The sequence below is a fragment of the Primulina eburnea genome, chromosome 14 (assembly GCF_022965805.1).
Source record: "Primulina eburnea isolate SZY01 chromosome 14, ASM2296580v1, whole genome shotgun sequence".
Taxonomy (NCBI): domain Eukaryota; kingdom Viridiplantae; phylum Streptophyta; class Magnoliopsida; order Lamiales; family Gesneriaceae; genus Primulina; species Primulina eburnea.
In genome coordinates, this window is record NC_133114.1 from 24,094,216 (window position 1) to 24,155,163 (window position 60,948).

At 37.1% G+C, this 60,948-nt stretch overlaps 5 protein-coding genes across 6 annotated transcripts; 2 read left to right on the forward strand and 3 right to left on the reverse strand.

Moving 5' to 3' along the window:
• The first annotated feature begins 13,048 nt into the window (after window positions 1-13,048).
• On the forward strand, window positions 13,049-21,365 carry LOC140812448 (deSI-like protein At4g17486). Of its 2 annotated transcripts, none has more exons than XM_073170715.1 (5): window positions 13,049-13,188; window positions 13,939-14,214; window positions 19,027-19,314; window positions 20,473-20,553; window positions 20,872-21,365. In XM_073170715.1, exons 2-5 carry the CDS (start codon window positions 14,052-14,054, stop codon window positions 21,012-21,014), a joined length of 675 nt encoding a protein of 224 aa, XP_073026816.1. In that variant the 5' UTR covers window positions 13,049-13,188; window positions 13,939-14,051; the 3' UTR covers window positions 21,015-21,365. The 2 variants fall into 2 exon arrangements, with proteins under 2 accessions (XP_073026816.1, XP_073026817.1); XM_073170716.1 differs by lacking the exon at window positions 13,049-13,188 and adding an exon at window positions 13,399-13,505.
• A 12,371-nt stretch (window positions 21,366-33,736) lies between these two features.
• LOC140813329 (uncharacterized) lies at window positions 33,737-49,300 on the reverse strand. The gene is made up of 2 exons (XM_073171830.1): window positions 46,576-49,300; window positions 33,737-34,121 (listed from the first exon to the last, which is right to left on the reverse strand). The coding sequence occupies exons 1-2, from the start codon at window positions 47,834-47,836 to the stop codon at window positions 34,066-34,068; spliced, it is 1,317 nt and encodes a 438-aa protein (XP_073027931.1). The 5' UTR covers window positions 47,837-49,300; the 3' UTR covers window positions 33,737-34,065.
• On the reverse strand, window positions 35,393-42,559 carry LOC140812294 (uncharacterized). The gene is made up of 4 exons (XM_073170526.1): window positions 42,263-42,559; window positions 41,490-42,031; window positions 36,332-37,012; window positions 35,393-35,932 (listed from the first exon to the last, which is right to left on the reverse strand). The coding sequence occupies exons 1-4, from the start codon at window positions 42,453-42,455 to the stop codon at window positions 35,393-35,395; spliced, it is 1,956 nt and encodes a 651-aa protein (XP_073026627.1). The 5' UTR covers window positions 42,456-42,559.
• A 2,002-nt stretch (window positions 49,301-51,302) lies between the features above and the next one.
• Window positions 51,303-55,463, forward strand: LOC140812860 (AP-1 complex subunit sigma-2-like). Its single transcript, XM_073171227.1, has 7 exons — window positions 51,303-51,451; window positions 52,269-52,355; window positions 52,586-52,677; window positions 52,802-52,910; window positions 53,000-53,035; window positions 55,063-55,149; window positions 55,222-55,463. The coding sequence occupies exons 1-7, from the start codon at window positions 51,449-51,451 to the stop codon at window positions 55,291-55,293; spliced, it is 486 nt and encodes a 161-aa protein (XP_073027328.1). The 5' UTR covers window positions 51,303-51,448; the 3' UTR covers window positions 55,294-55,463.
• Window positions 55,464-55,756: 293 nt separating this feature from the next.
• Window positions 55,757-60,386, reverse strand: LOC140812920 (vesicle-associated protein 1-2-like). Its single transcript, XM_073171307.1, has 7 exons — window positions 60,055-60,386; window positions 59,908-59,978; window positions 59,056-59,137; window positions 58,666-58,787; window positions 58,275-58,397; window positions 57,343-57,512; window positions 55,757-56,353 (listed from the first exon to the last, which is right to left on the reverse strand). Exons 1-7 carry the CDS (start codon window positions 60,098-60,100, stop codon window positions 56,134-56,136), a joined length of 834 nt encoding a protein of 277 aa, XP_073027408.1. The 5' UTR covers window positions 60,101-60,386; the 3' UTR covers window positions 55,757-56,133.
• Window positions 60,387-60,948: the final 562 nt, after the last annotated feature.

The following is a 60,948-nucleotide window of genomic DNA, read 5'->3' on the forward strand; positions in this document are numbered from 1 at the left end:
AGTCAAAAGAAGAGGCGTATAACTTAATGAATAAACCCTATGTTTGTTCGAGGTCCAACTTTATTGATATTTCTCGAATCAATGAATGTGTGCACAATAGATATGAGAAAATATCATATTATAGTTTCATTAATTTGTTCTTACAACAAAATTACATAAAAGAACCAAGTCCCATTTTTTCTGTATGATCCTTAAATTTCAATGGTGGAATGCCTTTAGTCAAATGATCTGCAATCATCAATTCAGTGTTAGTGTGCTCGATAATTAATTTCTTATCTTTAACCCGTTCTCGTATGGCTAAATATTTAATGTCGATGTGCTTGCTTCGACTACCACTTTTGTTATTTTTAGCCATAAAAACAGCAGCCGAATTGTCACAATATATTCTTAATGGCCTAGATATAGAATTCATAATTCTAAGCCTCGAAATGAAACTCTTCAACCATACAGCATGTGAGGTTGCCTCAAAACAAGCTACGAACTCAGCTTCCATAGTGGAAGTAGCAGCCAATGTCTGCTTTGCACTTTTCCAAGATACAGCTCCACCAGCTAGCATAAAAATATATCTTGAAGTGGATTTTTGTGAAGCAATGCAGCCAGCATAGTCTGAATCAGAGTAGCCAATTACTTCCAAATTCTCAGTTTGTCTAAACATAAGCATATAATCTTTGGTCCCTTGAAGTTACCTCATTACTTTCTTTGTAGCTTCCAATAGTCTAAACTTGGATTAGTCTGATATCTTCCCAACAACAAATGCAATGTCAGGTCTAGTGTAGACCTGAGCATACATCAAGCTTCCAACAACAGAAGCATAAGGAATATTTTTCATTTGTTCCTGCTCTAGATCATTCTTTGGGCATTGACTTAAATTGAACTTATTTTCTTTCACAATGAGAGCTATGCTTGGTGAACAATCTTTCATCCGATATCTCTCTAAAATTTTGTTGATATATGTTTCTTGAGACAGACCTAGAATACCTCTAATTCGATCTCTATGTATCTTAATGCCAATGACATAAGATGCATCACCTATGTCCTTCATATCAAAGTTTTTAGATAGAAATTGTTTCACCTTATATAACAAACCCTTATCATTGGCTACAAATAATATATCATCCACATATAAAATAAGGAAACAAATTTTACTCCCACCGACCTTCTGGTATATACATTGATCCATGATGTTCTCAACAAATCCGAATGAAGAGATAATATCATGAAATTTTAAATACCATTGACGGAAAGCTTGTTTAAATCCATATATAGATTTCTTAAGCTTACATACCAAATTCTCACCAGTACTAGAGAAGAATCATTTAGGTTGTTTCATATAAACATCTTCCTCTAATTCTCCGCTGGAAAAGCAGTTTTCACATCCAGTTATTGTAAATCTAAGTCAAAATGTGCAACTAATGCTAAAATGATACGGGAAGAATATTTTTTAGATACAGGAGAAAAAGTCTCCTCGTAGTCTATTTCTTCCTGCTGAGTGAATCCTTTAGCTACGAGTCTTGCTTTATATCTTTAATGTTTTCTAATGAGTCTTTCTTTGTTTTGAAGACCTATTTACATCTACTGGATTTTACACCATCAAGCAACTGAACAAGATCCCAGGCTCCATTAAATGTCATAGACTTCATCTCTTCTTTCATAGCATTAAACCATAATTTTGACTCATTACAACTCATAGCTTGTAAAAACGTTTGATGATCATTTTCGGCTCCAATGTTAAAATCCGATTCTTGTAAATACATAACATAATCACTAGATGTAGCTGATCTTCTGATTCTAGTAGATCTCCTTAGGTTGTTTGGTTTATCAACAGTTTCTTGTTGTTCTTCATTAACAACTTGATCTACTGAATTTTCATTAGCGATTTGTGGAACTTCAGTAATCGATTGTCTAACACCCGTTTGATATTGAAGGGTGTGAATAACGACCAATCTATCATTTGAATATGAGTGTTGTGAATTAATGTGATCTTTCTCAAAAACTATGTCATCTGAATGATCACTCCCACTAATAAAGTCATTCTCAATAAATTTTGCATTTCTTGATTCCACAATTCTAGTGTTGTGAGATGGACAACAGAATCTGTACCCTTTGGATTTTTCTGCGTACCCGATGAAATATCCACTTATAGTTCTTGGCTCCAGTTTTTTTTTTTCATGTCGGTTGTAAATTCTTATTTCTGAAGGACAACCCCAAATGCGTATATGTTGCAAACTCGGTTTCCAACCTTCAAATAATTCAAATGGCATGTTTGGAATAACATTAGTTAGAACTCGGTTTAATATATACACAGATGTCTTAAGAGCTTCAGTCTACAATGATTTAGGAAGTTTGAAGCTACTAAACATGCTCCTCACCATGTCCAATAATGTTCGATTTCACCTTTCAGCTACGCCATTCTGGTCAGGAGAACCAGGCATAGTATATCAGACAACAACCCCATGTTTTTGGAGAAACTTCGCAAACGGACCAGGTGCATGTCCATTCTCAGTGTATCTACTATAATATTCTCCATATCTATTAGTACTCACCATCTTAATCTGTTTTTTACATTGCTTCTCCACTTCAGTCTTAAAAACCTTAAAGGCTTCAAGTGATTTGTTTTTGTTATGAAGCATGTAGATATATATGTATCGTGAATAATTATCAATGAAAGAGATGAAGTATTTCGAACTTTGCATGTCCATATCTAGACAACAAATATTTGATGCATGATTTCTAATATTTTTGTACTCCTCTTGACACTCTTTTTAAACTTATTGGTCTGCTTTCCCTTTATGCAGTCCACTCAAGTCTCAAAATCAGTAAAATCTAAAGTACTAAGTACTCTGTCATTCACTAATCTTTTAATCCTCTCAATGGAGATTTGTCCCAATCTCCTGTGCCACAATATAGAGGAATCTTCATTTATAACACATTTTTAATGCCTCCCTGAACATACATAGTGGTGTTTTTATTTTGTAAAGAAATAGGGAAAAGACCATTAATAATTGTACCATTTCCAACAATATTTGATTTATAAAATAAAATTATTGATTTATCCAAAAACTGAAATGAATAACCAAGGGGTACAAGATTTGAAACCGAAATTAAATTCCTAGAAAAACTATGAACATAAAATATTTTTTCCAATTTTAAAATAAAGTCACTATCCGATATAAACAGCAAGTCCCAATAGCCTCCAGATGCGAAGACATCTTGTTACTAAATAGATGTTCCGCTCATTTCTTTGAGGTTTCCTTAGACTTTGCATACCATGCAAGGTATTTGTAGCATGGATTGTAGAACCAAAATCAATCCACCATGAGTTATAAATCATATCAGCCATATTAGATTTATAACAGACAAATGAAATAGGAATACCTTTCTTGTCAAGCCAGTCCTTAAATTTAATGCAATCCTTCTTAATGTGTACCGTCTTTTTACAGAAGAAACACTTGGATTCTTTCTTGATGTCAGATTAGGGTGGAATTATTCATTTCCCTTTTCTTTTGACCTTGGCTTGCTTCTTATACTTTTCTTGTGTAGCCATAAATATATTATTACTCGTTTCTATCGACAACCTTCCTTCATTCCTCTTGAACACACATGGTCATTAATTCATTGATTGACCATTTATCCTTATGTGTGTTGTAGAAAATTTTGAAGGCTCCATATTGTTGTGGAAGAGTGCATAATGTAGTGCACAAGAAAAGTTTTAGACATTTCCACTTCAAGTGTCTTTAGTCGATATGTTATGTCCCGCATTTTCATTATGTGCTCTCGCACACCTCTCACACTGAAGAGCCTTAGTAAAGATAACTCCATAATTAAGGTGCTGACAAGTGTCTTATCTGAAGACTGAAATTGTTCATCTATAGCATCCAGTAATTCTTTGACATTATTATGCTGATCGACAGAACCACACATGCGATAAGAGATTTTGGTCTTTATGAACATTATGCAGAGTCGATTAGATCGCTCCCATTTTTCATAAAGATCAACATCATCCGGAATGATGTTTTCAGTAATAGCAGATGTGTTGTCTTTCCATATAGCATAATCAATATCCATTCATCCTAATTGAAGAATCTTTCCATATTTTATAATTATCGTCATTCAGTACGAGAATGTCACATTTATATCAGAAAAAACTCGTAGGTTGCATAACTGCATAAAAATATAATATGTTAAGTATTTTTTATAATTTTGAGGTAATATCATGTTTACCAATGTAAATCATTAAAAATCTAGTGACATAAAATTTTCACGTGGGCTAAAACTTTAATTCAATAAAATTTTTCTGGAACTTTATGATAAAACTATCAAAATATATTATCCCTTAATTCATGTGGGTAAATTAAGAAAAATATAATTTTGATATTTTAACCTAATTAGTTATATAAATATAAAAAAATCCACGTGGGATAAAATTTATTATATTTATATAATTAATTATAATTTATGTCCATTATGTAATATAAATCCACTTAATGCATAATGTTCCATAATCAAGGATGTTCTGGCTATTCCTCAATTATTTAAAATTATACGGTTCACTGAACAAAATTTTAGCTTTACTTAATGCTTTATATAATAGTTATTTAGTAAAACAATCAACAATTTCCAAGATTGCTCCCAAGAAAGATAGGTAGGGCTAAGACTCTTTAAATACCTAACTCCTAGACATAGCAACGTTCCTCAGGGAGACCAGTGGCTAGTCAAGGAAGTTTAAACCGATTTATGAAGAACTCCCCCAAATCATTTTTTCTCATGTCACCTAATAATTATTATTCACTTTAATTATCCACATTTATGTGAATCTTTAAACACCAAAATTTTTCATTAAATAATTTTATATTAACATTTTTACTTATATGTTCATTTTAAATTATAAAAACTAAATATAATTTAATATGAATATAATGTGAATTTATTTACTAAAATATTTTTCATACAATTTGCATTTAAAAAACTTCAAAATAAATGCAATCATAATTTTAAATTTGCATGTTCATATTAAATAAATACCCAAAATATCTTACATAATATCTATAATGCAAAATTAATTTATAAATATGTATTGAAAATTGCATTGAATTTGGAAAAATATATTATTTTTTTAAAAAATTAATAATTACCGACAATCAATTGAAGATTTGCATATGAGTCTTCTTCCAATTCAATTGCTAATATTTCCAAATCAAATTTCTTAAAATGATGATGATTATTATTATTATTATTATTATTATTATTATTATTATTATTATTATTAAGTAATTAATTAAAAAAATTTGAAAAAACATTAACAAGAACTTTATTTGGTCTTCTTTCAAGTAGGCCATCTCCATCAAACTTCACGTGGCTTATCAGAAATAATCATTAAATGACTCCACAATTAAATACAAAATGCATTATTTGAACTTTTGAAGCAATCAAAATTTCTTCTTCATCATTGAGCGTCTTATTTACTACCCTTATCATACTCCCAAAATTATTTGTTCATCTCCTCCGAAAATTTCAGAAAACAAATCTACAATTTTTTAAAATTTCAAGGAAAAATTTTAAGATGCAACCGAGAACAAAATTCTCAGGTAAGTTTCTTAATATCATTTTATCCGATCTTTAACTTCAAGTTTTTACGCAAAACTTTCACGATATCCAATTTTCAGAAAATGAAAACAATATTTTCAATGCAGAGGTATCACGACTCTGATACCAAATGTCAGATTTTTTCTCAAAAAAATCATGTTTCTACGTATATATGAACATGATAAACAATATACAGAAGCGAATCGAGTGCTACCTCCGGCCATATAGAATTTGTAAGTTTTCTGATTTCCTTCCGGTTGAAGCCTTCTAAGCACTTCACACTCTCTATAGATGAGGTATTTTTTCTTATGTGGTGTGTGCTTAGAGACCTCAATCACCACTATTTATATGTGTTTCTCATAACATCGATGAGTTTATCGGGAGCCCGATAATCAAAAGAAGAGGCGTATGCCCGTCTCAATTTTATAAAGTTGAGGTGGCGAACACATATTTTGTCAAAAGTTGTAGGCAATGACCGTCGCCATTTCCTACACGTCTTTCTTTCTTTTGATTGTTATGGGTCATTTTTCTTACATGAAGAACTTGAGTCGAATTAAATCTCCTTCTTCGGTCCTCCACTCGCCCCCATAAAAGCAATTACGACTCAACTTCAGAACCTCCAGGCTTTGTAGCTTTCCAAGTTTGAGATATATTTCCAGTCCATGTGCCCACCAGATACTATCAGCTTCTTCAATCCGTGGGCAATGTGGATTGGGGATGCTTGTGTGTGTTGGCGCGTTGGCTTCCAACTGTTTTCGCTAAACTCGGTGATTCGAGATGCATCACGCTTGAGATATTTGGAAAATGGAACTTTCCCATCTTGAATGGACCACGGTAGAAGATGAGGTTTTTGAGATTCTGAGTCTGATTCAAAACCTCTTCAGCATGCTTGTGTAGATGAGAAAGTTTGATAGCTGATAGGCCATGTCATAAGGCCGAGGTTTTCCAAACTGAACCTCGTTTGAGATACGTAAATGCCTTAGTTTCGGTATCTTCCAGATACTAAAATCTAGGGTTACTCCATCGAAACCCTAGACGCAATGTGACCCGAAGTTGTTATGAAATTATACATTAAAAAACAAGCATCAGAAATACAAATTTCAGAAATTCAAACTAATTTATTCAAATCAATAACATAAACAACAAAATTTCTAGCAACACATAGCAAAATAACAAAAAAGAAAATAAATAATAGCAACGATTTATCTCCTTCATCAGCCCTAGAACTACATCCGCTCTTCATCATCAATCTCTTCCTTATTTTTATCTAAGAGAGTTTTTTAGTTAGTCAATAATATGGTCGTCACCTAGTAAGTTGTGGAAAATACTATCGGCCTTTAATATCATTTTCACATAAATCTCGAATTCAATATGCAGGAAATTGTTTTTCCAGAAATAAACGAGTATACTTTTATGCATGTCACAAATTATGAATTTAATTGATATCAGTATCCTATATTTTAGTTCTCCAAGGGGTGAGACAAGAATCAGGAATTATAGAAATCGAGAATATTCAGAATATATATTCATATAATTTGTTCATAAACTTCAATGTTTCAAATATCTAAATTTCAAGATTTGAACTTTAAATGCATAAATACATGATCATCGGTTTTAAATCAAATTACACAAGTTAAAACAGAAAACCTACTCACAATAGTATTTTTGACAAAGTTTTGGTTGACGTTTCACAAAAATATTCACTTGTTACTGGAATGCTGCTCGAATAAGGTTGCTTCTTGCTCGAATTTTGAGTGGTTTTCTTTCAAGAATTTTGCGTGCTATTTATATAGTAAAATTAGACTGTTAGCATCTCATTTAAGACATTATATGCCATTAATTCAAATTAATTCATCATTTATGAGATTTGAAATGGCTTATGACTGTTGGGATGGTCTGCTGAAATTTGGTTATGACTGCTGAAACTTGGTTGTTGAAATTAGTTTGCTGAAATTGAGAATTCTTAGCTATGTTTAAATTGTTAGTTTGCCGAAATTAGGGTTCTCACATCCCCCCTCCTTATGAAAAGTTTTGTCTTTGAAACTTGATTCCTTGTGGCTCGAAAAAATAAAAGTATATCTTGTGCATGCCTTCTTTTGATTCCCATGTAGCTTCATGCCCTGTAAGGCCATTGAACCTTGACATGTGGTATTGACCTTCGTCTCAAAACTTGATCCATGGTGTCAACTACGTGGATTGGGATTTCTTCGTACGGTAGGTTCTCATTCAGATTATCTTGAACTACAATGGATCTCATTTCAAATACATGGCTTGGATCAGATACATATTTCCTTAGTTTTGATACGTGGAAAACTATATGAAGTCTTGAAAAGCTAGCTGGCAAAACCAATTCTTAAGTATTTCAAACAGTCTACATATATCTGATTCAACATTCCTATTTTTTCATATCGAATCAAGCCTTTGATCAGATAGATATTTATGTATATTTTTTCTTCGACTTCGAATGACAATGGTCTCTTTTATAGGTCTTCCCTAATATTTTGATGATCCCGAATCTTTTGATGATTTGTGATTGTCGTTGCCTAATGATCTTAACTTTATATCCATAAATAGCTTCATAAGTAGACATACCCAAAAACTGTTGGCGTATGCAAATTCTACTATAGGTAGGTGATCACCCTAGTTTGAGATGAAATCTAATGCACAATCCTACAACATGTCCTCGAGTTTTTGAATAGTTATCTCGATCCATTGTCAGTCTATGGATGGTATATTGTGCTAAGTTTTATCTTCGTACCCATCTCATCTTGGAAGCTTTTTCAAAATCCTGATGCAAATGTCGGGTCTCTGTTGGAGATAATGCTGATTGGTACCCCATGCAGTCTCACTGTAATATCCATGTATATGACTGTTAATTTATCCAAATTGTAGTTAATGTGTATGGGTAGGAAATGTGCGGATCTAGTGAGTCTATCCACAATCACTCATACCACATCGTGGTTTTGTTGATCTCACTACGAAATCTATGGAAATATGCTCTCGTTTTCATAATGGGATTTCTAATGGTTGAAAATATTCACTGGGACTTTGGTATTCATATTTCACTTATTGAGATACTAAGCACTTAGAGAAGAAGTTTGCAATATCCATCTTCATCCCACTCCACCAAAATTTATTTTTTAGTATTTGTACATTTTGGTGATTCTAGGATGGTTGGAAAATTGTTTTAAGCCAATGAACTTGAGGTTTTGAAACATTGAGACTATAACAACATCACCTTCAAATTTAAGTACATAGTCGAAATCAATCTGAAGAGTGTTGATGGTGTAACGGTCTTTGCAATATAATATACTGCCATGCAAGGAAAAATATTCCAGTCCATGTGTCAGCAGGATTGTGGATAATTTTGAAATTATAAAAATTCATGAACGTTTGTTGGTTGACTTTGTTGGTTGAGAATTGATCGTATCTCTATGGGCTTAAGACAAAACTTTGGTCCATCATTGTGGTGTCATCTTAATCCAATCGATGATCCAATGTCACAAATATGACAACTTTAAATAGCTAGTTATTAAGATATATAGTTCAATTTATCAACCCGTTAATTCTAATTATGGTAACCGCTAAATTGGTACACTTTCACACTATTTTAGAAATCATACTCTCTACATAGTTTTTAGCGGTATCTCCAAGTTTCCAAAAGAGAATATGCTCATAAACTCTTTTACAAGATTAAATATTTGATCATTTCAAAATTCTGTTACCAAATTCAATATCTTGAGGGAAACCGATACTTGTGTGACCCTCAATGGTTCGAGGATACAACTATACGTGAGTTCAAAACTCTTTGTGATTCATGACAATGTTTATCCCTTATGCAGGCATATTATAATTAGTCATATTCTATATATCAACTTCTCAATCATTAGAATGTCAAAGTTACTTCCGATTGAACTCATCTAATAATGGTAAGAGTGTCTAGTAGCACCACCTCATGATTTCCTAAATATAACTGATAGTGCTTGCAGAAACCAATAGACTATATTTAGCATAAGTAAGGTCATTTCATCACATATATCATGACGAACCTATAATCATTGGTACGTCGAGTGTTGTATATATATTCGATCAGCATGTGAAGCATATCTGAGAATTCAAAGTGGCATCATGTGTGCAACCCCTTTTTCCTAAAGCACACATTTATATTATGTCGAGAGATTCCATGCAATATGATCTCTTCAGATCAAATATGATATTCACGGCCTCAGACACTCAATGAATCCAGCCTAAAATGTACCGACTCCTACACGTGTCATAACTATATCTAATCTTGTCACTTGATGAACTTCATAGAGTCAATCAACATGTAATGACCTAGATTGGTTATAGATAAAATGCAAGATGAAATGTTGTTTGAAGGGAGACCGCCCCTGCGCCCTGCGTTGTACCGCACCCGCGGTGCATGGACAGAAAATTGTTCATTTTTACAGTAGGGTCACCGCACCTGCAGTCCAAGAAAGAGTGCACCTGCGGTTGATTGACAGAGAGCTGGAAATTATTTACAGAAATGACACCGCACCCGCGGTTCAAATGTAATCGCACCCGCGTTGATGTCACCGCACCCGCGGTGTAGGAGTGACCGCACCTGAGGTCGATTTTTATGAATTTTTGGAAGACCTGCCGAAGCTTGAGCGCACCCGCGGTCCGGGAGGAGCGCACCCGCGGTACCCTATGCGAGAAAGCCACCCTTGATTCTTATGTTGACACATGGCATATATATATATATATATATACACTTGGGCTGAGTCATTCTTTCTTCAGACTTGCAGGAGAGAAGCGAGAGCTATTCCAAAAGAAGTGAAAGGTTTCTTTCATTTAGACTTGAGTTTGTGCAAAATATACTCATCCAAACTTCAATACAAGCATAGATTTGTGTTCTTTGTATCAAGAGCTATCTAAGGATGTAAGTTTGGTTAAATTTCAGCATGATTTAGATTCCATGTGTTGAAAGAATTATAATATTATAGTTATATTGTGTTCTTGACATATTGAGCATAGTATATACGCAACCGGATCGAAGAACGGACGTTGTATGCTATTATAACTATTTTCCAGCATGTTTAGAGTTAACTTATGCAGTTTTTGAGTACTATCATATGTGTATGATGATGATTATGAGTTGAGACTCATGAATTGTTGATATATTTGAGAGTTGGATTGATCGGTATCGAGAAATTACGTCGTTATGCCGTCAAATGGTACCGAGGTCAAGTATTGAATTGGATATGTGTTGATTGAGATTAGAGATTGATAGAATATGTATCAACATTTCCATTTCAGATTTGATATTGACAGATTCGTCATCGAGACTTCGACACCGACAGACATTGTGCGACGAAAGGTATAATTCATGTTTTGTTTGGGGAAGACACAACTCAAATGAGATTCAATTTGAGTTTCCCAACAAAATCACATACTAGAATTGTTGTTTATCTTTTGATATGATTTTGATTTGTTTATAGAATTATATTCAAATCTCTTGATATGATGATGCCTTGTTTATAGATTTATATTCAAACATTTGAGATAGGAGAGTCATTGGCAGACTTGCCAAACTAAACGTTCGGTGGTATCGATGCTTTGGACCAGATTCAATCCAATTGTAGACATTCGATACATATAGGGCCGCAGTCTAGGAATAAGACGTACAGTTACTCCAATTGGGAGGGTAGGTGACAGACAGTGACGTCTTATTCACACCGGGATCCCTAGAGTAGAGTTGAGTCGAGTCAAGACATAATTTGATTTGTATTGCATGCTCATATAGATTGGTTTCATAGACTATGAAACCCATTGTTAGTGTTTTCATGCATGATTTATGATTATGTGTTAGCATGCATACATGTTTATACTGGGATTTGTTCTCACTAGAGTTTCCGACTGTTGTTATGTCTGTATGTGTGCATAACAACAGGTGGGGCAGGATCTGGGTCACGACAGAGATGAGTTCGAGATAGCGTGGTGACTTCGGGCGCAGAAGATGACTAGTGGTTCTTATTAGACTTGTACTACTTGTGCTTGTAGTTTGAATTAAACACTAGTTTGTATTAATGTACTAGAACAAGACATGTATATTATGTGAGTTGTAATTAAATAAAGAAAGAGAGTATGCTTAGTATTTACATTTGATTTAATGTTAAAAAGCAAAAATTTTGACCCACGTTTTTGAATAAAGATCCGATTAATCACGAAAAGAATTGAGATAGAGCCCGGGTCCCCACACAACATGGTTCAAATAATCACATATGATGTTATTCTAAAGCTCGAGTGACATTTATCATTTCTTGGCGGCCCAATCGAGTAACAACATGTCTAAAATATACAACAATTAAAAGATATGTTTCATGATAGTCTTCATATGTACTATGATATATTCAAGTTTTATATATATATATATGTATGTATGTATGTATGTATGTATGGAAATACATAAGTAAATAGATAAAACTTTGTTTTCAAAAGAAAGTAAATTATATTAAAATAATAAATATTTTTACGAAGACTCAATAATAATCTAAACCGATAGTTGGCTTGTAGAGTACCCATTCTAACATCACGATAGAATCTGTGTGTGTTGAAATTTTTAGAAAGAAATTTTTTTTGATTAAAAATATGAAACTGATGGGATGAACTATGCACATAAAAAAGAGTGAGTTTCATGTGAGACCGTCTCACGGATCATAATCTGTGAGACGGGTCAACCCTACCCATATTCACACTAAAAAGTAATACTCTTAGCATAAAAAGTAATACTTTTTCATGGGTGACCCAAATAAGAGATCCGTCTCACAATTACGACCCGTGAAACCGTCTCACATAAGATTTTGCCCATAAAAAGATGGTGCATTGCATTCAATTTTATAACCAATCAAACTTGGTCAAGAACTCCGTCAATTTGCGCATATTTCCAAAAAAAAAAAAAAAGTTGGACGCCAAAAAACGTGCAGCAACCAACAGCCGCATTAATTTTGCTATTGTTTTTATATATATTTTTAAAAAATTCAAAATTAAACTGCCAAAATCTTATTTAAAAAAATTAATCTGCAAAAGTAATAATTCCAAAGTTTTATCTATTCTCAAAATATTCTAAATTTATTTTTTAAACTATCATTTTATAATATTTATTTAAAATAAATATTATTTAAAAAAATATTTGTACATAGATAAACGCATGCTCCGATATTGTGAGATGATCTTACGAATCTTTATCTATGAGTCGTATCAACTTTATCGATATTAACAATAAAAAGTAATAATCTTAGGATGAAAAACAATACTATGACCTAAACAAGAGATCCGTCTCATAAAATACGACCCATAAAACAATTTCAAACAAGTTTTTACTTCATATATATTATACATTTGGACAATAAATATATATCACGCCGTCTAATTAATTTGTGTAACATTTAGTTTTAGGATTATTATTATTATTATTATTTGTTCTAAACTTTTTTTATTCTCCAAAAATATCGACCGCCTGCCCCCCTCTTTGTGATCTGAAGCTGAATCCTTCAGACACCACATCCGCGGATTTTCGCTGCATCCACCGTAATTGCTACCTCTCAAAACCTGAATTTTTTGGTATGTACACGTTTTCTTTATGTGATCATGTGAATTAAATTACATATAAATATTTATTAATCAATTGAAATGATGGATCGTTTTTTTCATTTCGATTAATTGAACTGTTTTTGGATCGAAATTGTTGTTTTCCTTGATTTGTTGCATGAGGGGTTTTTTACTCATGGAGAATTTGCTCGAGCTGTGTTAAAATATTTTTCCATTTTCGGCATCGAGGTTTTTAAGTGGATGATTTGTTGGAGAATGAGCTGGAGTCGTGGAAATACGCATCATTGCAACAGCTCGGAGCAGTGGCAGTGAAAAGGGGCGATGTGTGAGTTAGTTGAGCGGCTAGATATTGTGACATAGCAGGGGCATCAAACTTCGCTTGATGTTGAGTAGGAATAGTTAAATTTTGTGATACATTATACATTCAACTGGGAATTATTTTCATACTTTTTCGTGAAAGAAATGTCCTCTTTGGTAGATCTCCATTGGTGATAGATATCATGAGGTTGTAAATTCTTGTTCTGAAAGAAAATTTTTGTTTCCTAATCTCCTGAAAAAAAAATGGAATTTTCAATTGGATTGTAGGCTTAATAGATTGAGCTCGCTAGTTCGCTACATTTTTCCATGAAGACGAACATTAAAATGATTTTTTAGACTTGATTTTGCTTTTGTACTATAAAAGAGCTGTTATTGTTATTATGTTTTCAGTATGGATTGAACTTTCTGCGTGGCTTGACTTGTTTGTCTTTTTTCTTTGATCAGGGGTTTTGACTATTTTCTTTTACCTGGATGTTAAGATGGAGTTATAGGAAGAACAATCTAGACGCATTTTGGTGAATAGTTGGGGGATTAGTTGTGAGGAGGGGTTATATAAAATGCGTTTAATTCCAGTTTCATCAAGCTCTGATAGTTCACCAGAGGAGCTGAGCAATGGAGAGAAAAGTCGTTCGATGTTGTACCTAAACGTGTATGATCTTACCCCCATAAACAACTACCTCTATTGGTTTGGCCTCGGAATCTTTCATTCTGGTATTGAAGGTATATTCTATACTTCATGTTTTCAATTCAGTGGTTGACTACTTGACAATTCACCATTTCTTTGTGCTAGACTCAGCTCAATAGATTTTTTGTTTTGATTCTCTATTGAAATCTAGCATGAGCTTATTTTCACATTTTGTGACTGATGAAGTGTTGGAACATATTCTTTTCATCCTTAGCTGTAGTTTGAGTTTGTTTTGCTGATTTATTGTTACCCTGATAGTTGCTATATGTCATTTGGTGGCAGAGGTATGATTGTGGTATCATGGTTGGCCATGTGTGTCATTTAATGTGTCAAGCCCATTAAGTTACAAGTGAGCCTAATCTATTGGCTTAAAAATTGTCCAGTAACTAAAATGAGTTCATCTGGTTACCAAAATTTCTAAATTTCTTATTTTTAAAACACCTAGTAGCGGCTAGACGGGAGCCTAGTCCCCGCCTAGGCGATGGGCACTGGTGTGGTGTCTGACTAGCGCCTAGCGAATTTTAGAACCTTGCTATTGATTGTTGTCTGTGTGGTCGTTGCTTCGTATGGACCATGTCTTCAACTTCAAAAGATAGATCCTTGTGATGCACATCAGTGTACTTTACCACTCGTTGTTGAGCTTGATGAAGACTTTAATTGAGTTGACATATCATCTCCTCTCTTTCAATCAAATCTGGAGATATAGCTTCCATTACTGTCTCGCCCAATAAACTATTGAACAAGAGCGGGCAGCGTACTCTCATAAACCACCTTACCTTAAATGGTGTAATCTATTCAGTTGTATGAAAGGTCTTATTGTTCAATATTCTATCCAATGTATCCTCTCCACCAATAACCTCGGTTCCAACATTAAGCTACGTAAGTAACTCTCCAATCATCTATCAATAGTCAATACCACAGTTTGTGAATCATCTCAAACTCCTCAGTCATTGCTTGTTTGGACTCAAACATCTTGGATTGTATCTGGTTAAGATCAAGTAATTGATATGGAAACAAACAATCAAGACATCTTGTAACGGGCCACAAAGCCCATGCTAGCCCAAGCTTATGGATATCTTAACAATTTTTCAGTTTCTTTTTATCTTTTAGTTTGTTTAATTTGATCAGTTATCTTTTGATTTGTTTGAATTTTTTAATAAGTTGATAGAATTCTAGATGGAAAGAGGTCTTAGGAGATTTGGGTCTATCTTTTCTTTGGCACATGGGAACTTTGAATTTTTGTCACGAGATTTCCTCTCCAAACGAGTCTCAAAACCTAGAGATAGTGAGATCCTCTCTTCAATGAGCGTCTAATTCCTCACTTTTCACCGATAAATAACACCATAACGAGATCCATGATTTGGGACCCTAACATTCTTGTATTCTTGTTCTTGATGTAAATAACGTGCTCAGAAGGACATATAGTGAATTATTTCTCTTGCATATACTTTTAACCATTCAGCTTTTTCATGCTCTTCACACTTGCTTCAACCTGTAGAGAGCTTTTTTTAGCTTGGGAATCTTGTCTTCTTGTCCATTGACTTTGTGACCCAGTGGTTGCTGAATATAGACTTCGTCTTTGAGGATTTCATTTGAAAAGGCGAATTTTACATCTATTTGATGTATTCTCCATATTTTTGAGCCGCGAAAGAAAAAAATATTAGTATAATAGTTCTAATCGAGCAATGGGAGCAAATACATCATGAGTGTCATTTGCTATGACATCTCCATGGAATGACAATCAATGAATGCCCATCTCTTACTCTTACCCAGAGTCCCTATTTCCTCTATGTTCAAACCCTATTTTCTGAAAAAAATTTGGAAATAATTCGACTAGCTCTGCTGGCTATCATAACACAAAGAGTGGGGTATATGCTGGTGCCCACGCAATTTATTTTCTGAGGATGGTTGATTACTGCAAGTGGGAGTTCGAACATCCCACAATGTACCATGTTTTCCATGTACTCCTCAATCGCCTCATGTTTTTTGTCAATAGAGGGTGTTACTCGGTAGGTCCTTCATCCTCCGCCAAATAGTGATGCGTAATGATTTATCAGGATATTAATTCTTTTGGTAGTAATTGTGTCCGCATTAGAAACACAAGCCCTTTTCTTTCCTGTTGAGGTATTCTTAGTAGGAATGTAATGATGCTCCCGTGGATTCTGGATTGCACTCAAGCCCCTAATCTGGTTGCTTCCTCTGCCACCACCATTGCTGACCACCAGCAACCCATGGATGCTCCCAGGCGAAATATTAAGTCATCCGAGCTCTTGAATTTCCCTTTTTTTTTTCCATGAGCCGCGCACACTAATTGACTTGGCTTAATTATTTAATTTCCTTGGGGGTCCAACTTAGACTATCCCAAGCAATACCTGTTAATTATACACTCCCCCTGTTTCACCCCCATAAATCTCACAAAGGGAAAATTCCATGGCCCTAGTGATGTTATGGGACCACCATGGGTTTTCATCTCACCCTTATTGTTAACCCATAATCCAATCCACTTAGAAAATATCTTAGCATTTGTTCCTATAGTAATCTTTCAATGTTCTACATTAAAATTTGAATTGCTCCACATACTTCTCTACCACTCATCGGCCTTGCCCAAGTGATGTCAACAATTCATACTGGTTTGAGGCTTTTCTTCTACTGCAGTGTCTAATAAGTTCCTGGGTGAATCTTTCCCAGGTAATTTGTGGAATTCTTTTTGTTAATCCAATGTCTCCTTTGTCGCCCCTCATCATACATATTACCTCTTTTGGAATTTTATTAACTGCTGGGTACCTTGGATTTAAAAATACCATTCAGCTTTTGATAACCACCAGGATCAGCTCCATTAAAACTTGGGAGCCCCCGCATCCTCAGACTTGTTTCATCTCATGCCCTCCTTGCTAATGCTCTCTGCTGAGTGAATCATCTCTTCGGGTATGTAATTGTTGGGTTCATCTTCCGCTTCCAGGTGGAAATCCCTCCTCCATCAATTTCTGAAATTTACAGGCATCAATGATTTCATCTCCGGGAAGGATGCCAAAGATTGGTGCATGGACTCTGCCTTCCAGGTTATTTAGTTGATCTTGAGTATTTGTATCCTTTTCCTCTCTACCTAATACTGACTTCTCTCTAACTTATGTTTTTGCTTCATCCCTTGTGGTTGACATGTTTTCTCCCATCTCGTTTGCAGCAGGTCAGAGAAATTGTTACGATCTCAATCCATGCTGTACAAATGAAAGCAATAACAAAACTAATCTAAAGAAATAAAACTCAGCAATATGATTTCATTAGATAAAACAGTAAGATTGTTTACAAGATAATAATCCTTCAGCAGTAATATGACCCTCCTTCCAATAGAATAATCATCTCTCTCCCTAGCAGTGGTAGCCCTACTCTGAGATATTGTTGTTTACAAATAGCTAACTTCCCCCTTATTATTCCCTCCCCATTACACTTGCACAACCTCACGCTTTCTCCCATTTCTATATTCTCATAGTATGTAATTTTTTAGAACTAGGAGGCTTTTTCACTATTTGAGGTATTTTGTATGTCATATTCTTGGCCCAACAGTCCAACCCACTAGCACTCCCTATACCCAAGTCTGTAACAAGTGTTTTTTTACCTTGACCTTCTAAGTGGGTGATAAGGAATTAACTCCAAGTAGATCTTCATCTGAATATTCAATTTCACAGTATCAAAAACTTTATATCAGCATTTGCAGGAGATGATTGTTTGAATTGATTTATCAATGCATGCTGTTTATTTATTTTACATTTGGTGATGTAGCTTTTCCCGAATTGTCCTGCTGGCAATCATGAACTTTTATAGCATATTCTTGTCTGAACTTTGAACCGGATAATGTATCCACCTTTTGTTGTGATGTGAGAGTGCAACCAGAATGTGTTAGGAACTTAAGTAGATTGAGCCTAGATAGTTTAGAGAGTTTTGTGGCTCAAATGAATTGGGCCTAGAAGTTACTTGAGGAGAGGGAAAAGGAAATTAAATAAGACTAGAGTTGGTTTGAGGGGTATTCATTTTTGTTTCCTTGATTTTGCTAGCTTGCGCTAGGGCAGGGAGAGAGGAGTGCCTTCTTGTAAAGGATTTAATCCTTGGCTGGGTGTTTCACTCATAGTATTGTTGTTCTTGTTGCTTTGTCATATATCAGTTTATATTCTCATTTCTCTCTATTTTGTGTTGTGGTCGTGTTAGCATGTCTATGTTCTTTCAGATTTTTTTGTCTCCATGGAAATTTTCCTTTTCTCTTAATAACTTTGTGAACCGGTAGATAACTGTAGCTTCTGTTGTTGGGTGTCTAAAATACATATAATTGGAGAAATATATTTCTGCTATTTCTTTACTTGTGCTTTATCTTTTACTTTCTTCAGAATTGCCTACTATCTTAGTTTGTGAATGGTGGCGTATAGTCGTAGCTTTGGTTTTTGTGTTTCTAAAATGCTTATGTTTAGAAATTATATGCAACTTATATCAATGCTCTTGCTATTTGCAAATATGAAACTGTGGAAACTGTAGGTCAACTGATTATGGTCATGCATGATGGTGTAGCTTTATACTGGTGATATGGAAGCTTTGTTAGCTAGAGCAAAAAAATTGGATTGGATCATATTTCGAATTTTATGAAAATCTTATTTCTCGTGGAGTGTAATCCGGTTTGGGGAAAAAAACCACTTCAAATCAATGGAGCTATTTTCGGCATTTCAATGTAGATGGATCAAGGGACTTCACTACATGCACTTTATTAGAGTTTTATATCATGTGATCACTTTTGGATTTAAATGATTTATATTATGTGATAATCATTTACAGATAGTAACCAATAACTTTTTATTATGATGCAGCACATGAAATGGAATATGGCTTTGGAGCTCATGAATACCCAACTAGTGGAGTGTTTGAAGTCGAACCTAGAGGTTGCCCTGGTTTTGTTTTTAGGCGTTCAATCCTTGTGGGCAGCACTGACATGTCTCGTTCAGAATTTCGGTCATTTATGGAGGATCTTTCCAACAGATATCATGGGGACACATACCATTTGATTTCCAAAAATTGCAACCATTTTACTGATGAAGTCTGTTTGCGTCTGACGGGAAGCCCCATACCCGGATGGGTGAATAGATTGGCTCGAATTGGTAAGGAATATCTTTTATTGAATTTTTTTGCACCAGTATCTGGAGCCAAATTTTTTGGTATGATGCCATGGAACAATTGGGCTATTAATCCTGCCAAGGAACCATCTTCCAAATGTGAAATTGTATGAGCTTTTCCCCTTGAAGTTTACGTTTTTCTCGAAAATAAATATCACCTTCAAACTGAGTGTTAGGGCTGAGCAGAAATCAGACCAAACCAAACCAAACCAAACAGCTAAGTTTGGATTGGTTTTTTAATTAACAATAGGAAAAACTTGGTTTGGCTCGAAGTTTTGATAAAAAAAATTAAATCGAACCAAACCAAACCAGCTATAAATATATTGTACTTTTAAGTATATTATGTATATGTATAGATTATTTGATTTTTAGTTAATGTTATATCATTAATATTATGAAAAATTGATAATAGATGTTACTTTTATAAATTTTAAGCTTTCCGATTATTTAGACTGAAATTGAATGGGACATAGAAGATAAATATTTTTCCTTTTTTTTAAGTGTGATACGGTGAAGTTTAGTTTTTTTTTTTTTTTTAAGCTGAACTACTATTTTGAGAATTTATATATTTTGATTCGAAATTCGGAATGTCGTTATCATACATTATAATGTTAAAATTTTAATATCTATTTGAATATTGATATTTATCTATTTATTATAGCTAGTTTAAAAAATTTAAATCTTGTTTAAATATAGTCAAAAAAGTTATTTGAACAGAAATAAAATCGATCATTTAAACCAAACCGAAACCTAGGTTTGGTTTTTATTTATTAATGGTTTGGTTTGCAATTTTGCGAAATCGGTATTATTGGTTTGATTTGAGTTTTTATCGTAAACCGAACCAATCCGGTTTTGCTAACCCCTACTGAGTGGAGTCGACTCAAGTATAGTTTTTCTTGGAAGATATTATTTTCAATCAATGAGAAATAGTGAAAAAAAACGCAAGGATGAGAGAAGCTAATCTTTTTCCATTTTAAAGTTAAAGGTTGCTGAATTCGAAGTCAAGAAAGTTAATTGGTTAAGAAAGAAATGCAAAGAAGTATGTGCCTTGCAAATTTATAAACATTTCAATGCACTTGTCAGTAAATTCTTGAGGAGAGTGGGTATTAATTTCTGTCTCACGTAATTCATTTCTAATTTCAGGAGCTTTCTGTAATTGTCTGTTGCCGGAGAGTATTCAGGCTACATCAGTCAGACATCTCCCTGATCATCAAATGTATTCAGGTAATTTTTTTTGGATTAATTTTGTGTGTTATGTTTAACTTAAAATTTTGTTATGTGGGAGAAAAATATCTTGGAGTTCACTTTAATTTCGTCTCAATTGTCAAAGTTCCATAGTATCTATGCAATTTGTCAACCTTTCTCATCAAATGATTGAATCCACACAAGCTTGAAACTGTTCGATTGGTCAAGTTTTTATCTTCTGTTTCGTCATTTGACACCTTTCAACACCATGTTTCCCCATCAAATTACAAAACCTTATGATCAACAACATTTGCAACTTATATCTTTCGAATAAAACCTTTTATTTTCCTAAAGCAGAAGATGGAATGGATTCTGGTGGATCATCTGAAGCAGGAGAAAGTGAAGAAGACAATATAGACCATCACCTGCTTACGACTCCCAACAGCGATGTGGCATTTTTTAAGGACAAACCAGTAAGGCTAGCCAAAGATATTCTATGACTTTTTCCTTATTGTCCATCCGAAGTGGTGGCTATATATGTAATAATAGAAGCAGGAGGAAGATCACTACAAAAAATCTTAGTACCTAAGATTTTCGATCCTATTGGGTTTCATAGCTGAAATCTCCTAGGCCTAGCCCTCTCGTTCCAAACTGACCATTAAGCAATGATAGGGGGTCCTCTCTTACTTAATACAGAATTCCGTCTATTCTTCGATTATCGTCTTGTTCATGATGCTTGTACAAGTAATGTGTAAATCTCAAATTTCTTTAACGAACAATTTTCCATTACATTGAGTGCTGCAGTGTTCAATTCTTGGTGTTTTGATGAAGAACATGTTGGACCTTGTGTGTATCATTCTTTTTAGATGTATTATTTGTAAAACTTATGTTTTGGCAGCAACGTGCTATCGTTTTACCCTTATATCCCCACATAGAATGTGCCTAAAATAAATATATGGGAAGAATACAGGGGGATAACTAATATATATGGATATTATTTACATTTTTAAAAAAGGGTTCATAATATCTCACTTCCTTTTAAAAAAATTTACAAATTGATAATATTATCCTTACATGTTTCTTTTACGTTTTAAAACACCGTTTATCCTTTTAAAATTGCGTACTTTCCTATTTTATTCCATCTCAACCAAAAATCCATGAACTATAAAGTACTACTCTATTGAAAGGTAAATTTCATTAAGACAGTTTTTTAGTGTAAGAGTTATCATTTTTGAGTCTAAATACAAGAATATTTGAAAAAAAACTACTTAGATGATTTCAATGAAGATCGTTTTTCTAGTGTGAGATCTATCACTTCTTAATCAAAATGTAATTTAAATAACCAAAGTGTGTAGGAGAAAAGATCTGAAAATCATTTTCAAGATTGAGAGATATTGTCAACGCCGAGTACAAACCGCTCATATTCTAATCACATGATTGATATTTTTTTAAATACATAATTCGAACATGCATATTAATGATTATGTAATTTTCTCTTGATCAGTGGGTTGTAAGTTTTAAATCTGTGACATATGGAATAAACCTTAATTGCCCAAATCCGAATATTCGTGATTTCTAATGAATTAGTGGTGTTAAGTCTTAGAGGAGTTTAAATGTTGCTAATTTTTTAAATTTAATTGCATCGTTTATGTAATGCCCTAGAATTTAATTACCGTAATCTGAAATGATTTGGGTATAATTACCGTAATTTGGAATTAATCTGAAATGATTTATTAATTAATTACGGTAAATATAGACGGAATGGAGTGGCCGGAAAGACGGAATAATACACGAAATATGTGCGAGGGAGACATGAGTCGCGCACCTGCGCCACGAGATGCGCGAGGCATGCGCGCATAGGACTGAAGCTTCCGCGCACATGCGCGGAGGGTAGGCGCGCACATGCGCGGCATGTCCAGTAGCATGAATGCCGAGACTGTAAGTCTCGCGCATATGCGCGAGGTAGTGCGCGCATATGCGCGAGCACTCCAGTAGGTCTCGCGCATATGCGCGACTTGTGTTCGCGCATATGCGCGAGCAGTCGGGTGTGCGGATAAGACTCTCGGCGCATATGCGCGGAATTGTGCGCGCATATGCGCCAGTCATGCAGAACTAGAGTGTGCCACTTGTTGCTTGTGTGCGAGGTAGGTATATATATATATATATATACATACAATCGATTTCCCTCAGCAAAAATCAGAAAAGGGTCGAGGAAATTGCCAGAAATCCTTACGCCTTTTTGATTTGATCCGTCCGTCAGATTTTAAATCCGACTTCAGTACCGAGTTCCTATCAACGTAGACTACAACTGGACGTAAGTTTTGCTACGTTTAGACATGTTTTGAAATTATGATATTGTCTAAATTGAATAGGAGTTAGATATGATGCTCTTGACATAGTAGACATCGTATATCTGAAGTCAGATTGAAGAACGGACTGTGTATGGAATTGTTATGAATTTCAGAGTTTATTCGATTGTAATTATACTGAATTGATATCAGAATCATGGTATCGTTGATTTTGTGATACTGGAATTAATATCTGATTTATACTATATCACTGGATTTATTGATATTAACCAGATTGAGATCAGAGGAGTTGTTGATTTGTTTGTACTGAGGTTGTATTGCCGAGATTGCGGGATTGTACAGAATTGATATAGAATTTAATATTGATTATGAGTTTCTGTATTATATCTGTGATGTTGGGAGTGACGGGGTTATTGAGATTGGATTATTATACCGTCGAAACATCAGCGAATTGATATTGATCAGACTCAGTACTGATTGTGATTATATCGTGATATTGTCGATATGAATTGGATTGTGTCTTGATTTGATATTGATCAGAACAGGCTTTGAATTGAGCTGTAGATTGACACAGTCTATTCGATATTGTGAATTCAGATTGACATGGACAGACATGAAATGGAGTCTTTGTCAGATCATGAAGACAAAGGTATAAGTCAATGTGGTATTGGGAGATGGACTTGAGTCGGTTTAGACTCGGGTTTTCCTAAATCACATACTTTACTTTATTGCATTGATACTTGCATTGATTGATTGATATACTTGTTTTCTTGAGTTATAGATTACAGGTATTAGAAGAGTAATCTTATGACAGAAGTGCCGTTAGTGGTGGGATCACCACGGGCACATTGCACGATGTCATAAGATGGTGTATTGGCGGATGTGCCAAAGACGGTCACTGGATGTTGGTTATCGATGTGGATAGATTGATAGCTTCTTCTATTACTGTTAGTTGATATTATATCGATGTGGATAGATGTATAGCTTATTCTATTACTGTTGATTGATATTATATCGATGTGGATAGATTCATCGTTCCTTCTATTACTGTTAATCGATGTTATATCGATGTGAATAGAATCGGACTTTGTTCTATTACTGGTAATCGATATCCTATCAATGTGGATAGAATCAAGGCTTGCTCTATTACTGTTAATCGATAATATATCAATGTGGATAGAATCAGGGCTTCGTCTATTACTGTTAATCGATACTGTATCGGTGTGGATAGAACTTGAGTCTTTTATATTACTGTTAATCGATACTATATCGGCGTGGATAGAACTGGAGTCTTTTCTATTACTGTTAGTCGATATATGCATACCAACTTCTGGAATCGGGATCCCTAGACTAGGATTGAGTCTAGTCTGAATTATGTAGCTACGAGTATAGTTGACAGTGGGTCATTGATTATGTTTCAGATTCGTTACATATTTTTGATACCTGATTACATGCTTTATATTTGTTTATATGATTGCATGTTTCATTGATTTATACTGGGAGTTATTCTCACCGGTTTATCCGGCTGTTGTCTTGTCTGTATGTGTACTTGACAACAGGTGGGACAGGTTCAGGGTCGAGGAGATGAGGAGAGATCGAGTTAGAGTGGAGACTTCGGACTTTGATCTGAGATAGGGTTTGAACACTTGACATTAGTTGTTAAAATCTAGTTTGAATAAATGTTTTGTAATACAGGATTTTTATTTTATATACTGAGATGTATATATGTTTTATTTCACTACGTTCCGCAATTTAAAAAAAAAATTTTTAGACCCTGTTTTATAATTGATTAATTAGTCCCAATGATGATTAAGAACTTGATTAGCGTCCGGGTCCCCACAGTTTAGCTTTATTACCGTTTAGATGCAAGATGAATTTTTGTTCAGAAATATGAACAGATTCTACGGAAACTGAATATTTTTCTGTTTGATTTTGTTATCATTATTGTTGTGAATGTGATGTTATTTTTATCCCCTTCAATTCATTTCTTTTTTCGTTCACTACTATTAATTTGTGATCTATATTTCGCTCTCTTTCTCAATTTATTTTATCTTCACGAATTTCTTCTATAAATGGGCAGTCATCGGTCAGGATCCTCAGGATATAAAAACCGAAATGGCTGGGGCATATGATGTTTCACCGAGAAATGAACCTCAACTCTCAGCCGAGACAAATCCACTTCAATCGGTTGCGAGTGACCGAGAACCAGTACCCCTCGAAACTATATATGGCCCTTGGTGAACCAGGCAATGTAATTGATGTAGAGAATCTTCCTAACTTTAAGGTTCTGAATTGAGTATTTCCGGTTCCACCGTAGCCCTCGCTACAAGAAAATAGGCATTCAACAAAACATCAAAGACTACGGTTTTTTATTGAATCCGTTGTTTTTTTCTTTTAACAACGGTTTCATCAAAAACCATTGTCATAGCAAAAAAAAACCCGCTCATAGACAACAGTTTTTTAAAAACCGTTGTCTTTGATGTGTCTATGACAACGATTTTCTAAAATTCGTTGTCTTTTAGCGACAGCTTTAATAAAATCGTCGCAATTTTTAAAAACAACAACCTTCGCTAACTTAAAAATTGCGACTGTTTTATTAAACAACCGTCGCTAATAGCGACGGCTTTAGCATAACCGTTGCTAATAGCGAAGGTTTAATAATAATCGTCGCTACGTAGTGACGGCTTAGTCAAAAACCATCGCTAATTTTTGCGACGGTATAACATAAACCGTCACTAATTAGCGACGGAAACCATATCATAAATCATCGCTAATTAACAGCAGTTTTTCAAATGCTTGGTATAACCCCGATCTCATTCCATCCAAAAGATTTAAACATAATGGTAAATCCTCTTCCACCCCCTCTCTAGCTGACCCAGACTCCACGTCTGGTGATGACTCGAATGATGAAAATTTCTAGTTGGTGATTCGACCAAAGTTTGTTCCTACCGCGACAGATAAAATCTCCAACTCTAATGATGAAATTGTAGTGTTTGAAGGACTGAGCGATCCTGCCGAGGACGAAGAATCCTTTGATACATTCCTTCTCCAACTAAAAAAGCGTAAAGCCTTCAAGAAAGCATCTTCTGAGCTTGAAGAGCCTGATGCTGAGATGTTGCAAAAATTCGATGACAATCACCCAGGACGATCTGATTCTGTCTTCGACCTGACTCTGGAGAATATACAATTGAAGCTAATGATGATGGAGGTGATGTTACTGATGACAGTGATGATAAAGAAAGTGATTCTGATGAAGTTGCTACTGGTGTTGAGTACAATGTTGACGACATTGAGGACAACGTCGATACTGAAGACTATTATTTAATAAGTCATTCTCTACAAAAATTTACTCTGGATTTTCTCTGTTTCTGTGACCTCTTTACGTCAACCTTGGATTGATAGAAGAGAAGAATATCGACGTGGATGCCTATGGGAGGCAAAATTAGACATTGTTTCTCAAAAAACGAGTACTCCTGTCGACAATGAAGACTGTGACACCTTTCTACCGAATCCAATTCTTGAATTCTTGACAAATATCTCATCCAGTGTGGGTAATGAGAGTTCAGAAAAATATAGATGTGTGTTAGTCTGTGACAGAGTGTACAATTTTAATCCCACTGTGATCGATGATTTCTACAATACTCCCACCAAAGATTAAGGACTGTCCTGTGATATCAATGAAATTACTGATGTCCTCATCTTGATTTATTTCCGTAAATTTTTTTATATTGGATTATTCTGTCGCATGTTGTGTTAGGTGTTACAACACCCCACACAATACTTACATATGAAACAACAATTCTTCAATTATACAGTACTGTTATGTTAAACAAAACATTTCAATGCATATTCAAACCCACGATCATTCCATGACTAAAAATCCTCAATAACCAGTGGCACAACCAATTAGAAATTCCTAAATCATTATAAACTTTTAATATTACGCATATAGATTGAAAATGTAGCATGAATTAATCATCAATGCGTCAAGAAACAAAATGCTACTTGCCTTAGATTTGAGTGTAGGTAGTTCAAAGGTAATCCCGGATCACGAAGAACGTCGATGCATGAATAGAAGCTCTATGTAATACTCAGTCGTCCCTACAAAATATTTACGGTATTTATGTCTTTTAATAATCATAACATAATACCAATGATAATTGATTTGGTCGATTTTTTATGGAACATTTCCTTACAATGTTAGATATAATGATGATGATCAAGGGTCTTAATTTATTGGGTTGACTATTGTGTTGGGTTATGGTGAACTCAAAATTTGTTATGGATATATGCAAGTCCTAACGTGTGAGGCAATGATATTTATATGTTGAAATAAAATGTTTGACCTTGAGACAAATTAATGTTGAGATGAGACGTTGATAGAACTTGAGGGTCGTGAATATATAAGTGGAATTCAAGATTGAATGATTGGTGGGTATTTGAAAAATGTCGAAAGTAAGTAAATATAACCTATAAATTGTGAAAATTCGAGGGGTGGGGTGGGGGTGCCTCAACAGCATAAACTCTGGCGCCCCAACTATTAAAGTAAGAGTTCTAAAATTAGAAACTGCCAAAATTGGAGTGCGTTGACTGTTGACTGTTGACTTTGACTTAGTGTTTTTTCAAAAAGTGTGACTTTACATCATTATAATGAGCTGTTTACACTCGTCAATTGGTGGAGATTGATCATCGATCAAGATTATGATGAAACCACGACCATAAATGTTTTGATGGATTAATCTTGGAGTATCATAGTGAAACTCTAACTAGTAGGAATCCTAGTTAGGCAAAACACCTGGTAAGAGCTTTGAGTCTTTGACTTGGAATACCCTAATGGAAATATAAGGGAGATTTTTACATGTTGATTCAGAGTGTCTTAGTCAAACATTATTTAGATAAGATTACATTATCTAGCTAAAACTCTAGATATCCAAGTTGGCCAAAACTACTAGTAAAAATCCTAATAAGATTCTACTAGATCCATGATACCATTAAATATGAGATATCATATCGAATGTTGAAAAAATAACACAACACATTTGGATTGACAATTTGTCTCTTCTCTACAAGGAAGGATTGAGATACTTTATTAAGAACAAGGCATTTCGCCTATCACCATCTCACACCACCATGTCTCCGATGTGACAGGACCGATACATTGTTGTACAGTCATGCTGCTGCCGCCGGCCATCTTCCTCGTCTCAAGCACAAATCTTCTAGACTTTCTAGTGCGAACTGGAATATGAACACAATTATCTATCGTGGACTTGATTTTATAATTGAAAAAAGCAAATTCAAGTTTATTGTTTATAGGGATATATGAGAAAAGTTATCTACGCTTAAAATATAAAATAGTTGGAGGTAAGTAAAGTATTCACTAAAGGTAAAATTGATAAACCCACTATTGTTGTGTTTAAAATCATATGAGTGCCAAAGCACGTTTGGAATGTCAAAACAAATTAAATCTTTTGTTGTGCCTTGGATAAGAGAAAACGATACACCAACAGTGGTATTAGAATTAAGTTTCTCAAAATCGTATGATTATATGTTTTTTGTTTAAATCATGTTGAATATTTATTTCTTCCCCCTTAAGAAAATTTTCATAAATTGTGATGCCCAAGAAAAACGAGTTTTCAAAATTACCAAAAATAGTAATAATTTTTTCTATATGTTGCTCGAAACCATTTCGGACAGCGCATGGATAGAAACTGTGAGTAAGAGCTCATGGGTTACAATGAGGGAAGCTTTGGATCGGTCCAAGAAAGCCCAAAAGGGGTAATCACCATGGCGTCCTTACAGTTTGACTGACTAAAAATAATTTTCGTGAAAGAGTTCTAAAATTGAAAACAACAAAAAATTGAGTCAATGGAAAGTTCACGTTGACTAAGTAATTTTTCGAAAAATTTCATTTTGTAAAGTTATAACGAGCTCTTTAATCTCGTTACATCGATGATATCTGATCGTCGTTTGAGATTATGATGAAGCCACAATAATGGATCCTTTGATAAATTAGACTTTATGTCACCACTAGACTATTAAAATTTTTAAACTTCACAATTCACTCAAATATTGTATTAATTCCCTAATTGGAAGTGGGTTCTCAACCATTTCTCTGTCCAAACTCTCCATATCTTCATATATCAACACAAACCAATACTTATACTTCTATAATAATTTCAGTAAATTTATTTTGGACACCTCTTTTTTTTTAAAGGCAAATAAAAATACGTCGGCATTCTATATAGTGATCCACAAGTTGATCACTATAAATGAACCTAAAATTCTGGCAGATGATCTTCAAATTGAACCCAAGCTAAAGCTAACTCCTCCAACTGCAATTCTCCTTCTATTCCCCTTTACTTCTTTTTAAAAATAATTTCTACACCACTTGCATCCAAACTTCAATTTCTTGGACCTTGGACAACATTTGCTATTAAGTGGCCTTCCAAATTGGAAGTCTGTCCACTGTTAACTCCTCTTCACTACATTTAGTCATCAATTTCCTCGACTATAGGATGAATCATTGGCCTAAAAGGCACAATGGTAGTTAATTTTGTTAGATTGGATGCCCAACGAAACTTGTGGCTTGTGCTTTATTGGCTCATGTGTAAAGACAATCTTTAATTTAATAATATTTTATGGTTTATCCAATTATGACATTTATTTTATATGTATACTCATGTAAGCTGAATAGATAAAGTCATTCAATATACTATAATTAATACCACGAGGTCTATCTTAAAACATAGATAATGAAATTAATTAATAGGTGTACAATATAGTCTAAATTTAGTCAATTCAGCCACCTAAAATAAGGATAAAGGTAAGTTGAGTGCGAGACTAGCATATGTGATGTTAACACCACATTTCATAGGTATGACATAAAGATGTCCAATCATACAGATAGGTGATTATACAATGATGGCTAAACAATCATTATTTGAAATTTTCAAGTGGTTATCACTTATCAAATGGATAAGTATGTGGTTATAGTTCTACACCATTAGTAATTTGACATGGGATAACATAAAGGTTTTGTATATTAGTGTTGCACTTTAACTTGTTTACCAACTTAGAAAAGGTTATCAGGTGGCGAGGTTGGATGTAATTTTAACATACATAGGAGCCGATGTATTGTAGTTGGAGATTCACAGTTCACATATTGTTGTGGATATCCTTTGATATCTGATGAGTTAATAGTGTAATGAATCTCTAGCCAGAGTATGAGTTGTGCTTTAATGAATTTTTTTCTTAGTTGCACACACGATGCCACAATGATAACTCAAAGATACATCACGACGTCGTCAATCTGAAACGTCCGATATTCGTTTTCTTAAAAAGCACTAGAAATTTTTTTTAAACCTCATATAGCATTCGACCCGAACCATAAAATATTTTTGACTTCATTTTTAAATAACTCAACCAACTATAATTGCAAAACCAAAGAAAATAACATAAAATCATCCAACTTTTTCTAAACCTAAAAATAATATTTGAAAAGTATAGATCATGCTATAACCTCTCAAAAACCACTCATAAATAAATAAAAGTCATAAAAATATCTTAACATAATTTAAAATCATAAATCATAACTAGTGCGGAAAACTAGCATAGGTCCTCGGGTTATGTGCACCTTCAGTCCAGCAAAGTCAACTATCAAAACCTCCATTAGCATTATTATCATAATCACATGCATCAATCACACCTAATGAGTTTAAAGACTCAATCATATTCTTGATAACAAATAATACGTATGAAGCCACAAGCAACAGTGAAAAATACTTATACATAAATTATCATTTTCTTGACATGCATAAACTTCAAACATAAACATTTTCTTAAACATTTTTATATCACTTTCAATATATTCATATACATATTATCATCAACATATATGTATTTTTTTTCTTTTTCGTTGAATTCAGATCGTTAATTGTGACTTTCGTGTTCGTCTACGTGTTGGGCGATTGATCCATCTACATGTAACTACAGTACTGGGCGACGGAGACACCAGCAACACTCTCACCGGTTAACTGGGCTTTGGCCTTACGTATTAACATATCATCATATACATATCCGTATCCAAGGAAACAAGAGCGTACGGGCTCCCACTCGGACCATAACTCTCACGATATTTCAAACATATCATCGTATTAATCACAATTACTTCACTTCCTTCAATGTTTCGTATTCTCATCACTTAATAAAATTAAACATGCATATAACGTTTTTTTTAAAAAAATCAAGCATGCAACATATCTTTTAAATGTTAACATTAAATCATAAAAATCCGTAAACATTTAAAATAAACGTTTTAAACATATAAAAATCATAAAAAGCCATAAATGTTTTAAAATCAACATTTTAACATCATAAACATGTAAAATAAACTTTTTGACATATCAAATCATATATATTTAAAATAAACGTTTTAGCATATTAAATCATACAAACATCCATAAAAATTTAGAACCAACATTTTAATATATTAAATCATAACATTTAAAATAACATTGTGACATATTAAAAATCCATAAGCATTTATAATCATTGAAAATAATCATATTTGAATATAAAACAGCATTCAAGACACTACCATGACGTTTCCAAATTTCTAGGTGTAAAATTATCGTTTTACCCCTAGAAGTAAAATTTCACGTTTTTGAATTTTTCTTAATTTCATTGACTCTAACAAGTCCCAAATAATTATTTAAGTCTACATGAATTTTCTCATATTTTTATTTGGCTTAAATCGATAATTTTAATTTAATCTAAGACGTATTACTGCGTTTTAATCTCAATTTAAACCAAATCTTAATATAAAACTCTCAATTTACAAACTTAGACTTTTAATGATTATTTGAGCTTAAATATAATTTTTCATAATTTTATGAAGCTGAAATCTAGGTGTTTCCATGAATTCTTTAATTAGCGTTTTGTGCGGCGATTAAATCTCGAATAGTTCCAAAACTCATTATTTTGATCCAAAATTTTAAACATAGCATTTTTATTATTTATTCTACCCTTCCACATCATGAGCCACACCTTTGGACCCATAGAATCAATTTTCCTTTGGACCCATGGAATCAATTTTAGCTTTATTATTTTCGTTTTTGACCTTTTATTGAACACGTCGAGCCATCTCCCAATTTACTTGAGCCATGCTCGAGCCACCTCGAGCCAAACCATAGACAACCCACCTAGAGACCCTCCTGACCAAACCCAGCACAAAGAACCAGCCCTGGCCCGCTCAAAAACTTGCTAGATAGAAGACCTGTTTGCATGTGTGCGTGCGTGTAGGGTGTCCTTCCCTACACCAAGACTCCTAGCCAACTAGGACACCTCCAGCCCTTAACCACCAGACCTCTCATGACCCTAACCATCTCTGGACCACGCCCAGACCCAGCCCAGACCAGACCAATGCCTAGAACCCAGCAGCGAAGCTCCTGACTTCAGCAGCACAACCTGCGCAACTTCCTTGCTCACTCACGGCTTCCATCTCCTCTCGAGCCAGCAGCCACCCAAGCTGCACCAGCCCCTGTCCAGCCATTCTAGGACCCTAATGACTGGTCCTTGCCCAACCCAACACCACCAAGCCGAGCCATCACTCCCTGCCCATCTGTTGAACCCTGCGCTCCTTCCCCTTGAAACTCACGGGTTGGAGTCCTAGCTTGCTAGGACTCCTTCCCAGCCCTGGTGTTCGAGTCCTAGCGTGGCAAGGACTCTTCCTTTGACCCAAGAACGACCCTAGCTTAGCCCTGGTCCAGCCAAACCGAGCCATGCATCACCTTTCCCATTAACCGAGCCCCCAAGACACAATCACATAATTGGGTTCCTAGCTTCTGATATTCATGTTTGCAGCTTGTTGGGGTGATTTGGGACTCTCTAAAACATGTAAAAACATCCCCTAACCTTATCCTAATCATGGCAGCCCCTTTAGAACATGAACATGATTTTGGGTAAAATACAAGCTTTAAAATTGACATATGCCACAAAAACGAAATTGCTTCATGATGCACTTGTTTTTCATGCAAAAACTCAATTAAATAAAATACTATGATGTAATAGTTGTTTGAAGGAAAGAATATGACGTGTCTTTACGTTTTAAACGCACGAAAACGAATCGACGATGCGAAGAACGGCGACGTACACCTTGGCCGAATTTTCCCTTGAACTAATTACAAAGCTTTTCCATGCTTTTGGTTGTGTGTGCCATGTATTTGCTTGGGGAGGGATTTTACAGATCTGATGGGGTGTGGGCGTAGGGTTGTATGTGAGTTATGGGGTAATTTTAGGCTTTAAATAGTTAATTACCCCACTAACAAAGCCTTGGACCATTAGGAAAGTTAATTAGGCCTTTTAAGCCCATTAGTGCTTAATTAAAACATTAAAAATAATTTTGTTTAATAAACTTTGTGAATGTATTAGTCAGATTGCCAAAACGTTCGTATTTTTGTTGAAAAACCAACACCAATAAAATTTACGCCCCGACATATAAAATCACCTCAAAACTCTTTATTTTAAAAAATAATAAAAAGCATCACCCATAATTTAAATAATTAAAAACAATTATTCAATAAAAACATTTTCTATTTTTCAGCCATCGGTCTCCGTTCCTCGATCGCAACTCGAATAACCTTTTAAAAATATATTTTAATGCAACCAAGTACAAAAATATATTTTAAACATGTAAATATGTACAACATAATTAATCCATGCAATTAAAACATTTAATTAAAATACAAAAGCATTTAATAGTTTGCATACATGTGGTTTACGTGGACCTTTAAATTTTCGGGGCGTTACAATCTTCCCCCTTAAACTGAATTTCGTCCTCAAAATTCGTTTATCCTTAATAATCAAAAGTTTAGACTTAGTTCTAGTATCCCTGTCAGGGCCCGTGCACTAATTAATATTTAATTACCAAACAACAATGATTAAATGGTGTAAACAGCGAAAACGAGTTTAAAACGTTCATTAGGGCCTACAGAAATTTCGGCATGACCTCCCCGTAAGTAGGACATCCCAAAAATTTCTCAACACAACAACAACAATATACGCTCGAAAATAACTTCAAGTTCACAACCAACCAAACAAATATCCTACAGCCGCACTGGCCAGGACTAGACACAACAAACCACATAAAGACATCACCATACAGCTACACAGGGCATCTCCCTGGCAAATGTATCAAACCAGTATAATATATAAATATCTGGGAACTCTGACACAAACCGACTGACTACTGGGTTCCACTCGCTGACGCTCCACCAGACGCGTCAAAACCCCTGGAGTGACCTGCTATGGCATCAAAAACAACCACAACATCAAAAGAAAACAGGGGTCGGACCCCAGTACGACAAACCAGTAAAATCATGACGTAAATAAAAGACATGTAATAATATCAAGTAAATGCAATGCTATGCGATGCATGAATGGTAACAACGGAATAATGGATACCAAATGGAGTCCAAACGAATAGCATCATCAACAGTAACAGTGGCCACCCGTGCCAGGAATGCAGCATCAATCGCCGCTCGTCCATGCACGTAGCATCGGGAATGCGAGTAGCTAAGTCGCTCGTCCCTAGCTATCATCTGGGAATGTGGCTAATCCTAATCCACTCGTCCCTCTGATGACTCAATATATCTCAACAGAATCAACATAAATAGCCGTCAAAGGAGTCAAGGCTCAATATGTAATGCCAATACAATTTATGCATGAATGCAACAATATAAACATTCAATGCACATCATAGCAAACAACATTCACCGAATATTCGTACACGCCAATATAACCGTCATAATGATATAGGTTTGAGCGTACCTCAACTATAGCTTACAATACCACGGTAAATCTTAAAGGCTATCGAATGAAACTCGTCCAACAACCAAACCTACAATATAAATTCGCTACCTATATCAATACAACGCATACCAAACGACCAAACCAAAATAAATCGTCTCGGTTAAAAGTCGAATTCCGGGCAGCCTATTAAACCCATACAAATACCGAAATTTCAAGTTTAATACCTCAATACTCGAGGCTAGAATGCACAACGGTAATTTGCTAAAATAGCTCGCCGGAAATAGTCGCCAGAAACACTGTTCACGCCGGAAACCTAGCTGGAAATCATGTCAAACGAGCTCAATACCTTCCAATCTTTAGCAAGAAAGAAGCTAATATAATGGAGGATGAAAAGTGATAACCTACTGCACAAAATTTTTGGCCGCTGGGACGCTGCACGATCGCTGCAGAAGACAAAGAAAAGGCGACGGGGTGCAAAGCAGAGGAGAAGATTCTGGATTGAGCGCTCACGTTCTGATATAGGAGAAATGGGTTGGGTTCACTTAATAAATGAAATGGGAAATGGGCTGGGCTTACTTAAGGTATTGGGCCTCACATTCTCCCCAACTAATAAAAGATTTCGACCTCGAAATCTAACAAACACAACACTGATAACAACAACATTACATCTGATAATACATAGGAAATTCAGAATACATCACGAAATTCTGTACATTCTCAAACAAATGAGGCCATTCTTGTCGCATCTTTGCCTCTAATTCTCATGTAGATTCTTCTCTTCCATGCCTACTCCATTGTACCAGAACCAATGGAATCGTCTTGCTTCTGAGCTGTCTTTCTTTGCGGTCCAAATTCTGCACTGGATGTTCAACATAGCTAAGGGAACTGTCTAACTCCACATCCTCGACATTCAAGATATGAGACGGATCTGGCTCATACTTCCGCAACATAGATACATGAAACACATTATGTATCAAAGACAAACTCTGCGGCAAATCCAAACGATAAGCCAATGTGTCAATCCTCTCAATAATCATATACAGACCAATATAACGCGGAGCTAACTTCCCTTTATGTCCAAATCTCATAGTACCCCGGAATGGTGATACTTTCAAGAAAACATAATCGCCCACTTGGAATTCTAAAGGTCTACGCCTTTGATTAGCATAACTGGCTTGACGATCCTGGGCTGCTTTCATCCTTTTCCTGATCAATTCAACTTTATCTTTCATTTCTTGAATAAATTCTGGTTTTGACAACTGTCTTTCTCCTACATCTTCCCAACATATCGGCGATCTGCACTTTCTTCCATACAAAGCTTCAAATGGTGCCATACCGATTGTTGCCTGAAAACTATTATTGTAAGAGAATTCAACCAAAGATAGTGATTCTTGCCAACCACCTTTGAAATCCATCACTGCTGCTCGTAACATATCCTCTAGAGTCTGGATGGTTCTTTCTGACTGACCATCTGTCTGCGGGTGATAGGCAGTGCTCATAGCCAACTTTGAACCCAAAGCTGATTGCAAACTTCCCCAAAACTTCGAAGCAAACCTTGGATCACGATCAGATACTATGGTTACTGGCACACCATGCAATCTCACTATATGATCAATGTACAATTTCGCCATTTTCATATAAGTACAAGTACGATCATACGGAATAAAATGAGCTGATTTAGACAATCTATCAACAATCACCCAAATCGCATCACAACCACGATTGGAACGAGGTAGATGTGTCACGAAATCCATAGCAATGTGCTCCCAGTTCCACTGTGGCACTTCAAGACTATGCAACATTCCACCAGGCCTCATTCTCTCGGCTTTAACTTGTTGACACGTTAAGCATTTAGCCACAAAATGAGAAATATCTTTCTTCATACCTTCCCACCAATAATGAGCTCTCAAGGTATGATACATCTTTCGAATTCCTGGGTGAATACTGTGCCGACTACAGTGTGCTTCCTTTAGTATGGCTTCTTTCAGATCAATCAAATTTGGAACCAAAAGTCTACCATTAAAACGCAGACTACCATCTGAGGCAACACTAAACTTTTCTGTCTGACCTGTTCGAGACAATTCTTTCAATCTATGAATATGCGGATCGGTCTTCTGTGCTGCTTTGATTCTGGACAAAATCTGTGGCTCGACTTGAATAGATGACACTATAAAGTAGTTTCCACTGATTTGATAAGTCCATCCTGAAGTTCCCAAGTGCTCGTGAACTTTAGAGATAGTCAAAGATGTCAGCATAGAATTCTGAACTTTCCTGCTGAGAGCATCTGCAACAAGATTCATTCGACTTGGTTGATACTGAATCTCACAATCAAAGTCTTTAAGCAATTCCATCCATCGACGCTGTCTCATGTTCAAGTCAGGCTGTGAGAAAAGATATTTAAGACTCTTGTGATCCGAATAAATCACAAACTTCTCACCGTACAGATAGTGACGCCATAACTTCAATGCAAACACAATGGCAGCCAACTCTAAGTCATGCTGTAGTGACCCGTTCCAGAATCACCTACTAATCAAGAGTTAAGCATGCAATTAACTAAATTAATAACAATCATAGATAATTGCGGAAATGGTCAACAAACGATAGATATACAACCCAAATGAAGTCCAGAATAACTCAGAATAAAAATATGCGGTACAACCATATCGAAACAAACAGTACTGAAGAACTAAACCAACCGGCTACTCAACGTCCTCATCATCCTCCTCCTGAGCCATCCAACCTGAGGCCTGCCCCGTGGGAATGGGGTGTCCAAGATAAACAAAACCGAGGACGTGAGCGATAAGAACGCCCAGTACAAAAGCATGAGTATACAAGCCTATATGAAATGCACATGCTATGATATGATACCAGGGTAGTCAAGAAACGGGAGTCACAAAAGATCTCAATATGCTCAGTCTAGAGGCGCCAAGTGGATAGTGCCGCGCGGTACTCCTCTGGGTCACTGCATCCACTACAAGATCAGACGTGGACCTAAAATGTCCCGGATCACCGAAGCCCTCCGGACCCGTCGGCCACTGTGTACTCTCGGTGTCCATGCGTCCACAAGACAGGGCTGAGCGGCCCCACAAGATATAGCTTATCTCGAAAGAGATACAGCTCAACAATAAAGGCTATCTCGAAAGAGATACGACTCAAGATGAAATGTAACATGCAGCAATAAGCGTGACATAATAGCATGCATCATATGACATATATCAATGCAGCAAATAATCATGCAACACATATAAGAATGTATACTCGACCAGGATATCTCGGATAGTACTTTCGTACCTCTAGTAAAGCAATCCTAGTCCACAGGAAATCCTATCAATCGGGTCTAGTCCGTCGTCAGCCCTGACAATATTGAGCTCCCTGACTGACCTTCTCGGACCGTCGGCTATGCCCGGCTGCTCTGTCCCGGGCTGCTCTTCCCTTCCCGGGCTGATCTTCCCTTCCCGGGCTGCTCTTCCCTTTCTGGCTGCTCTTCCCTTCCCGGGCTGATCTTCCCTTCCTGGCTGCTCTTCCCTTCCCGGTCTGATCTTCCCTTCCCGGGCTGCTCTTCCTTTTCTGGGCTGCTCTAGAGAGCTAAAACTTGCATTTAAACACACAGTACTCCCTCCACAATGAGAAATCCCATGGCCTATTTATAGACCTCAGTCTGCATGAACGTGTCAACCAAATCCCATGCATCCGGACATCTGTCGCTAGGCAGCATGCACAAAGACACCTCACCTTACATGCATGAACGTGTCAACCAAATCCCATGCATCCGGACATCTGTCGCTAGGCAGCATGCACAAAGACACCTCACCTTACATGCATGAACGTGTCCAACAATTACCATGCACTTGACACCTGTCCGGCAGGCGTGTCAACCAAATACTATTCCCGGGCTGATCTTCCCTTCCCGGGCTGATTTTCCCTTCCCGGGCTGTTCTTCCCTTCCCGGGCTGATCTTCCCTTCCCGGGCTGCTCTTCCCTTTCTGGCTACACCTCGGCTTACTCACACGAACTCTAAAGCCAAATTACACATGATTTACTTAATTAAAGATACTTAATCATGTTTATTTAAATAAATAGGATTCGGGCTACTACATTCTCCCCCACTTAAAAAGATTTCGTCCTCGAAATCAGGCTAGAAGAAGAACGAAACGAAATCACAGCATCGAAAAACAGCTAAAATACTGTTGAATACAACCGATGTTTGGTTTACAATGGAAAAACACACATACATCTATAGTACAACTACAGTACAACTCAAAAGAGCTCTGGATGCTCTGAACGCATACGGCTCTCTAACTCCCAAGTGGCTTCTTCAGTGCCTCTGCGCTGCCACTGAATTAAGACAAGAGGAATGATCTTATTCCGCAACACCTTGCCTTTGCGATCGAGAATCCGAACTGGTCGTTCCACGTAAGACAAATCCGAATCAAGTTGAACTTTAGAGGGATGTAAGATGTGAGACTCATCTGCTACATATCGTCTCAACAAAGATACGTGGAACACATCATGAATACTTGATAGGTACGGCGGCAATGCAAGTCTGTAAGCCAAATCTCCCACGCTTTCCAATATTTCAAATGGACCAATAAATCTCGGAGACAGCTTACCCTTGAGACCAAATCTCAAAATCCTGCGAAAAGGCGAAACTCGGAGAAACACTTTCTCACCTGGCTGAAATTGAAGAGGTCGACGCTTGATGTTCGCATAACTAGCCTGTCGATCCTGAGCAGTCTTAATCCGCTTCTTGATTACTGCAACCTTATCAATAGCCTGCTGGACTAACTCTGGTCCCTCAACATGTCGTTCCCCAACTTCGTCCCAGAATAATGGAGTACGACAACGTCGCCCATACAACGCCTCAAATGGTGCCATACCAATACTACGATGATAGCTGTTGTTGTACGCGAACTCCATCAAAGGCAAATGATCCTGCCAAGCGGTTCCGAAATCCATAACACAAGCTCGCAACATATCCTCAAGTGTACGGATAGTCCTCTCTGACTGACCGTCGGTCTCTGGATGATAAGCCGTACTCAAACTTAGTGAAGTACCCAATGCTGACTGGAAACTACCCCAAAATCGTGAGGTAAAACGAGGATCTCTGTCACTAACAATACTGACTGGCACTCCATGCAAACGTAAAATCTCTTGAATATACAATCGAGCCATACGATCGAAAGTGAAATCACGGTTATATGGTAGAAAATGAGCAGACTTGGTGAGTCGATCCACCACTACCCAAATAGCATCACTATTCCTCGAAGACAATGGCAAGTGAGTAATAAAGTCCATCGTGATATGCTCCCACTTCCACTCAGGAATAGGTAAATTCAACAATAATCCTCCAGGTCGACGGTGCTCTGCCTTAACCTGCTGACAAACTAGACACTTGGAGACAAACTGATAAATGCTGCGCTTCATCCCTTTCCACCAAAATCGTATCCTCAAATCTTTATACATCTTATTGCTTCCCGGATGAACACTCAACTTGCTTCGATGAGCCTGAGACAAGATCTCTTCCCTCAAAGTATCATCCTCTGGTACTACAACCCGATTAGACAAACACAGAAGACCATTAGTCTGATAATGGAAATTGCTATCTCCACCAACCAACCGAGCTAATCTCTGAGTCTTGAGATCAGACATCTGAGCATCTCGAATCCGAGTGAACAAAGTTGGCTCAGATAAAATGGTAGCAACACGAATGCTCTCCATACCTTTCCGATGTTTGAACTTAAACCCCAACGAACAACAATCCTGGACAGCACTAGATATAGCATTGGTCTGAAGTGCAGAGGCTCTCACCTTGCGACTAAGAGCATCGGCTGTGAGATTCACAGAACCTGGATGGTACTTGATCACACAGTCATAATCCTTAAGTAGATCCATCCAACGACGTTGTCTCATGTTCAACTCAGCCTGAGTGAACAGATACTTAAGACTCTTATGGTCAGTAAAGATTTCAAACTGAACACCGTACAAATAATGACGCCAGATCTTTAGCGCAAACACAATAGCAGCTAATTCTAGATCATGAATAGGATACTTCTCCTCGTGAGATTTTAACTGTCTGGAAGCATAAGCGATCACATGACCATTCTGCGTCAACACACACACTAAGCCTTGAAAGGAGGCATCGGTGTAAACATGGAAACCATTAGATCCTAACGGTAACGCCAAAACAGGTGCAGAAGTCAGAAGTCGACGAAGCTCTCTGAAACTATCTTCGCACTCAGATGACCACTCAAATGGAACATCCTTCCGAGTAAGCTGCGTCAATGGTCTAGCTACCTGAGAGAAATTCACGATGAAGCGACGATAATACCCTGCCAGACCTAGAAAACTACGGATTTCGGCCACTGTCGTCGGACGTGACCAATTCAGCACTGCCTCAATCTTGCTAGGATCCACAGAAACTCCTTCCTTGGAAATCACATGACCAAGGAATACTACACGATTAATCCAGAACTCGCACTTACTCAGCTTAGCATACAATTGCTTCTCGCGAAGAATCTGCAACACCATCCTCAAGTGATGAGTATGCTCTTCCACACTGTGAGAATAAATCAAGATATTGTCGATGAAAACCACAACAAACTGATCTAGAAAATCCCGAAAGACTCGGTTCATCAGATCCATGAACACCGCTGGCGCATTTGTCAATCCGAATGGCATAACTAGAAACTCGTAATGCCCATATCGAGTACGAAATGCAGTCTTGGAAATATCATCATCTCTGACTCTCATCTGATGATAACCCGATCGCAAGTCAATCTTGGAGTAAAAAGAGGTACCCTGAAGCTGATCGAACAAGTCATCAATACGAGGTAATGGATACTTGTTTTTGATCGTCACACGATTCAGCTGGCGATAATCAATACACAATCGCATCGATCCATCCTTTTTCTTGACAAACAAGACTGGAGCTCCCCAAGGTGAAACACTCGGACGAATATAACCTTTATCAAGAAGATCCTGCAATTGCTGCTTCAATTCCCTCATCTCTGACGGAGCAAGACGATAGGGGGCACGAGAAATCGGTGTAGTCCCTGGCATTAACTCGATGCCAAATTCCACCTCTCTAATCGGAGGAAAACCAGGAATCTCATCTGGGAAAACATCAGGAAACTCACAAACCACTGGAATATCATCTGTACCAACACTACTTGTGGATGAATCAATCGCATAGATGAGGTAGCCTTCCCCGCCCGACTCTAAAGCACGACAGGCTTTCAGAGCAGATACCACTGGCATCGGAGGTCGCGCTCCCTCACCATAGAAAAACCAACTAGAGCTCTCAGTCGTACGAAACTGAACAAGCTTCTGGTAACAATCCACAGTAGCTCGGTAGGTAGTCAACAGGTCTATACCCAGAATACAATCAAAATCTTCCATCTCTAGGATCATAAGATTCGCAGTCAACTCGTTACCCTCAAAATCTAAAGGACAACCCATTACTAGACGCTTTGCTAACACCGAATGACCCATCGGAGTAAAAACGGAAAGAATGACGTCTAGAGAAACATACGGTAACTTATGACGCTTAACAAATCGTGCAGAAATGAATGAATGTGATGCTCCGGTATCAATAAGAACAAAAGCAGGAATACCGCATAAACAAAAAGTACCTGCTATGACTCTCCCTGTCTCATCTGCAGCCTGATCCTGGTTCAGCGCAAATACCTGACCTTGGGCACGAGGTCGAAGGTTTGAACTACCCATTGCCTGACCCTGCATCCTCTGCTGAACAGTCGTCTGAGATCCGGAACCAGATCCTGCTCCACCTCGCAACTGAGGACAATTCTTCTTAAGATGACCCATCTCTCCGCACTGAAAACAAGCTCCCGCGGCTGATCGGCACTGCTCCGATGGATGGTTCTTCCCACAATGCACACAAGAAACCTTCTTCTTACCAAAGCGAAAAACACCGCTAGACCGAGATCCGGATCCAGAAGAAGAAGAACCTGACTTCTTGAAAGACTGAGATCGAGGGCTCAAAGTATTCGGAGGTTTAGAGGAAAGAATAGACCTACCACGCTGGAGACTGATCTCTGCCTGACAACACCGGTTCACTAACCCATCATAAGAAGTAGGATTATCGCAGACAGTGACTCGATCAAAGATCTCCTGGTTAAGACCCTGAAGGAAATGGTCATACTTGGCCTCAGAACTGCCACTAATATGAGGAGCAAAGGGCAACAACTCGAAGAACTTCTGCTGATATGCATCAACAGACATACTACCCTGCTTAAGATTCAGAAGTTCAATCGTCTTTGACTGGCGAAGGGCTGGAGGAAAATATAGCTGCACGAAAGCTGCACGGAATTCGGCCCAAGTCACCCTACCCTGAACCTGGACTATCGGCGCAGAAGTCGATCGCCACCACTTGCGCGCACGGCCCTCGAGAAGAAAACCAAGGGTCTCCATCTGCTGCTCTTCGGTGCATTGGAATGCACGGAAACAACTCTCCATGCGCTCTAACCAATCCTCAGCAACATCGGGAGTCTCGCCACCGACTAAAGGCTTAGGCCCCATCTGAATGAAACGGTGCATCTCAAAACGCCTAGGGCCATCACGACGATGACGATGTTCACGATGACGCCTACGATCGCCCTGGTCACCCCAACGACCTACACTCCCCTGACTACTCTCATCACCAAGGTGGTCAGCCATCGCTACAAGATAGAATGGGGAAAAATGGTAAAATGGTCAACGGAAATCCTAAAACAGAATCTATATCCCAAAATCATATGCATGCTCTGATACCATAAATGTAGTGACCCGTTCCAGAATCACCTACTAATCAAGAGTTAAGCATGCAATTAACTAAATTAATAACAATCATAGATAATTGCGGAAATGGTCAACAAACGATAGATATACAACCCAAATGAAGTCCAGAATAACTCAGAATAAAAATATGCGGTACAACCATATCGAAACAAACAGTACTGAAGAACTAAACCAACCGGCTACTCAACGTCCTCATCATCCTCCTCCTGAGCCATCCAACCTGAGGCCTGCCCCGTGGGAATGGGGTGTCCAAGATAAACAAAACCGAGGACGTGAGCGATAAGAACGCCCAGTACAAAAGCATGAGTATACAAGCCTATATGAAATGCACATGCTATGATATGATACCAGGGTAGTCAAGAAACGGGAGTCACAAAAGATCTCAATATGCTCAGTCTAGAGGCGCCAAGTGGATAGTGCCGCGCGGTACTCCTCTGGGTCACTGCATCCACTACAAGATCAGACGTGGACCTAAAATGTCCCGGATCACCGAAGCCCTCCGGACCCGTCGGCCACTGTGTACTCTCGGTGTCCATGCGTCCACAAGACAGGGCTGAGCGGCCCCACAAGATATAGCTTATCTCGAAAGAGATACAGCTCAACAATAAAGGCTATCTCGAAAGAGATACGACTCAAGATGAAATGTAACATGCAGCAATAAGCGTGACATAATAGCATGCATCATATGACATATATCAATGCAGCAAATAATCATGCAACACATATAAGAATGTATACTCGACCAGGATATCTCGGATAGTACTTTCGTACCTCTAGTAAAGCAATCCTAGTCCACAGGAAATCCTATCAATCGGGTCTAGTCCGTCGTCAGCCCTGACAATATTGAGCTCCCTGACTGACCTTCTCGGACCGTCGGCTATGCCCGGCTGCTCTGTCCCGGGCTGCTCTTCCCTTCCCGGGCTGATCTTCCCTTCCCGGGCTGCTCTTCCCTTTCTGGCTGCTCTTCCCTTCCCGGGCTGATCTTCCCTTCCTGGCTGCTCTTCCCTTCCCGGGCTGATCTTCCCTTCCCGGGCTGCTCTTCCCTTTCTGGGCTGCTCTAGAGAGCTAAAACTTGCATTTAAACACACAGTACCCCCTCCACAATGAGAAATCCCATGGCCTATTTATAGACCTCAGTCTGCATGAACGTGTCAACCAAATCCCATGCATCCGGACATCTGTCGCTAGGCAGCATGCACAAAGACACCTCACCTTACATGCATGAACGTGTCAACCAAATCCCATGCATCCGGACATCTGTCGCTAGGCAGCATGCACAAAGACACCTCACCTTACATGCATGAACGTGTCCAACAATTACCATGCACTTGACACCTGTCCGGCAGGCGTGTCAACCAAATACTATTCCCGGGCTGATCTTCCCTTCCCGGGCTGATCTCCCCTTCCCGGGCTGTTCTTCCCTTCCCGGGCTGCTCTTCCCTTTCTGGCTACACCTCGGCTTACTCACACGAACTCTAAAGCCAAATTACACATGATTTACTTAATTAAAGATACTTAATCATGTTTATTTAAATAAATAGGATTCGGGCTACTACACATGCACTGGATATCGGGTCTCATGCGGCTTCAACTGACGAGAAGCATATGCAATCACTCGCCCATTTTGCATTAGAACACATCCAAGTCCATTTAGAGATGCATCTGAACAAACAACATATCCACCTGAGCCTGATGGCAAAGCTAGCACTGGAGCTGTTGTCAACTTTTCCTTCAAAGTCTGAAAACTCGACTCACATTCATCAGTCCACACAAAACGTCGATCTTTTTGCGTTAATTGAGTCATAGGCCTTGCTATAATAGAAAATCCTTCAATGAAACGCCTATAATATCCTGCCAATCCCAAGAAACTGCGAATATCGGAAATATTCCTCGGTGTTGGCCAATTGATAACAGCTTCCACCTTACTAGGATCCACTGATACTCCTTGAGCTGATATAACATGACCCAGAAATACTACTCTGTCCAGCCAGAATTCACATTTAGAAAATTTTGCATACAATTGCGCTGCTCTGAGTGTCTGGAGGACTAACCTTAAATGTTCTCGATGCTCCTTCCTTGTTTTTCGAATAAATCAGAATGTCATCTATGAAGACAATAACAAATCTGTCTATAAATTCTCGAAAAACACAATTCATCAAATCCATAAAAACCGCAGGAGCATTAGTCAACCCAAAAGGCATAACTAGAAATTCATAATGCCCATAACGCGTTCGAAATGCTGTCATCGGCACATCTTCCTCTCGAACTCGGAGCTGATGGTAGCCAGAACGAAGATCAATCTTTGAATAAACTGACGTACCTTGCAACTGATCAAACAAGTCATCGATACGCGGCAAAGGATATTTATTCTTCACAGTAGCTTTGTTCAATTGCCTATAATCAATGCACATTCTCATCGTTCCGTCTTTCTTCTTGACAAACAATACTGGAGCTCCCCAAGGTGACATGCTTGGTCTAATATAGCCTTTTTCCAGTAAGTCCTGTAATTGCTCTTTGAGTTCTTTCAACTCCGCTGGAGCCAAACGGTATGGTGCTCTCGAAATAGGATTTGTCCCGGACACCAACTCAATGCTAAAATCAATTTCTCTCTGGGATGGAAATCCAGGAATTTCATCGGGAAATACATCAGGGAATTCCTTGACAACAGGAATATTTGAAACTTCCAATCTTTTTCCCTGAGTCGCATCAACTGCATAGATCATGAATCCTTCATTTCCTGTTCTGAACATTTCCATTGCTGACACTAATGGAATACGTGATTCTGAATCACTACCGTAAAAATTCCATTTACTGCCATAATACGGTCTGAATCTGACGACTCCATGGAAACAATCAACGGTAGCTCGATAATTAGACAGAGTATCCATTCCCAGAATACAGTCGAAGTCAGACATATCTAGCTTGATGAGATTAGTTATCATAATATTGTCATCGAATCTAATCACACAATTTAGAATTATCTCATGAGACATCAAACATACACCGGCAGGAGTAGAAACTGACACAGTATCTATCAACGGAGTAGTAGCAATCTCATGCTCATCAACAAATACAACAGATACAAATGAATGAGATGCTCCTGTGTCTATCAATATGCGCGCAGGATGATTAAAAATAAGACAGATACCTGCGATAACTCCGCCCGGTGCGTCTTGAACTTGATCCTGGGTTAAAGCATGAACTCGAGCCTGCTGTGGCCCTGGGAAATGCTGCTGTGCAGAACCTCTAGGCTGAGGATAGCTAGACTGCTGGAAAGACTGAGTAGGAACAAACGGCCTAGTTGCTTGTCCTCTAAAACCCTGACCAAACTGAGGTTGCTGAAATTGTTGTCTTGCTGCATTCGGACATACTCTAGCATAATGTCCAACTTGCCCACAAATATTACAAGATCCCTGAACTCCCGTACACTGAGTACTGAAATGCTTACCACCACAACGATCACAAAATACTCCACCTGGGGACCCAACTGAGCTTCCACGCTGACTGCCGGAACTAGAAGAACTGCTACGAGTCTGTTTCTTGAATTGTTTTCCTTTGGCCTTAAAGCTTTGCTGCTTTGGTTGCTGATAAGGCTGCGAAGGCTGGTACGGCAGTAAAGATGGGTATAGTGGTGCCCCCACTGGCAACGGCACATTGCCTCCGAAACTCTGAGGAAAACCTGGATGAACTGACTGTGGTTCCGCCAAAAGTAGACTCGCCTCCACATTCTTGGCTTTCTCAACGGCATCGGCATAATTAATAGGTGCTCCAGCTACTACCAAAGTGCAAATGGTTCGATTCAATCCTTGCATAAAATGCGATAGCTTGTTCCGATCGCTGCTAGCAACATGAGGAACATAGGCAAGAAGCGCTGAGAATTGAGAGGCATACTCCACAACAGTCATATTTCCCTGAGTCAATCTATTGAACTCAGCTTCCTTGGCCGAATAGTATGAAGGCGGTGAATACTCTCGAGCAAACTGAGCACAAAACACAGCCCAAGTAACTCTTTCACCCGATTCCTTCAAAGCATCCTCAGTAGTTTCCCACCACAACTGAGCTCGGTCCTTTAATTGACAAATGGCCAACTTAAGCTGCAAATCGGGGGTGTACTCCAACATATTGAACAAACGCTTCATACTCTTTAGCCACGCTATAGCTTTCTCGCCATCTTCATTCCCGAAGAATCGAGGAGGACGCATATTCTGAAATCGAGATATCACAAGTTCCATTTCCCCCATTCCTCTCGTCAACTGATCCACTTCCCGATCAACATTAACATTTTGTGCTTCACCCCGAGGACGACGACCTCGTCTTCCCCAGTCAGTCTCGTTCAGTCCTCTAACGTTAGGAGCTTCAGACTCCTGAACAACTTCCTTTCCTTTTCTACTCTTCCGCCCAGGTGCCATCTACAAGACACAGGTATTTAATCCACAAGCAGAAACAAAATAATCGGTTGAGTATAAAAGCATAAACTTAAACTAATACGCTCTAGTCATGCTGATATGATTAATTCAAAACATAAAAGCAAGTAAGAGCAAATAATCAAGCACATGCACAATCATTTTATTTGTGCCTAAACTCGAGTGTCCTAGACTCTAATTCGAGCGTATCCCAGTTACGCTCTGATACCAAACTGTCAGGGCCCGTGCACTAATTAATATTTAATTACCAAACAACAATGATTAAATGGTGTAAACAGCGAAAACGAGTTTAAAACGTTCATTAGGGCCTACAGAAATTTCGGCATGACCTCCCCGTAAGTAGGACATCCCAAAAATTTCTCAACACAACAACGACAATATACGCTCGAAAATAACGTCAAGTTCACAACCAACCAAACAAATATCCTACAGCCGCACTGGCCAGGACTAGACACAACAAACCACATAAAGACATCACCATACAGCTACACAGGGCATCTCCCTGGCAAATGTATCAAACCAGTATAATATATAAATATCTGGAAACTCTGACACAAACCGACTGACTACTGGGTTCCACTCGCTGACGCTCCACCAGACGCGTCAAAACCTCTGGAGTGACCTGCTATGGCATCAAAAACAACCACAACATCAAAAGAAAACAGGGGTCGGACCCCAGTACGACAAACCAGTAAAATCATGACGTAAATAAAAGACATGTAATAATATCAAGTAAATGCAATGCTATGCGATGCATGAATGGTAACAACGGAATAAAGGATACCAAATGGAGTCCAAACGAATAGCATCATCAACAGTAACAGTGGCCACCCGTGCCAGGAATGCAGCATCAATCGCCGCTCGTCCATGCACGTAGCATCGGGAATGCGAGTAGCTAAGTCGCTCGTCCCTAGCTGTCATCTGGGAATGTGGCTAATCCTAATCCACTCGTCCCTCTGATGACTCAATATATCTCAACAGAATCAACATAAATAGCCGTCAAAGGAGTCAAGGCTCAATATGTAATGCCAATACAATTTATGCATGAATGCAACAATATAAACATTCAATGCACATCATAGCAAACAACATTCACCGAATATTCGTACACGCCAATATAACCGTCATAATGATATAGGTTTGAGCGTACCTCAACTATAGCTTACAATACCACGGTAAATCTTAAAGGCTATCGAATGAAACTCGTCCAACAACCAAACCTACAATATAAATTCGCTACCTATATCAATACAACGCATACCAAACGACCAAACCAAAATAAATCGTCTCGGTTAAAAGTCGAATTCCGGGCAGCCTATTAAACCCATACAAATACCGAAATTTCAAGTTTAATACCTCAATACTCGAGGCTAGAATGCACAACGGTAATTTGCTAAAATAGCTCGCCGGAAATAGTCGCCAGAAACACTGTTCACGCCGGAAACCTAGCTGGAAATCATGTCAAACGAGCTCAATACCTTCCAATCTTTAGCAAGAAAGAAGCTAATATAATGGAGGATGAAAAGTGATAACCTACTGCACAAAATTTCTGGCCGCTGGGACGCTGCACGATCGCTGCAGAAGACAAAGAAAAGGCGACGGGGTGCAAAGCAGAGGAGAAGATTCTGGATTGAGCGCTCATGTTCTGATATAGGAGAAATGGGTTGGGTTCACTTAATAAATGAAATGGGAAATGGGCTGGGCTTACTTAAGGTATTGGGCCTCACAATCCCAAAAATCCACGTTTTCGCTGCGCTACTCTGATAAAACTTTGTTTCTAGAATGTCCTTAAATCACCTTGATCCCAATTAATTTTACTTTCTAAATCCTTATTTGCGAATTGCAACTTAAAAAGACTTATAATGACTTAGTGTTGTTACTATTATAACCTCGAATTTCAACTTTTCTTACAATTCCCAATATTAAAAGAAGGATGACCATACTTATCGTATATTACGTTATCTTCTAAATTCTTTATGAGGGAATGGATCTTTTTCCACTATCATTGTCTCTTTCTCAGGAAATTTCAGCATCCCATACTTCTTTCTTTTTAATTCAGCAAATGATGATCCAAGGGGATGTGAGGTACATTGTCTCCCCCAAGCATGCTCTCTTGTGTTCTTTGTAGACGCTCCTCGACCGATAAGACCATCATAAGCTCTTGATTGTGAACATGAATGGGCAAGCTTATAGGTCTGCATCACAAGTTGTTTTCCTCCATTACGCAACCCAATTTGGTTTTTTGGTGCTATCTCTTCTTCCTAGTGAAGTGTACTTATCCTCTAAATCGGACAAAAGAACCGGTGGTAAAAACAATTTCCGAACTTTGCCTGGTTGACAATTTTTCGATCTTTGTACTTTCGTTAGCTACTTACTTTCAAGCTCATAAGGTCTGTTTTCACATTTTGACGCGTCCACTCTCCCATTTCTTTAATGAATTCATTCATGGTATTAGTGAAAGCATTAGCCATCTCTTTAGGTTCACTTTGAATCCCTTGCTCCATTGACACCACAAGACTCACTGGAACTTTATGGCCAATAGAATGCATGGCTCCTTCATTCATATATAATTTGTTCCTCAAACTTATGGAAAATCTCACCGAATGATCCTCCAGCAAATTCATTTTCCTCTCCATGCACATGATCATCCTTCCCCGGTGGCTGGGAATTCCTTCGGTTTTTCAGTGTTTGAACGCTTTGGTGCCATCTCTGGTCCTATCAGATGTTTCAAAATTGTTTGCTCTGAATTTTTTGGTTGGCATTATGCAATCTCCGTAGACATGTGTGTCTTTTTTATATTAATCACACTTGTGGTATGTAATTGTGCGTTTCAAGTCTTCAACCCAATTATATATTTGTATGTTGCTGGATGTTACCCATGTTTTCGAACTATTTATGTAGAGTAGGTCTCTTGTAACACGGTCTCACAAATCTTTATCTGTGAGACAGGTCAATCCTACCGATATTGACAACAAAAAATAATACTCTTAGCATAAAAAGTAATACTTTTTCATGGATAACCCAAATAAGAGATCTGTCTCATAAAATAAGACCCGTGAGACCGTCTCCCACAAGTTTTTGTCATTCATGTATTACGTTAAACATTTAATGTGCATGTGTTCGGTAGTTAATATATCTATACTATGTTATTAAATTTAAGATCTTTAGAGTAGCTAACTTTTCGTGTTATGGTCAGTCTAAATAATTATATATACTAATAAAGTGTTAAATCTTATTATAGGTCATACGTAGCTTAACGGATAAAGTTTTTGTTTCTTAATCATCAAATTGTATTTTTTTAATTTATATATCAAAATTATAATATAATTATGTTTTGATAATCATTTATATATAAATCAAATAAATTATAAATAATATTGTACAAGTACACAACCATTACGTCGATAAACTAGCAATTAATAAAGTTAACCAAATCATGTCTTCATGTTTTTTAGGATTGAAATTTAAATGAGCTGACCAAAATAAAAAGACGCCGCGAATAAGGGGGCCGATACACGGAGGAAGTAAATTACTGTAGCGGAGGAGGGATTCGGATCCGCCGAGGCAGCGTAGCGGAGTAGTGACACCACCGCAGCCATGGTTAGTTTTCATCGATCGTGATCTAGCCTAATTATCCCCTTTTAGGAGTTCTGATTTCCTAATTTGCTTCTGTATCACACGTATCTCGAATTGGAAATGCAATTCCTAGACTGCCATGGATGTGATTTGTTTTTCGTGAGCGATCAAATGCGCCTTCTCATTTTAGCGTGTATTTTGATGGATCCCATTTGCTTCCGTTCAGATCGCTATTATTTGTTGAACATGTTATGCCTCTGACATTGGTCTCACTGAAAATAATTGGATAATTTGGAGAGATTATGGGAGTATGTACTATAGATTTATGCAGTTTAAGAATTTCAATTGAAATGTTCTAGTTGCACCTGATGAATAAGCATATTGTAAAGACTGAGCTCTTCAGGTAAAATTTAAGTCCCAGAGAAGTTACATTTTGATGCCCGTGAAGATATAATGTATCTGCGGTGTTTGTCTCTAATATTCAGTATGTTTTTATGGTTGATAATGAATATCACCTTGATAAAGATTGAATTCATGTGATATCCAAGTCAGAATTTGGTAGTAGTAGGATGTTTCCATCATCTGTTACGGCAGGTGAAAAGTTTCCTCCAGGGTCCGATATCCTTGAGGTAGTGCAAAAGACCCTATACTTGGCTTTTACACAAAAGCTTTATGGTATCAACTTTGAATCTGTTTTTCCTCAATTCTGAATTATACATCAAACTGCTTCTGTTTAACAAGTGATTGGAGATCTGGTAATTTTCACTTTGATACTAATCTGTTATTTCTGTGTCTATGTTCACACAGAGTTGATAAGCTATCGATTGTCATATTATTTCAGATTCAATTTGTTCTTCTTATTAGCCGGCAAGGGAAAGTGAGGTTGACAAAGTGGTATTCGCCTTATTCTCAAAAAGAAAGAACAAAGGTATAGTAGTTTCCTTCTCAATTTCATTTTTTGATGAAGAATTTGTTCTACTGATCAGCCGTGTTCTTTTTCTCAATTATCCGTTTTTTATGCTTTGACTTATTGGTGGGGTGAAAACATGGAATTATCATAAAGAGACTTTTCTATCTTGCCGGATTATCTAATTCATTAAAATTAAATTTTTTTTCAATACATTGCATTTAAAACTTTTTTCTTTCGATATAAATAAGGTAATCCGGGAGCTTAGTGGCTTGATCCTAACTCGAGGTCCTAAACTATGCAATTTTGTGGAGTGGAGAGGATACAAAGTTGTTTACAAAAGGTTAGTAACCTTTATTTTAACTCAGCCTTGCGAGAGATTCGATTTATTGCCGGGAAAAAAACATCCAGCCTTCTCTTCACTGGTTTGTGTATTTAATTTTTTGCATCTTTTGCTAATTCTGCAGATATGCAAGCCTTTATTTCTGCATGTGCATTGACCAGAATGATAATGAATTGGAGGTCCTTGAAATTATCCATCACTTTGTGGAGATTCTAGACCGCTACTTTGGAAGTGTGAGACTTGATATGATCAGATCATGTATTAATTTTTGTCGTTATAAATCTGATCTTACATTGAATCAAAATTTATCTTGTTTCTTTAGGTGTGTGAACTGGATTTGATCTTTAATTTCCATAAGGTATGGTTTCCTGTCCCATTTGCTTTTAAAATCTTGATAGGTTTTTTCGTATTTATGCATTACCGGTTGAAGTTCTTAGAATGGAGTTAATACAGTAGGTTGAGAATATTCCATAACTTTAACTTAGGCAAACTTGTTGGATGATTTGAGGTGGCCGAAATCGATTGGTGATTCCTTTAGGTGTTATGGCATGAACTGTCGTCGTCATGCTTTGCTGGGCTCCAGGCATCATAGTACATTCCTGCTAGTTGCGGGGACTGCTACGTGAATATTAGTTCTCCAAACTAAGTGATTTTCTTACATGGCATATCTTAAACCAATATATAAGATATCCTCCTTAACCATTATCATTTTTATCCAAATTTTCAATGACATATCTCTCCTTCTGCTCCTTCTGTTAACCTGTCAATCTAAGATGTGTCGGATTAGGGTCATGTTTGGTCTCCTTTTCACACGACCAAACAATGTTAGATGTCTTTCTCTAATCTTTTCCTCAATGGGGCTACACCTAAATATCTCATAATTCTTTCATTCCTAATTCTTTCATTAAGCATTTTTCCTCGCATCCATCATAACACACATATCTCTGCTACTGTTATCTCATGCATATGTAGTCCTATAGTAGCCCAATACTACGATCCATAATGCATAGTTGGTCGAACAATAGTCTTGTAACAATCTCCTTTCAATCTCGCATACATCATTCTATCGCATAAGATTCCTGATGTCATCATCTATTTCATCCACCTCGCTTTAATCATATGGTCTATGTGCTTTCTAATGTCACATGTCTTTTGAATAATAGATCCTAAATGGCGAAAAGCTTTACACTCTGGGATTTCTTGACCTTCAATCTCAATTGGGTTACTTTATTCGTCTAGATTCAGAACCAAAGTTACAGGCTAGATATTTTGTTTTTGAGCGACTAATTCTAAAATATTTACTCTCAAAAACTTCACGTCATCTATCTGATTTTTTATTTACACCTTTATTTTCGTCTATCAGGACAATATCATATGCAAACAACATATACCAAGGTACCTCGTTTTGAATGTGTCTCGTCAGCTCATCCTTAACGAAAGCACAGAAGTAATGGCTTAAAGCCGATCCTTGATGAAGTCCTACTGCCACAAAAAAATCACATGACATCCTTCCAATAGACCCTAGTTACAACACCTTCATACATATCTCTAACGATCGCATTGAAGCACATGCTTCCTTCTAAGTATCCACCAAATTAATTTTCTAAGCACTATATCATAGGTTTCTCTAAGTCGATAAATGCCATATGCAGGCTCTTTTGTTGTTATCTATATTTCTGAAAATAGCTTCCATTATAGACTTACACGGAATAGAACCTAATTGGTTCTATGGTACCCACGCTTATCTGTCCTGAAACAAAAGAGCCTGACTCTGGTCCTTTCCTGACTGGGTTGGCTCAGAACTGTGTCTGAATGGGCTTTTCTGGGTCAGGGTGGGGCCATCTGATTGCAAGCATTTGATTCTTCTGATTTCTGATTTTGGAAAATATATTGTTTTTCATTGGTTCAGCTTGACTGACTTTCGGAAGATAGTGAAATAATTTTTGCATATATTTGAAATCTTGATGACTTATCGGATAGGATGATGAAGAAACCAATTTAATAATCTATAGTAAGAATCAGTAAATTATTTTATCGTAGATATTCTTTGGGGAATTATATAATGGTGTAATTTAAGATTTTGAATGACCGGGCATTGCAACAAATTCATTTTCCCCTCTATTTTGCTATTTTTATGCCATGCAGTTTTGCAACCGGATAGTACAAAGTTTTATTTCACATTTTATAAATTAATTCACTTATTTCCTATGATCCTCTATTTGACGAAGACCTCCAAATAGTCTTACCTTTGATATCTTGACAGTGTGGATCTGAACATGGTTTTAGTTTAAGCAGTGCAATTGTCCTACACCATCACTCGTTTATTCGAACCGATTTCTGGATTTTTTTCCCGTAATTTAAAGATTCTTCCGAACGCATCGACAGGCCTATTACATCTTGGATGAAGTTCTAATCGCTGGTGAACTTCAAGAGTCGAGCAAGAAAACTGTTGCACGCCTAATAGCTGCTCAGGTGAGCAATTTATAGTTTGTGGTGCATTCCATTCAAAAGAACACTGCCCAATCATCGGTAATTTGTTTGTAGGATTCTCTGGTGGAGGCGGCTAAGGAGCAAGCAAGTTCTATAAGTAACATGATTGCCCAGGCGACAAAATGAAATGGGAGTAGTATAAATGCTTCGTTTTTGTACATTTTGGTTTCATTGCTGTTGTATCTGATTTGCAGATGACCTATTTAACTTTTGCTTCTCTTTCTTTCATCTCCAAGTATGTTCTTACCAAAAATATTTGATTAGTGCATCCAAAAATATAACGTGAATACTCCATATCATCTGGTGTATGACATGATTTTGGACATTCAATTTGTCACTTAAATGTGTGAAATGTGAAGGTCGAATGATTTCTCGAGCGATGTCTGGACTTTAAGACTCTACTTGTCAACTATGTACCTCACGATTCAAGAAATTATGATGATAATAATTTTTATATACAAATACATCATCGTCAAACACAATTTCAGAATTTAAAAAAACTAGTATTTGTTGTCACTTTAAACCAAACAAAAATTTCTAACATTATTCACAAAAAAAGCTAACAAGAATTTTTTTTAAAAAAAAGAAAAAACAAGAAAACCCAACAAACGCAACCAGTAGTTCAACATTAGTCCGTGGTGTCCAGCACAGTATACCCAGTAATTCAAGAAAACTGTCGTAAAACCTGCGCATACATTCTCTTTTCCATAGGGGGAGGATCAAATTCAACGCCCCAAAACCCGCCGAGGACGAAACTCACGAACGTTGAGGCTGTACATACGATTTGATTATCGACAAATTATCTCATCTCTGATTCAGTTCTATTTATATATTGCGACTGAACCAGCCCAACCAGGCGCAGGGAAGAGCCAAACAACTTCAGGAGATATTATACATCAACGACGCATATACATGCAAGCTAGATTCAAGAAAAATCCAGCAGATTGAAGTTGATCATGTTATCTCTCAGTTTGTTAGGATTTCAATAAACATTATCTCCCGGTTTGTTAGGCCCAGAACTTGATCCCAAACACGTAGCATTATATGTCGTAGCCTCTCTTCGTACTTGTACACGAAGGACATGAACACACAGATGACAGTCTTTGCTACCCAATCTTCTATCGACTCCGACACCAACTTCGTGACCATTTTCATCATCAACATCACCATTGACTCCATCAAAGTCCTGTCAAGTATAAATTTATTCAAGCGTGAATCTAAATTTAGACGAAATATATTTCAAGTTACACGCTAGATTGAGATCTGCAGTATTTGAATGATATCGAAATTTAAATGTGCTGAAATCGCTGGGACGAGCTAACAACACATTTAAAAAGAAAACCATGCCTTCAAAACGCAGGTTATAACTCCCAAGAGATGACGAATATTTCTAGCATACTTGCACTGTTATGCAAGATAGTTTTGAGTAGAAATAGCATATTTTTAGAAGCTTGCACATAGTTGAATTTATCTATACTTACTACAATCTATACCTAAGCAAAAGCATAAACGCTGTGTCACCACATAAAGTATCAAATATCAAGAAAAACTTGTCACAATTCTTATGTGTAGTGTTTTTCATTTTTTTTTTTTGGAAAGTTGCATTTGTGGTTTTATATTTTTTACTTTTTGCGATTTGTGTTCTCTATATTGTCAAAATTTACTTTTAGTCTGATATCTTTGTTTTTATGACAATTTGAGTCATTTTATCCGACTTAATAGTGATATGGCCATGATGCAACACCGATGCGGTGCTGACGTATGTAACGGCACGTCAGCCAGTACTCTCAATGAAAAATGATTAAAATAGCCAAAAATCGAAAGATATAGGACTACAATCGAAATTTCATAACATCGATAACCAAAAATCGTAAAGAAGCAAATACACAGGACCAAAATTGCAATTTTCCTTTTTTCTTTGAGAAAAATAATCCCCACTTATGTGATGTTGTGACTGGAATCCAAAATATTCCAAAGACAATACCAGAAGTTTATTTTCAAGAGAGAGGCTGTTTATATCCAGAAAACATGATAATTTAGAAGGAAAAAAAATTGAAAAATAATAATCATGGACTTTATTATAACTAAGACTTATTAGCGTGCACAGTTTTTCTAAAGAAGTAATTTAATGTGAAAGGTGGAGCAATGAATAAAGGTAAAACAATAGATGAATACCAGATTAGAGAACATGTCTGCTTCATGAGGTAGTAGGATACCACAACAATAAAAGTGCCGATGAAGCACATCAAGATCCATCCACCAACGCGATTAATGTTCCTATCCCTCACCGATATTTGAATAACTTGAGATGGACTAGCTTCAACGATGGACCCTGGTTCATCGACCTGTCATAAGGGAAAATTTTTTAGCTCGGTTCATGGATTCTCAACTCCCTAGTCTCGCATGCAGCAGAATGTGAACAGAAGGTCAAGTTCCATCAACTGAAGGGGATAGTTATTGGACAACAGATAATATGGTGTGGAATGGATGGAACAAATTGTAAAATGGGATAGGAAGTGTACAGATTTTTTGTGGTAACTTGTATTACGGTATATTTTATAACGCATTACATTATTTTTTTTGAATTTAACTTTCGCATTGGATAGAATAATCTACAAAATTGTTTCTCGCGGTTACGATGTGTGGTTATGCATTCTATAGTAGTCCATAGTTTAAAACAATTGACACTTCGCCAGAGTTAAATTTTGAACTCTAACCAGATAAAACTTCGATGTGAATACACTAAAATTTGATGATGAATTGTTAACTAATGAATTATGGTTTCATGTATATAAATATTTCCGAGAGTATGATGCAGATCTAATGAAATGGGGCAAGAGCAAGATGATTTTCACATGTAAATCCTTGTGTTGATTTTTGACAAAAGAGTTGGTGACCTGCAGGAACACCGAAAAAAGTGCGCTTAGCATATATACTAGTTCTGTTGAGTGTTTTCAATGTGAGAAATTTTTTTTGAAAAAAAAATATTTATAATTTTTGGTTTTGATAAGAAATTAGGTTGTTCCTAAGCAAACTTATTCAGCCCACCCTCTAAATTACTACACATCAAAGAGATTGAGAAAAGAGTTGTCTAAGCTTCAATTAACCTTGGATGTTGCCAAAGATCCTCTCAAGTTGTGAGCATCAAAGGTTGCAACTTGAGCTTGTGGTAAAGTGTAAACCACTTGAAGTTTGCTCTCTTCAATCATATGAGCTACCGCCGTATTGAACTACAAAATAACAGTTCAAAGATTGTTATATCTTGTGACCCCAGTTTATATAAAGTGACATGATTTTCAATTTTGGGATGAAATATGATGCTTAGCATAATCTCAAATCACCAGTTTTGAAATAACATTTCACAGACATAACTACAAATATGAAGCACCAATTTCGAACAGAAGATTTTGACTGTTAAAGCATGAGACAAAATGAGCATGGGAGTAAAGATGCAAATTACGACTCTATCAGAATGGTATGAACTCAAATTATAGATACCAAATTCGGGGCATCTTCTTTGGTTGTACCAGGCCTTGCAAGAACACTTTGAATCTTGAATATGTCCCTGCCCTGCCAAGTCTGCATGCTGGTAGGAGCCCTCCTTGGAGCTTGCGTTTTCACTACAGAATCAGTGTTTTAATTTTGAGTTTCGATTGAAGAACTTTTATGGATATTTAAATCTTTTCGCAATAACTATCATAATAGTAAAACCAGATGTCAACAACTCTAGGGGATAAGTAGGACTAAACCAACCACCTTAATTGAAAAAATAAAAAATAAAAATTTAAGATCTAACCATTCTAAAGATATAAATTTTCATCTCCCATAACATATAATATCCTTAAAAGGTAAAAGCCAAAAGAAGTCCTGTGGAAAAATTAAAACAACCTGTAACCTCACAAGATCCCCCAGGAGAAAGAACTCCAATCCACGGCTGAACACCATACTGTCTCCGCTTCGTGCATAGAACCTGAATTTTTAATGAGAAAGGGGAGCAGAAGGTAAGAAGTTCGTTGGTTAGTTGCCTCCAAGACAATTTTTTTTTTCAGATTTAAACATTTCTAAAAATAAGAGTTTTGATCCATGAGAAATAGATTGAGGCAGTAGTAAAACACTGTACATTGTCCTTAACTATAATGGGTAAAACAGGGATGGCTTGAAGCTCATCTGGCGACTGGCGCCAACGACCCAAGTTTGGTATGAGGCATCGGATTTAGACCTAATTGTAACAAACACTTCCCCAACTCAAAAAAAAAACTATAACGGGTGAAAAAACTTCATTTAGGTCCCTGTGGATGCGAATGTGTATCATGTTTTATCAATCCGAGTATCAAAATTATCATACAATGATCAAAGATTATCTTTGTTAATCATTTAAATAAGACTAAATCGATTATCTATAATAGTTATACAAACAATATTTAGATGACTAAAATTAATCAAAAGTAGATACTCCACTAAATAAAGTACTAAAATCCATCACTAACAAATAGAGACAAGATATTCCCCCAAAAAAAAAACCAAACAAATAGAGACAAGAGACCTAAAAATACAACCTCGTACACATGGGACCTAAATTTAACTTTTGAAAGACACCTTTAATCATGATTGTGATCAAGGTGTTGACACAATAAAGCACAAATATGTTAAATTTTCATTTTTCGCAAGAAATTAAATTTCATAGAAAATGATAAACAATGGATTCAATAATCGACTGAAATCACCGACATTGATAATCACCTTAAAAGCGACATGATTTTCAGTGGTATTCCTCAATTTGATCGAAGAAGATAGCTGCTTGTTTCCCTCAACTGACGAAAACCAAAAACAAGAATAGGTAAAAACAAATCCAGAGCCGGCTGATGCAAGTTCAATCGAAAAACTTACGCCGAAACATCAGCTCGGAAGTTTCACAATCCAGCAACAAACCCATGCCGCTTAATCCTCAATCCCAGTTCAAAACCAACAATTTCATCAACTGGGGAAGTGAAAATCCGCGGCTACGTCGGCTGGTCTGGGCTGGCTTCGAATTTGTGGGGAATGTATGTTCAAAACTCGTGAACTAAGCAAGTGCATGGAGCGATCGATGGGACGGAAGTGGGTACTTATCAAATTCTTTGACGGAAACCGGAGTTTTGATTCCGTTGACTTTGGATGATTCTGTATGGTCTCCGATAAAACTGCAAAACGTGTCTCTGGCGCGTATCTATTTGTTTCTTCCCGAATGGAAAAAGTCCAAATAAAGCATGTAATACACGAGGACCCATGTAAATCTTAGTAACAAGGATCACCATCCACTACATGGTCAATCTTTTGAGTGATGCTCATATGTTTTCGTCTCACGGATCTTAATCTGTGATTAATCTGTGAGATGGATCAACCCTACCTATTTTCACGATAAAAAATAATACTTTTAACATAAAAAGTAATATTTTTTTCATGAATGACCCAAATAAGAGATTCGTCTCACAAATACGACCCGTGAGACCGTCTCACACAAGTTTTTGCCCAATCCTTTTTTTAGAATACTTCCAATACTGTGACAGGGGGTTTGACGGACCCTTACTTGTATATCAGTAAAATATTCACAGGTATTGTATGTGTTATTATTATTATTAATTCGATCAAAAAATATTAAACAATTAACACGAAGTTATTTTCAATTAAGAAGAGTTGTTCGACTTAAAAATGAAGTTTTATTTAGGTTTTTTCTATGTAAAATATGTAGTGGCTTGATGAGGTTTTTAATAGGATAATTATGAAATTAAATATTTTGATGGC

Excerpts from the sequence above, each read along its gene's own strand:
- LOC140812920 (XM_073171307.1), bottom strand. The coding sequence starts at position 60,100 with ATGGGTTTGTTGCTGGATTGTGAAACTTCCGAGCTGATGTTTCGGC. Across the intron at positions 59,138-59,907 it reads AAAATCATGTCGCTTTTAAG|GTTCTATGCACGAAGCGGAG; the intron begins GTGATTATCAAT and ends TTAAAAATTCAG. Across the intron at positions 58,788-59,055 it reads GGGATCTTGTGAGGTTACAG|TGAAAACGCAAGCTCCAAGG; the intron begins GTTGTTTTAATT and ends CTGATTCTGTAG.
- LOC140812448 (XM_073170715.1), top strand. The coding sequence starts at position 14,052 with ATGCGTTTAATTCCAGTTTCATCAAGCTCTGATAGTTCACCAGAGGAG. Across the intron at positions 14,215-19,026 it reads CTTTCATTCTGGTATTGAAG|CACATGAAATGGAATATGGC; the intron begins GTATATTCTATA and ends ATTATGATGCAG. Across the intron at positions 20,554-20,871 it reads TGATCATCAAATGTATTCAG|AAGATGGAATGGATTCTGGT; the intron begins GTAATTTTTTTT and ends TTCCTAAAGCAG.
- LOC140812860 (XM_073171227.1), top strand. Across the intron at positions 52,356-52,585 it reads CTCAAAAAGAAAGAACAAAG|GTAATCCGGGAGCTTAGTGG; the intron begins GTATAGTAGTTT and ends GATATAAATAAG. Across the intron at positions 53,036-55,062 it reads TGATCTTTAATTTCCATAAG|GCCTATTACATCTTGGATGA; the intron begins GTATGGTTTCCT and ends ACGCATCGACAG.
- LOC140813329 (XM_073171830.1), bottom strand. The coding sequence starts at position 47,836 with ATGGCACCTGGGCGGAAGAGTAGAAAAGGAAAGGAAGTTGTTCAGGAG. Across the intron at positions 34,122-46,575 it reads ACCGGGCGGAGTTATCGCAG|GTCACTCCAGGGGTTTTGAC; the intron begins GTATCTGTCTTA and ends ATGCCATAGCAG.
- LOC140812294 (XM_073170526.1), bottom strand. The coding sequence starts at position 42,455 with ATGGGTCATCTTAAGAAGAATTGTCCTCAGTTGCGAGGTGGAGCAGGA. Across the intron at positions 37,013-41,489 it reads ATTATCGCCAGCTGAATCGT|CCTGACTTGAACATGAGACA; the intron begins GTGACGATCAAA and ends CTTTTCTCACAG. Across the intron at positions 35,933-36,331 it reads GTGGTTGTGATGCGATTTGG|TGCAGATCGCCGATATGTTG; the intron begins GTGATTGTTGAT and ends TATGGAAGAAAG.